Here is a 70,292-nt window from a genome sequence, read left to right as displayed (position 1 = left end):
CGCGGGGTGCACACGCACGCCCATGCCCACATGCACACGCGTTGGCCACCAGGTCCTAGCAGGCTGCCGCGCGCCCCCTGCACCCCCTGGCCCGGGGACAGACAGGCTGCCCGCCTGCAGCCGCAGCTCCCCCGCCAGGAAGGGAAGGAGGCAGGGAGCGATGGCTCCTGGTTACTCCATGGGCAGTGCCAGGGTGCGGATCCATCTGAAAATGCACTTCCTCTTTCCCATGCCTCCAGGGCATGGGCTGCAGAGGGACCATGAGGTGGGATCTGCCTGTCACCCACCCTAAGTGGCATCAGGTGAGGTCTCACACATACCTCACTACCCTCAGGAACACATCACACCCAAACACTTTCAAACACACACATGCACCATGGTGCACAATGAGCACAGGTCACCTTGGACATCAGGGTCCCCTGGACAAGCTGAGGACTTTCCTGCCTCCTCCTCTTGGCTGAGGCCATCTCTCTATAGAGAATCCAGTTCCCAGGTTCCTCTAGCGGGCTACTCCCTTGTGGATCCTTTGGGCCCCGCCTCACCTCCTAACCCACCTGATCATCCAGAGAACACTTGTGACTTGCCCAAGTTCGCACGCACAAGCAGTGAGTGTGCGAGGAGCCTTGTTAGAACCTGGGTCCAGCTGCTCCGAAGAGCATCCGTGTTCATCCTGCCAGCCTGGCTGTTAGTTTGTTTTCCCAACAAACATTTATTACGCCCCAGGCAGGCTGCTTGGTGCTGGGGACCCAGCCATGAACAAGGCCAGCCGAGAATGAGAGAGCACAGCCCAGAGAAGCAGACAGATGCTAAACAAGCAATTACAAGCGTGATGGATGCCACCAAGGAAAAGCAGAGAGCCCCCGGCAGGGGAGGACAGGAGGATGCCAACAGTTCCCATGGTACGAGGTTTGGCAGCAGCCGTGCCCCAAGGGTGGTCCCCTTGCAGAGCAACCCCCTGGGGAGGGACACTTTCTCCTGAGCACACACCCAGGGAAGGGCACTGTGAGGTGTGAGGACCTCTTCAGAGGCCTGGGGGGGGGGGGGTTGGCAGGGGATAAATGCTTTCTAATCACTCGCCTCTTCTTGGATGGGCTCCTTGCCCCCACCAGGCCACCCCCAGACCACCCCAGGCAGGTAGAGTTAGCCCCAGCATGCACATTACCAAAGCTTGCCCAGGAAAGCGGTGCCAATCGAGGATTGGAACCCAGGCCTATCAGACTCCAGATCTCTAGGAAGGTCCCTAGAGATGATCTGCCTCCTGGGTGCCTGGTACATGGCCCTGCTGAGTGTGCTTACTGCAGCAGGGAATACAACCAGCATCCAAGGAGCCCATGTTACCCATTACCAGATGCCACCTGCACCTCACAAGGAAGCAATTTGGCGACATGTGGTAAAGCTCCGACATGGCAACGGGCAAGTGTTCAGACAGGTGCTTCCAATTGCCAAGCTGTGTGGCCTCAGGCAATCTGTCTAACCTCTCTGAACTACATTTCCCAACTGTACAGTGGAAAATATGTGAGGAGTTTCAGGTCTCTGGCATCCTGGTTTTGCCTCCTTTTCCATGCCTCTCCTCCAACCACCCTGGCTTCAGGCTCTTTTGCCGGGTCCTGTCCTTGCTCAATGGCTTTGACTAGGACCACCGGGAGGGAGGTAACTAACAAGCACACAGGGGCCGAGGCCAAACCTGTGCTTCTTGATGGCCCGTGGAGAAGGTCCCCCATTTCCCAGTGCTTCTGGTGGCAGGCTCCAGATCCAAACATTCTGCCCCTCGCCTGGCAGATGACGGGGCCCAGGCGGAGCATGTCCCTGTCCAGGCAAAGCTGCCATCTTTGACTGGATCATCGCCTAGGCCTCCTTGACCACAGGGAAGACTCTGGAGAGGAGGCAGTGAGTTCCCCTGGGCCTCCTTGCCAGTGCCCGGAGCTGGCAGGCAGCGGGAAGCCAGGCCCAGGCTTGGCAGGGCCTAGCAGGGGCTCAGTGCCCAGGGCCAGGGCCCTGCCAACCTCATTCCCCCAAACAGCTACCGATTGTCCCCGTGGCTCCCAAGGTCCCTGAAGCCCTCCCAGCAGCCACTCTCTCACGGGGATCCCCTCTCTCAAAGGGTCCTGCAGCCTGGCTGCTTCCGGCCACGACCAGGGAGGCTGGCCGGCCATGGTGGTCCCAGCCTCACAGGAGGCCCTTGGACTTCCGAGCCCTGCTGGGAGCTCTCAGCCTGGTGCTCAGCAAAGAGCAGGCGAGGACAGATCCCGGGGTGGGCCAGTCCTCATGGCATTTGTATGCAGGTGCAGGCCCGGAATATGAGCTGGAATCCATCAACAGAAAATAAAACGCTCAGGGAGTGCAGCCCTGGAAGACAAACGGCCGCGGGGCGAAGGTAACGGCCACTGGCGCCTGCCGAGCGCGCACTAGGTCTCAGGCCCACCCCAGGGGGATCATCCAAGCCTCCCAGCAGATGGGGGGGGGGGCTGTGGAACCTGCACTTCTCAGAAAGGGAGGAGGCCCAGGGATGGATGCCGCTTTCCCAAAGAAGGGAGCAGGCCTAACCCAGGCCCTGGCCCCAGAGGCGGGGCCTTGCCAAATCTGCCACTTTCCAAACCACCCCTGCCCCCAGAGGCTTTCAGAAGGGCTGTCCCAGGAGCAGAGTTTTCACGTCAAATTCTCATTTACCACCCCACCCACCTGGAGCAGCGGCTGAGTTCAGCACAGGGTGCATCCGAATAGGGTGCAGGGGGTTCCTAGAATCTCAGTCCAGGCCCTCCCAGACCTGCTGGGGTGGCCAGTGTGTCTTTTCCACATGGTGCTACTGGATTCTGGGCTTGAGAGCCCTTGGTTAAGAGACAAGTTCATCTAAAAAGAACTGGCTTTTTATTTGTCAGGTGAAGAGACCCACAGATGAGCTGCCCGTGTGAGATCTAGAGGTGACCATATAAACTGCCGTTTAGTTAGCACCTATTACGGGCTGGGTCAGAGTGCTTCAGGTCCCTCCACACAGCTCCCTGCCGAAGGTCACATTACACTTCCCATTGTACAGATGAGAACACCGAGGCACAAGGTGTTTAAGGTCCCTCGTACGATGCTGCCCAGCTGGGCAATGGCAGCTGAACCCAGGTGGGGGCTCCAGAACCGGCTGCCCCAGCCCCATCCTGGAGTCCACAGTCCAAAGGGAAACAGATAAACATCTGAAGAATTCCTGGGAACAGGTACTTGGGGAGGGGGCATGAGTGGGCTGCAGAAGCCCAAAGGGGCCCCAAACCCAGAGAAGGGAGCTGATCAGAAAAGGCTTCTTAGGGGAGACCCTCGAGAACTGGGTTTTGACAGATGAGTAGGAGTTGGCTGGGCTGATGTGGCAAGAGCCGTGAACGTGGGGGAGAACCTGGTGACATAGAGGTCTTGGTGAAGTCCCAGCTAAGGAGCTGGACAGCACCTGAGGGGGTGCCGCTGAAGAGGGGGAGACACAGTTTTGCATTGACAGAGGCGATCTGGGACAGAGCCCGGCAGGTGGAGGCAGGGAGGCCTGGGACTCTGGGAGCAGGTGGGATGCAGCTGGGCGGAGCCGCTGAGGACTTGGGCAGGGCAGGAGGACTGGTGTGGGGGGTCTCGAGAGGCAGGCAGAGGGGTGTGTGGAGATTCTGAAAACAGGCCCAACAAAAGCACCGGGGAGCTGGACAGGCGGGGGGACAGCAAGTCCCTTTACAGGGACTTGTGTGGAGTCTGGGCTCCATGGGCACCGGCGGGGGAGGGGAGGCGGGTCCAGGAAGAAGTCAGAGACCTTCGTGCCTGAGGGTGGGCGAGGTCACCCTCCCACAGGTGAAGTGGGCAGAGGACACTCCGGGGTGGCATCCTCCAAGTTTCAGCCTTGGTTCCAAGCAGGTGCCCCTGAGGTCCTGTCACCGTCACACCCGCCCTCCCTCCTCTTCACATCTTCAAGGGGTGGTCAGGGGAGTGACCAGCCGTCCAGCTATCCTCTGAAGGTCACATCATTGTCCGGGGGAGGTCTGCCTTCTCTCTGGAGGATCCTTGAACTTACCATGTGTCCCTACATGCTTGAGGCACTGAATGGGCACTAGGTCAGGTGGGTTCTGCGCAGTGAGCTCCCGGGACTTAGGCTTGGGGACAAGCCCCAGTACCTCTCCCACCCCACCCCTCTCCCACACGTGCAAGCCCTCATTCCTGGACTCCCCACGCCCTTTTTGCTGTCAGTGTGGCCTTGACCAGGGCACACCCCACACACACACCTTCTTCATCTGGTAAATAGACCCATTAGTGTTCGAATTTTTTGAGGAATAGGGTCTAAATGGCACACAGGGACAAAGTTCTCTGTATGTGAACTGGACGCCATGCACCTCCCTGCAAGGCGCACAGTCTTGGAGGCGCCCTGCAGGTCCACCTGTGCACCGTGGGGTCACAGTTGCATGCTCTCCTGTGGTGACTAAACATGCACAGTGCCCGGCTACAGGGGGGCACGCCTCAAAGTCCCCTATTTCTCTTCCCTTCTCCTGAATGTGGGGGTGGGTGCCGCGGCCCCACCTTCTCACCGTAGAGCACCCTGACCCTCTTCCAGGGCCAGCCCTACAGGGATGGCTGGACCCAGCTGGGCCCCCACCTCCTCGGCTGGGGCTGGAGCAGGGGAGCCAGGGAGTGGGAGGCCTGCAGGCCTATGGTGTGAGATCCCAGCTGTTGGAGCTAGTGCCAGCAACAAAAGGTATTTGCATCAGATAATGGGTAAAGTGTCTTGTTATTCCATTAACTGTGTAGCAGCGACTGTGGCAGAGGGAGGGAGCGTTGGAAACCCACGGGGCAGGCAGGGGCTGAGATTGCTGACCACCAAGCGGCCTCTAGGCTTCCTGGGGGCCCAACAGCCCCAACAGGAGCGGCAGGGAGCCACGGATGGGCAGAAGGGTGTGGGGAAGGCTGGGCCTCATCCTAGACTCTCAGCTTCACAATAGGAACTCCAATGGGGGCAAAATCAAAAAGCACATCCTGGTACCACCAGCACCAGTGCCAACACCAGGATGTCCCCTGAAGGAACTCTGAGTTCCCAGGACTCTGGCTCTGATGACAGCCGTGGTACTCAGCCTCCTGCATCAAGCTTTGGTGCTGTGCCCATGGGATGGGATGGGGGTTTGCATTCCAGAGGTGGTGAGTCACACTTGCACTTGACCTTGCTGGGCTTTCTATACAATGGGATGATACTACCACATTTGCTGCCAATAACAAACCCCCCAGAGTCCCTCTGCAGGTGCCAGAGATCCTGTAAAGAGCAAGACCAGCTGAAGTCCCTCTCTGGTGAAGTTTGCATTCCAGGGGAGGGAGCACATAAATAAATAAGAAGGTGATAAGAGCTATAAAATTTGGAAATAGGATAATGAGAGGCTGGGTGCAGGGGTGGGGTGCCAGGGACAGGGTTTAGAGGGAGAGGGAGGGCCATTCCCAGCAGGGGACATTGGAACCAAGGTTCAGGTGGTGCCCATGGAAAAGCCCTGGGCATTGGACGTTGGACTTGGGGGCCTCCCTGGAGGAGGGGAAGGCCAATTCAGCTCCACAGCAGAGACCATCCAAGATGAGGATGGAGGGAGGGGAGCGCCCACCATGGAGCAGCACTGGCTGTAAGATCTGGGTTTGATTTTGAGCTTCCTGGCAGCCCCCAGCAGTTGGAAGCAGGCAGAGACACGATCTGATTTCAAATGTTCAAAGGCCTCCTGGTTGTTATGGGGGGATAGATGAGTTGCAGGGACCAGGGCGGGTGCAGGAGAGCCAGAGGATGCCCAGGCAGTGCTCAGTGGTCAGTGGTTGATAGGGGCTGGGCAGGGGAAGGTGGAACGCGTGGTGAGCCAGGGCTGGGCTTTGAAGGTGCTGTCAGCAGGACCAGGAATGAGAAGCAGCAAGGGGAAGGCAGGGACAGGCTGACAGGGTTAAAGGAGATGGCGTGTGCTGGCAGAGGGCTGATTTAGCACAGCACCTTGCCCGTGGTAAGCGCTTGATAAACACTGCCTGTTGCACGGCAATCTGCACCAGGCACCTTCTGAAGGTTGCGGGATCAGCTCTGCAGATCATGAAAAATAAGTGGCCTTTCTGGTCCCAGGTTCCTGGGTTGATCTGAGAGGAGAATAGAGGACTCGTCACCCTAGAAGAGGTCTGGCAGTCATGTTGTCCAACCTGCGCAGTGACAGCACCTCGGGCAGGGACTTGCCCCAAATGGGCTGGTCAGGGGCAGAACAAGGACCTGAAACCAAGTTGCCTGACTTGGTGTAAAATTCCCTCTGGGATCCGTTGCACCTGCCGTCCCCCGTTGTGATCCCAGGAGCACCTCCCTCTGCTTTCGACCCTCCCTGGACCCCATGGCAACAGTCACAGAGACTTTGCACTTGCTCTTCCCTCTTCCCTCTTCCTTCCTGTGACTGCTGTGGGTCACCTGGCCCCTCTCCTCTTCTCAGCCCAGCAGTCCGTCAGCTCTCCCAGCTGACCCCAGCATCCGGGGCCTGTGGGGCTTCCCAGCCCCAGGCAGGAGCTCGGCCATCCCCACATCTCCCTCCACAGCTGACTCCAAAGGCATCTCCAGCCTTTTGCCCGTGGAGGCTGGCAGGGTGCCCAAGCCCCACTCCCTGGTGCCACGGGCCCCCCAGGCCCTCACTCCTGGTGGCCCAGACACACAGGAAGGAACCACCTTTCCTGTTGGGACCCAGCCCGGGCGGAATCCCCCTGTCTTCCTCGTCGCCCAGCTTGGGTATGAGTCAGGAATGTCCCATTAATACTTTTCCTTTTCCTCCTCCCCAGGAGCCAGCCCAGCGCTCCACGGCAGAGGAGGAGAGGTGGAGGCCATGGAGTGTGCCCCACCTGCCTCCTGCAGGGTCAGGTCACCAGGAGCCTCAAGCCAACAGGCATTTCTTCCCCCAGTGCCGGAGGGGTCTGGCCTTCGGCTGGCCCCAGACTCGGGATCTGGGCTCTATGCTTAACCCCAAAGCAGTCCGAGCCTCACTCAAGGCCAAGTTCAGACAAGAGGCAATCAGGGGCTTAAGTGGCTGCCAGAGAAGGCCAGCCGCCTGGTTATTAAATATTAAGTGGCAAAAGCCTGGGAACGTTTAATTGCAAATGAGACTCGGAAGCAGATGTTGCCAACAGCTTGGCCCGGCGCTCACGGTTGGGAGCGACAGGGGATTTCAAGTCACTGAGCCGGGCTGCTGGCAGCTTCCCGGCATTTACTGGGTACCTGCTGGGTGCCAGGCCTTGAACTGGAAGCCGCAGGTAGAAAGACTGGCCAAACCTTGGTGAGCTTCCAAGGGTTCTGCATCTGGTGAAAACCTAAGACAAGACAGGCAGACTGCCCAGCACAGGTAACCCCGGGGGGGGGGGGGGGGGGGGGCGGATGGGAACCCAGGAAACACCTGTTGGTGAACCGAGTCTTCAGAGGGGAGATGAGCAGGCTCGAAAGGAGACAGTCAGTTAGTCACTCAGTGAACATTTATCCAACACCTGCTGTGTGCCAAATGTTGTGGATTCTGGGAAATGAAGTTTTACACAAGTCGAACGCTTTCTCTCATGGCATTTACTTACCATTGACTCGGAGCCTGCATGCCACCGCAAATGAAGGTTTGCACCATCAAGAAACGGCAAAGAGGAAAGAGTCCCTGCAAAGTAGGGAGTTCAGTGTGGCCAGACACGTGTGGGAGGGAGGGAGGGTTGGAAAAGCCAGTCGTCATGAGCCTGAAAAACTGCCCTGCTGAAGAGTTTGGGTGAGTCCTGAGGGATTTCAAAATAAGTGGAATGACCTCCCTCAGGAGCCATCCATGGCTCCCAGCATCCTGGGAAAGGACATAATCTGGACTTTTAAGCTATCATTGCTTACTGAGAAGCTACTATTGCTTATTTAATAGTAGCTACTATTTAAGCTACTATTGCTTACTGAGAAGCAATACAGGAAGGAGACGCCTCTGTGGGCATCCAGGTGGAGGGGCCTGCCTGGTCAGCTGCCCATCCCCACCCCCACGCCCACGCCAGGTAGGGTTATTAGGGGAGGATGGAGGATCAGGGAAGAGCCAAGCTCCGCCCCCCCACTCTCCTCACACCTGCAACCTGTTCCACCAGCTCCTGAGCCGCTGCAAACATCCTGGGAACACAGGCGCCTTTGTGTTGGCTGGAATGCAGACCTGCTGAAGGGGGGGTGGGGGAAATGGGAGAGCCAAGACCCTGCAGGCCCCAGGTCCTTGCCCAGGGAGGGAAGATGCCCGTTCATCGTGCCCAAGAATGCCCCAACCCTGCTGGAGCCCGTGTGTGTGTGTGTGTGTGTGTGTGTGTGTGTGTGGCACGCGTGCGCGGTGCGTGCCTGAGGTCCTGATGAACTTCCAAGGTCATGCCCTGGTCATGATTCTATATAAAGAAAGGCCAGCAAAGAGGGAGGGAAGAGAAGAAATGCCGTGAAGATGCCGAGACCCGGGAGGATGCAAGACCTTAAATATGGTTTTCAGGGTAGATGATAGGAGATGAGAACCTAGAATATTCTACAGACAAACACCCCCCACACACACCATGCTAAGATTCTAGAATCCTGTGATTCTGAGACTCTAACCTGATCAGGGAAGGCAAACATCACAGCCAGAACTTCCTCTTAATACCCTCCCTGCCTCTGGAGAGAACCCCACACCCATAACTCCAGAGCCAAGCAGCCTTGTTTACCCCATTTTTGCCTTTAAATTGTCTTCTGGCTCCTCGGCGGCGTCTGCTCATCTGCACACACCCCTCCGCAGTCCCTCCTCCCAGCCTGGCAGCCAAACATTTGCCATCTGCATGTAACCCAGTGATTAGCACCGCAGAGCGGGAGAGGGAGGCTGGAACCCTGGCTGCTGCCAGTCAGTCAGCCTTAAGTCAACCAGGCTGCGGGGAGTCACCCGGCTCTCCAAAAGGGCCGAGCAGGGGAGGAGAGGCCACACACACACACACACACACACGCACACACACACCCAGCAAGGCACACAAAGAAAGCCCCCAGCGCACAGACACACAAAGACACGGAAAGACACGCAGCCACAGACAGACACCCCAGACAGCACACACCCACACGTGTGCAGAGCTCACGGGCAGACACACGCCGTGTACACGGGCCTGGACAAACACACAGACATGCACGGCACACTTAATACACATCCACACACACAGGGACAGTCACAGGGCAGAACACACAGGGGCCTGCACCCAGTGATGAGCAGAGCGCACAGTGGCTTGCACGGACAGGCACATGCAGACACACCCAGCCCAGATATACACCTGGGGTCACAAGGGCCCTCACTCTCCCAGGGGGTCCGTGGCACTGAGCTGTTGCCCTGCCCTCTATGCCCACCTCCCACTCCCACTCACCCGTGGAACATTATGTAGGGACCACTGTGCTCGCAGCCCGGTGCTGGGCCCTTGGGGAATCCTGGGCCTGTGACCCAGTGGGTGGAGATGGAGAGAGCTCAGCCAGGCCCTGGGGGCTCCGAGGCTGCCGGCGCACATGTAGGCACTGTCCGGAGACCAGAGCTGTACGAAACAGACTTTCCAGAAAGGTAGTGAGCTCCCCAGCACCGGGGGCCACCCAAGACCACCCAGGGTGTTGTAAATACTTGGGTCAGTGGGCACTGGGAGCATGGAAGCCCTGTAACATCCCTTCGGACCCCGAGATTCTCTATTTCTATCAATTCCACTGGGCTTCCAAATAGTGATTTTTTTTTTCAAAAATTTTTGTATCACCTTCTCTGTTAGTAGAAACACGTTCAACATGTTCCCCCAAAGTTAAATATAGGTGTTTATTTATAAATGCACTTATATGCGTTTTCGCTAAAACATAATGTATTTGATAAAAGATACGCAAAAATAGAAAAACTTGAAGTAATGAGACACACACACATAGATCATTACCTTAAGGGACAAGTGGAAGAGCGGGAAAGCCATATCCCATTATTGAGTGCGTCCGTATGGCAGACTTCTGATATATATTATTCCTTTGAATCTTCAAAATAGCCCTGTAAAGAGGCTATCATGATTTTTCCATTTTCCTGATGAGAAACTGAATGACAATCGAGCCACCTGTAGCTGGCAGGGGTGGAATTGGAACCTGCATGGGCTGCTGGCTCCAGAGCCCACCGGGCCACCGTGATGCTCTCCCACCACGCGGGGACAGGATGGGGTTTGCATGAAGTCAGGGAAGGACCCATTTGTTTTTGGAGGTGATAGTTGCAAAGCCAGGGGCCTGCAGCTGAGGGGAGGGGCTGCATCATGTGTCAAGAGTGTTGAATGCTGGGTGCAGTGGCACACTCCATAATCCCAGAGGCTCGCAAGGCTGCCGACAGGAGGATCCCAAGTTCAAGGCCAGCCTCAGCATCTTAGCAAGGTCCTAAGCAACTTAGTGAGACCCTGTCTCTAAACAAAATAGACAACAGGGCTCAGTGTGTGGCTCAGTGGTTGAGTGCCCCTGGGTTCAATCCCTAGTACCCCCAAAAAGGAGATTTGATTGACAGCCTTGAAGCTGAGCAATGTGATCTCAGACCATTGGACTAGATGTGGCCATTTCTGTCCTTCAAATCATGGCTGTTCCAGGTGCTGTCCAGGCGGGGACCAGTGGCTTCGAGGTTCGTTATGGATACAGAGCTCTGCCCCCACTCATGACCCACTAAATCAGAATCTGCACGTAACAAGACAGAGTCTGAGGAGCCCCAGGTACCTTCTCAGATGGTGTGGGCCCCTACCCCGACCCGTGGGTGAGAAGTGGCCCGGCCTTGGTCATCTCAGGGTTCCTCGTCCCAGAGTTTGGCAGTTCCAGGGTCTTGGGGCGTTTGAGGTGGCTTCCTGGAATCTGTGCCTGCTGCTTGGCCTGGATGTCCTCGGCCGTCCACCCTGCAGTGGCCTCCGTCTTGCCTCTGTGAACGCCCGCTGCCCTGAGCCTTCCTCGCCTCTCCTTCCTCTCCCCCGTCCGCCCTCCCCCACCCTGTCTGTCCTAGCCTCCTGGCTGCCCCCTGTCCTTGAACTTGCCAGGGGTCTCGGAGCTGGCCCCTCCTTCCCCTGGGGTTTTCCTGCGGCCCTCCCTCTCGTTTCCTGACAACCCTTAACAGCTAGGACAGTTCCCCCCGAGAACGCTCTGGGGACAGGAACTGTGACTATCTCATTTCCAGCACTGGGCAGGGCCCTGGCCCATGGTAGGTGCTCAGTAAACGTCCGCTGGAGGAATGGAGGCGTGCCTGCCTCCCACCCAGGGCCTCTGTCTCCGCAGCACCCAGCTTATTGGAGCCTCTGGCAAAGGCAGAGGCTGTGGCACCCAGGCCTGGCTTCCTGGGGCCCCCATGAGGCCTGCTGGGGAGGCCTCACCTGCTCCCCAGTCATGCAGGGTGGGGCAGCATCCCCGCTACCCTGAGACCCTCCGGCTCTCCCAGTCCCCCCTGGTAATCACCTTGGTTTCAGACCTTCCTGGAGACTCTTGACCCTAACTCCTGCCTAAATCCTAAGTCCATTCTGGAAGGCTGACCGTTTGCTGGAATCCGGGGAGAAGCATTGTCAGGAGACGGAACCCGGATGAACGTTCTCTCCTGAGGCCCTTCACCACGTCTCAGGCTGAGGTCTGGGGCCACGGTTCCTCTCTGGCCCTCAGTCTTTTTATCTATTCCATGGAGTCCCTGCTGCTCTCTTTCTGGAGAAGGAATGTCAGAGAGGAAGCTCTCAGGGTGGAATTCAGGCATAAACCAGCCCCGTGTTCCAGGCAGTTGGCACTGGGGTGGGAAGGACCTGGATGGGAGGAGGGAAAGGGATCTGGCATCAAAAGATCTAGATTCCCTGCCTGGCTTTGCCCCTGTTGGCTCACCTGTGCGAATGGGGAGAGGCCAGGGGAGGACGGAGCTTCAGCCAGGTGAGCCGGCACCTGAGCTCCACCTTCACACAGCCAGGCTGTGAGGCGGCCGGAGGGACAGGCCACCAGGCTCTGGAACCGAGGTCTGAGGGGGCTTCCCAGCCCACTCCCTCCTTGCCCCAGTGGCTGGGGCAGCACGGAGACCAGGGTGGCCGCAGGCGACTGGGAGCCAGGGCCCCTGCTCATTGGAAGCTGCAGCAGAGAAAGTGGTATGTGTCCCACGGGCTTTCCCTGAGGGCCAAGCCAGTCCCTGCCCAGGGACGGACACTTCCTCTTTGGAACAGGCAGAAGGCCAGCTGCAGAGTCTTGGACTCCTTGCCTGGAAAGGCAGCTGGGAGTTTGATGAGGACACCTGTTCCTTGAGGAAATCCAGGCCAAACCAGGCCCTTGGGACAAGATGGAGGAGCCTGAACCCGTTGATCAAGCTGCAGCGCCCTCATAGACAGAGCTGCTTCCTGCTCTGTCCATGAGCAGAGCCATGAGAGGAGACAACATGTGAGCAGAGACACAAAGGAAGAGTTGGAATGAGCTAGGCAGATAGAAGGGGAAAGACGATTCCAGGCACAGGAAATGGCAAGTGCAAAGGCCCTGGGGTGGACACCCACCAGGAACGTACCCAGGAGGTAAGTATGGCTGCAGTGCAGTAAGCAAAAGGGAAGAAGCAGGAGGGGGCGGGGTCACATGGGACCCTGTGAGCTACATGGAGAATATGGTTTTCTTCAAGAGATGAGATGGCAGGCTATTGGGGAGGTTTTGATTGAAGGAAAGACAGGTGGAATGTCCAGGAGGAAGTGAGAAATGCAGGTGTCCAGCGCAGAGTGTGGAACAAGTGGGAAGGATGAGCAAGACTCTTGCTTTATTTTGAAGGTAAAGCCGAGAGGATTGCCTGACAGGACAGGGAGTGGGGAGGAAGAGGAGATGAGCAGGGGACACGGTGGCCTGAGAAGCCACACGGCCAGGATGCAGATGGAGAAGCAGCTGCCACTACACAGCAGGCCCCGGCTTTTGCAGAATCACTCTCTCTCTCTCTCTCTCTCTCTCTCTCTCTCTCTCTCTCTCTCTCTCTCTCTCTCTCTCCTTCTTGTCCATTAATCCCACTCTCAACCTGTTTCTGGATGAGGAAGCTGAGGCGAGACCTGCCCAGGATCCCGCAGCTAGCGAGGGACGGTCTGGGACTGAATGCCCATCTTGTGGCCACTCAGCCGTGTGGTCCCACGAGAGCTAAATCTTTGGGTGCTGGTGGCCCCTCAGCAGGCCCAGTGCCGGGCACCCCAGAAGGACCTGGAAATCATGGATCCAGTCACTCTGGAGTGACGATGGGGACCCAGAGAGGGGACTGTGGGACATTCCAAGCTCCCTGCACAGTACGAGCCAGAGTGCGCAGGGGTGGGGAAGGCACGCTGCGGGGTTCACAGCTTGGCTCTGACGCTCTCCAGCTGTTTGCTCACCACAAGCCCCGTCCAGCTCCCTGTCTCAGTTTTCTCATCTGTGAAATGGGAATGAGAATCCTGTCCATGGGAGAGTCACCAGAGAACCCACTGAAGTCCCTCAGGGCTGGGCTTGGTGTGTGCTCCCGGCTCTGGCTGTGGTTATGTTGTAGGCACGGTCAGCTCCCCAACCCAGGCTGGCGGACACACAGGGAGCCAATCGGCTCTCTGGCCTTGCCTCCCCGCCCTGCAAGACTCCCCTCCCAGAGGTGTGGGGGCAGCTCAGCCTCAGCACAGCTGGGCTCCGCTCTGGGTGGAGTCAGCTCCCAGAGCCTGAGAATGGTATTTAGGCCCTGACAGCCCAGTCCCACCCTTGATGAGCTCCACGAGCCGCCCGCCTGCTGCCTGGTGCCTGAATCGCTGACTTTCCCGGGAAAGCACTAATTACCGCACGGCTCCCTCGGGGCCTGGCTCAGTGATCTGTCACAGCCCCTCAGCCTCTGAGCACTCACTGTACGCTCTGAGCGGGTGCTGCTCTGCCCTCCGCCCTCCCTTCACCTCAGACAGGAACCCCAGGGACGGACCGACTGGCCGACCAACAGGAAAGCCAGGACCAGGCCCGCCAACCGTTCCCAGGTCCACTTGAACAGCAGTCTATCCAGTGGCTCTTGACGTTTGGCCCTGGGACCTGCAGCCTCAGCATCAGCAGGGGGGGACCTTGCTAGAAATGCAAATTCTAGGAACTTACCTGACACCCACTGAATTAGACCTCTGGAGGTGGGGCGTGGCATGTGTCTTAACCATCCCTCCCTCCAGTGGCTGCTGATATCTGCTCAGTTTGGAGAACCACAGCTCTGTTTTCCTGGGCAGCTATGGATGACAAGGCGGGGTGCGATGGAGAGGTGATTATAAAGTGGGGTGAGTTTTGAAACACAGGTTTGCAGAGACCTGCCTCTGTTGATTCCTTACCTTGTGAGCTGGAGTGAATCCGTTTTTAAACAATACATATTTATTATCAACCTACTCTTTACTGCTGAAGGTCCCTGGGGCTGAGGTTCTGGGAAAAAAAAAAACAATTGGCATAATCAATATCAACTTCTTTAACCCTTACAAAAACCGTTTAGATTCAACACTATCATTGACCCAATCTTCATAAGTGAGAGGCGGATTCCTGAAAGAATTTGCATCTGGGCTGGGCAGGGTGGCGCACGCCTGTAATCCCAATGGCTCTGGAGGCTGAGGCAGGAGGATCTCGAGTTCAAAGCCAAACTCAGCAAAAAGTGAGGCACTAAGCAACTCAGTGAGACTCTGTCTCTAAATAAAATACAAACAAAAATAGGGCTGGGGATGTGGCTCAGTGGTTGAGTACCCCCTGAGTTCAATCCTGGTACCCTCTCTCCAAAAAGAAAAAAAAAAGAATTTGCCCCCAGGATAGTCTGAGTTTCAGCCTTAGGATCACGTCCAGAGCTAACCACTGAGCGGACAGGCTGGACTGAACTGTAGCTAGGCAGGAAGATAGATAAAACACAACGAAAACACACAATTTGGGCAGGTCACAATGCCTGCTAGGCAGGCAAAGTGGGGAAGAGGCTGGGGTGTCACTGGGGAGGGGCCGAGGGGGACTACTGTGACAGGGTGAGCAGAGGCCTCTCAAGGTCTCAGCTTGGTCAGCTGTAAAACCGGGGAGTAACTGGCAAGCCCCTCGGGTGTGGCGCGAGTGTGTTCCAAAACATGACTCTAAAGTTCAGCAAACGGGAAATGGTGTCATGTTTTGGAGACCCGAGTTCCAATCCTGACGGGCTTGGCCACCCATTAGCTGTGCATCTTAGGCAAGCCACTCCCACCCTGGGAAGCCTCCGTTTTCACAGCTACAAAATGGGTGAGGGTCGGAGGACATTTACTTTGAAGGCAAAAAGCCAAGAGGGTTGGGTGACAGGACAGTGAGGGGGAGGAAGGGAAAGAGATGAGCCGGGGACACCCAGGGCCCCGGACCCCCAGCCCTGCTTTCTCTAGAGCCTGGTCAGCAGCTTTGCTCCCGGGCAGCTGGTTCCCCAGTGCAGGCTGCCCAGGAGTCTGTGCTGTTTGTATTTTGATGGTTCTGGCTCCACAGCTGAGGCCTCTACTCCAAATGCCTCCTCTTTGCCCAGAAAAATAGGTCATTGGCAGCCCCAGCCTCTTGACAGGCCCCGCACAAAAGCAGCCTGGCGGGCTCGCCTGCTGACGCTGGCCCAGGGTGACGGGAAGTGAAGAGCCGGGAGTGGACAGAGCTGGTGCCAGGGAGTGCTGGGTCCCTGCAGGGTCCCGCGAGCCCTGCGAAGTCGCCCTGGTCCACTCACCCTGTCCCTGGCTTTGTCCTCACCTCGGGGGACCCAGCAAGGTTGTTCCATGAGTGTAGAAGAGTCTGGTACCTTGGCGCCTTCTGTGGAGGCCCACCCCGGATCCTTCCTACTAGGGCTGCTTTCACATCCAGGCCACCAGTGACACCTTGTATTAGGATCGTCCTTGTCATTCCTATTTCATAGACAGAGCCTCAAAATATTTTTTTTCTCCAAGTTACATAAGTCAACTTGACGGAGTCCTAGCTTCAAAGCCCCTGATGGTCCCCTCCTGCGCTCAGTCAGATCTCTCCAGCAGACCCCTGACCACAGGGAAAGGAGCTGATGGGACACATATCAAAGGATCCCTGGGGCTGCTGAGTGACAGGAAGGATAGGTAGAAATGGGACACCCGGGGGCGGGGAGGGGGGGGGGAGACAGGGAGGTTCAGACCAGGGTGCTAACAGGGGAGGGGCTAAGAGGCTCTATTCTGGATGTGATGGGAAAGCCTAGCCTGTGCCACCCAGTGACAGACTGTCACCAGGGGTAGCAGAGAAGAGTCGAGGAGCCGGTGCAGGGACAGAGCCCTCTCTGGCTTCCCATCCCACCTCCCCGGTGAGGTGAGATTGTCCCTGACCCCTTCCCAAAAACTGGCACAGGAAGGGGCTCTCCCCCATTGTATCCGTTTCCACTTGAAAAGCTAAATAGTTTACTTATCGATTTGTTTATTTCCCCCACTAGATTGTCCGCTCCTTGAGAGCAGGAGTTTTTTTTCGGTTTTATCTTTTTTCCAGCTGCTGCATCCCCGTTGCCTAGCTCAGTGCCTGGCACATAGTAGATGCTTAGTAAATATCGGCGTGCACAGGAGCAAATGCTCATGACCCAGGGCAGCCCAGGCTGTCTGCTATGGGAGTGCCTGATTGGAACCAATTATCTGCCATAATCTCTAGGTAACCACAGGCAAGTGGTACACACCCCCTCTGTTTGCCCATGTGCCATTGATCTCCACGGCCTCTCTGCCCTGATGTTTGGTGACAGGTGATTTTTATGTGGATACAGAACCAGGCCCAGTAGGCCCCTTCTCCACCCCACCCTTGGGGCAGAGGTGAGGATAAAAGGGACTGTGTTGGGAAGCCCTGCTGAGCGTCTTTGCCAAAGGTGCTATATATAAATAGCAGGTGGTTCAATTATTATCCTTCCTAATCCCCAGTTTCCTAATCCCAGGCAGGTTTGTGTGTGTGTGTGTGTGTGCCCTGGGGAACTGCAAACAGCAGAGCCTTCTGGAAGGCCAGAGCAGGAGGCTGCCTTGCCTCTGACCTCATCAGAGGCTCCTGTCCCCCTCCCACTCCAGAGGGAGTCTGGTGATGGGTATTTCCCCAGGAGCCTCCTCTGGCCACCTTCATGGTCCTGCCAGATGTGGCCTGAAGAGTTGGAGACTCATCCCTGCTGCCCATTCCTGAAGCTAGGACAACCCCACAATAATCTTCCCACCCTGATACCCCAGTTCCATGCTCCCCTCCCTGCAGCCCCCTCTGGCAGGCAGAGTGGCCTTTTGAACACAACAAAGACCATGGCACTAGGCTCTCTCCCTGAGCCTCCAAGGCCACCGGGCTGGATGGCCCACCAGCCAAGCTGACTTTGGGTCTTTTTTCTGAGGTCGACCCCTCTTCCTGGAACATCTTTCTTCCCAACCTCTGCTTTCCCTTCTTGTCACCCGGCTCCCACCTCTCAGGGAGGTAACTTACCTGCCACCTATCTAAAGGAGCTCACCCCCTCTGGCTAAGCTTCTCTTCTAATGTTGTCCATTAATTCCTTCGACTTGCCTTCTTATCTGTCTCCTCTACTAGAATGTGAATTCCTCCAGGGACAGGTACCTGTTGTAATCTCCCACGCCCAAAGAAATGAAAATTCCCTTGAACTTCAAAGCTCCCCGGAACCCTGTAGGTTCCCCAGGACTGGCGTCTCATTTACTTATCAAACATTTTCCTTGCACTTGGTACATGGGAGGCGCTTTTCAAAATGTTATGCAAATATTAATTTGTCTAATCCCCACAACAGCCTTTTTTTTAGGTTGGTTCTCACCCTGGCCTCATTTCAGATGAGGAAACTGAGGCACCGAAAGAGAAGGCATTTGTTCAAGTCCCCAAGGCTCATGAGACTATAGACCCAGAAAGTCTCCTCTTATGTTCTTAGCAGCTGCACCCTGAATGCCTGTCTGTCTTGGCAGAAAAGGAGAACCAGGCATTTGATCAAAAAGCCCGAGGGGGCAAGGGTGTCACTGTGCAAAGGTTATTAGCTTGTGAATAATAATAATTTAAAAAAATCACATCTCCTTTCTACCTTGGGCCTTGCTGTGTGGCCTTTGGGAAAAATCTCCCTCTGGGGTCCTCAACTCCCTCCCTCTCCCCTTACAGGCAGGGACTTCTCCCACTTTGCTTCCTTCTGTCCCCTAACCACTCCAGTGTGAACCAAAATTGGCCATCTTGAAGCTTATTTTCAACTCAGAAACTCTCCAATTAGTAGAGGGTCTTGAACTCCTTTCCCTCCCTCCCAGTGGAGCCGCCTTCTGCCAGATGACTCCAGCACTCCAACTCCCCACCGCTGACCTGCTGATGCTAGGGACATAAGGAAGAAGGACAGGGACAGCCTCGGCTGGGTTTTCCACGGGGGGACTCCGTCCTCTCCTCCGGGCCTCTCACCCCAGGTCTTCTCCTTTCCTCTAGCCTTTCCCCATCTCCTGGCGCCCAGGCCTTCCAGGGGCCCCCTCTCCCCACGCCCCTGCCTGGGTCTTCCGCGCCTCTCAGGCTGCGCTCCACGGTGGAGAGGCCCCGGGCCCGGGAGAAACCGCCGCCCCAGGCGGGCCGGGACCCTCGCCCCGCGTCGCCCGCCGCAGCCCCTTCCCGCTCCCCGCTCCCCGCGCCTCTCTCCCAGGCGGCACCGAAGTCCTTCCTACACACTCGCTATTTTTGTACCATCACTCTCTCCTTCCTCTCCCCTTCCCCCTGCCTCCACTTCCTGCTGGCTTCACCTCGGCCCAGCTCGGGAAGATCTGGGCCCCTCCGGCCCGCACCCATGCCCTAGGCAGCTCCAGAGCTCGGGGACCGGGGGCAGGGCCACTCGGGGAGGGGCAAACGGCGGCGCTCCCGCCCCCTCCACTCCCCCTCTCCCGCGCCGCCCGCAGCCTCTCGCCCGCGGCGGGAAGCGGGGACCAGTCCGGCGGAGTCTGGAGGCCGGGGGAGGCCGGCCGCAACTTCCCCAGTCCACCTTAAGAGGACGATGTAGCCCGCCCGCGGCGCCGGCCTCAGAAAAACAAGTTTGCGCAAAGTGGAGCGGGGAGCCGGGCCTCTGGGCAGCCCGGGCGGCGCGTCCACCGCCTTCCAGCCTCCCGGGGGCGCAGGTCCGGCCGGCGGGCGCGAGGGCGGAGGGAAGGGCCGCGCGGGCCGGGGGCTGCGCGCAGTCGGAGCCCGGGCTCTCGGCGTCCCGGTCCCGAGCCCGAGCGGGCGGCGGAGGCTGCGCGGCCGGGGACCCGCGCGGGGTGCTGGGCCCGGCGCTGCCCTCGCTGCCTCCGCGGGGCGCGCTGCGGGCGGGCGAGGAGGTGCCGCGGGGCCGGAGCCCGCAGCCTCCCGGCGGGCGGAGGGCGGCGGAGGGGGCCGGGCTCGGCGGTGGGCGCAGCGCGGGGACCGCGGCCGGGCGCGCGGCGGGCAGCCCGGGCGGGGCAGGTGGGCCGCGGCGGGGGCGGCTCTGCGCTCGGGCTCCGCGGCCGCGCTGCCCCGGCCCTGCGCTCGGCGCCGCTCTCCCGCGCGGTCGGCCCGGGTCCGCGCGCCTCCTCGCTCTCTCCCTCGCTCTCCTCGCTCTCTCCCTCTCTCTCCCTCGCTCTGCCTCGCTCTCCTTGCTCCCTCGCTCCCCCCTGCTCGCCTCCCGGGTCTCGGGCTCCCCGCCCTGCTCCCCGGGGTCTGTCCCTCTCTCCCGTCGCCTGTCCCCGGCCGTCCCCGGCTTCCTTCCCCGCGCTCTCTGGCTCCGTCCCCTTCCCCGTCTCCCGATCTCTCCCGGGGGGCGGGGGGGAGTCCCCGACCGTCGCGGCGGCAGCGGCGGCTGCTCCGAGCCGCTCCGGGCCCCCGATCCGGGGCGGGGGGCGGGGGAGGGGGAGCCTTAGTCATTTCCCCGCTCCAGCCCGCGCCGCCCGAGCGCGCACTCACGGCCGCTCTCCTTCCTCGCTCCGCAGCCGCGGCCCATGGAGCCCGCCGGCCCGGCCCCCGGCCGCCTCGGGCCGCTGCTCTGCCTGCTGCTCGCCGCGTCCTGCGCCTGGTCAGGTAAGCACCCCTACTCCCCACCGATTCCCGCCCGGAACCGCGGGCTCGGGCCTCGCAGACTGCCGCTGGGAGCCGCTCGGCTAACGTGCAGCAGTCCTAGGGGGAGAGATGCCTGTCACCAGGGTTACAGATGCAGAAACTGAGGCCCAGAGAGGGCCAACGACTTGCCCAAGGTCACACAGCCAAGGCTAGCCCCCAGGATAGAACTCTTTCTATAAAGGTCTGTTTCTATAGACAGTGACAGTGTGACACTGTGCTGGGCACTGGGACTTAGTGAAGACTCGGTTTACCCAGCCCCTGCCTAGTGCAAGGAGGACGGCAGGCTGTCAGTGGCTCTTAAGCAGGGTGGCTTTGCTCAGAGCTGTCTCTCTAGACTTAGGGCTTTCCACAGGTTTGACTTCAGAGTCCAGAGAGCGGGTGGGGGCAGAGACGCTGCCTGGAATGAAACAGGCTGTTGCAAATAGGAAAGAGTGAGTCCTCCCTCGGGTACGAAGAGTCGAACAGTGTCAGTGTGTATGCGGGAGTGGGGGTTGGCAGGAGCCAGGGAGGCCCTGGGGAGACTGCCTGTGATCTACTGATCTCTCCTGAAAACGCTGTGGATTGTCCCTGTGGTGGCAAAGCCTCCGGCTGGATACTCTCTCCTGGCTGCTCTCCGGCTCCCCCTCGCTCTGCCTTCCCCAGGCTTCCAGGCAGCTCCCGCAGTTCAGGTGTTCGGCGGGGCTGTTACCTGTGGCTCTGAGCATGTCTTTTTGTTGGCCTACATCAAACACCTGGCAGGCAGGCAGCAGGCAGCAGGCAGCGGGCTGTGAGGGCTACTGTGTGTATTCGCCAAGGGGTGAGGTCACCGTTCAGGAGTCCTGCTTCTTAAAGGGGTTTTGCAAAAACAGGAGTCTCCTGGGAGGAGGTGAAGCTCCGAGCAATGGCGTTGGAGGAGTTGCGGAGGGAGGGGATGGGGGGGGGTCTTGTCTTGTGGCCTCTGGAAGCTATAGTGGACAGGGGTCTCTGCATCTGCCACCGTGAGCAGGGAGGTAAGGATGAGCTCAGTGTGCACCCCCCCAACACACCCCACCCCTTTGCATTTGCCTGGAAACTGGTTACCATCTGATAGCACTGAGAAAAAGAGAACTAGCAGAGAGGGGGTGGAAGAGGGTGGGGGATGGACAGCAGCTTCTCTCTGCCCTGCATTTAGTTCCCCCTGAGCCCCAGCAGCCCACAAGGTGTCCCCCCACCCCCAGTTCTTCTTGGTCGCAGTGGGCTCCTTGCTGGGTGGACACGGAAGCTCTGATACATTTCCTATCTTTCCTGTGAGTGGATCTCAGATCTTCTTCCTGCCCCAGCCAGCCATTTGTACCCTGCAAAAAAAAGTCCTAGCCCTGCCCTGCGGTCCTCCTGGGCTGGGAAATGCACAAGTGCCTCTTGCAAGTGCCTCATTTTCATGAAGCCGGGAACTGGGTCCAAGTGAATTTCTAAATGTCTGTTCCAGGCCCTCTCAGACCAGGACCCTGTGGCTCATTCCCTGGCAAATGAGCAGTAACACTGATTAACAAATGTTTAGGGGGACACCTGCCTCCGCTGGGGCCCTGGCCGGGAGTGCCAGCACCCTTCTTGTGATCACGTCTCCCCCCCACCCTTTGCCTATAAAAACAATGTATAAAATGGTAAAGATTGGGCCATAAAACTTCCGTTCCAATCCATTCAGCATCAATAGCCTGAAAAAGTGGAAGCAGCAGAGGGGCCCGGATTAACTTTGAAATAAATAAATCTTAGGAGGTAAGAATGAATGTCTCGGTTGAGGGTGGCAGCAAGGGATGGGGCAAGGCCACCGAGCTCGGGCCTCCCAGAATCCTTCACTCGGTTTTCTGGGGTTCTGGTGGCACCCTGGGCCCTGCTTTGAGGCTGGAGATGGGGCCTCAGGCCCTGCCACCCTTGTTTGGGGCAAGGGATTCGTGACAAAGCAGAAGAGGGACACGATAGAAGGGCAGGAAGGTAGGAGTAGGCAGTTGTCCAGTTTTCTAAGAAAATGGATTTGTTCCGGTGAGAAACTCAAATGTCAGGCCTAGGAAGGCAGCTGGAGATGGAAGGACGGCCCGTGTCTCGGGCAGGGTTGTCATTCTGGGAGGTGTCACATGATGGCCCTGGCTTCACATGATCCCTGTGCGGGGGGGGGGGGGGGGTCTGGTCATGTGGATCATCTTGGTTGGGGGAGGCAGGGGAAGAAGTTTCTACAAATCGCATTTGGCACAAATACCGCCAAAGGGCAATTGTAAAAAGGTGCCAGTGAAGTCCCCACCCTGGGTTCTCCCAGCCAACGTAGGGCCACTTGCTGATGACTGCGCTGAGGGAGGTTGGGGACACCTGGGCAGGCTCCTTCTGGGGCCCCACGGCCCCACACTAGGCCTGTGGATACTTGCTGGACCTCATCTGGGCCTAGGGACCTCTGGGTCACTCTCAGGCAGACCTCCCAGGAGCTCCCTCACCTTAGCCTGGAGCAGGCCAAGCTGAGTTGGGATTCAGGCTTTGGGGATAGCTGGACCCCCCACGGAGCCTCTGACCCTGGGGTGGAAGGTGGCCTGTTGGTGGCTCCAGTGTACTTTCCTGAGTGATGAAGTCAATCTCACTTCCTCTTTCACAGAAAAATAAGGGGGTAGGAGCCTGACTCCAACTTGCCCAGGCTGTCGGAGGTCCTTTAAAGCCGTGGTGTACTCTGGGTACTTTCGAGCCATTAATTATTTCTTTGCTAGCCCCACGGAGACTCATGGTGTGATTCATCAGTCAGCACCGATGAGTCCTGATGTGAACCAGGGGTTGGGAGAGGGAGGAGGCACCATGTTTATTAAGTACTCAGCAGCGTCCCTGCTGAGTGTTTTATCTGCATGATCTCATTCATCAGGGATGCCCGGGGTTGGCATTTATCCCCATTGTACAGATGAGGAAAATCAAGTCCCAGACTTGGGGAATAAGTGGTCCCAGGAGTAAGAGGGGAGGGAGCCAGGAGTTTGAGCTCGTGGAAGAGATTAAATGCCTTACTCAGGATTCCTTGGTCCAAGACGGAAAGGGTGAGACTCATCCCCTCCTGACTTAGGGGGAGAGTCACAGAAAGGTTTTCCACTGAGTCACACACATGTGCTTCCCGAGAGCCCGCTGTCAGCCCCTTGGCCCTCACAGATGACAGCACCCCGAGAGTGATGTGGCCCCGCCAGGAGCCCCCCATCTGGGCTGCCGAGCTCTGGAGCCCCCAGGGCTGGATGTTCCTCCCTGCATCTTCCTGGTGCCCTTTGTGACAGATGGCGAGGGGGTGTGCGAGAGGAAGGGAGTCTAAAAGTGTTGTGCGGATCCCACACGCTCGCGCGCCGCTTCCAATGGCTCCGTGCGACAGGTTACTTTCTAATTTGTAGTCTTGGACTCACGGAAGGTCCCTACCCCCTCTCTGTTGAAATGTGCTCAGATTTCTGTCCTGTCAACACGGCGCCCATCATGTCACTCCCAGCTCAGAACCTCGAGCTGCTGGTCCAAGTTTTCTGAAAAAGAAAAACCAGAAAGCAGCAGCAGGGCCCTGACAGGACTCGTTTCTGGCCACGTGTTTCCAACAGCCTGACCCTTGAGCTGTTGCAAAATAACAGGCTGACTCCCTGCCCAGAGCCCCGCTGGCTCCTGAAGCCCTAAACGCCAGCAGCACCTGAAAGAGCTCGCCCTGGGGAATCCCAAGTGGGACCACTTCTGCCCCTGTGCTGGCCACGGTGTGGGCAGGGTACATTGGATTTGCTCACCCATCACCCTGTGGTCTAGCCCAGAGCAAAGCCACACCCCGCCCGACCCTCACCTCTGCTCTACTCATGCTGTTCCTGCCATCAAAACTGCCCATGAGAGCCAGCGTGGTGGCACACACCTGTAATCCCTGTGGCTCAGGAGGCTGAGGCAGGAGGATCTCAAGTTCAAAGCCAGCCTCAGCACAAGCAAGGCACTAAGCAACTCAGTGAGACCCTGTCTCTAGATAAAATACAAAATAGGGCTGGGGATGGGGCTCAGTGGTTGGGTGCCCCTGAGTTCAATCCCTGGCACCCTCCTGCAAAAGAAGCCCCTTCCCAAACCAGGCTCAGTGGCGCTCCCCTGTCATCCCAGCAACTCAGGAGGCTGAGGCAAGAGGATCACAAGTTCAAAGCCAGCTTCAGCAACTTAGCAAGGCCCTAAGCAACTCAGTGAGACCCTGTCTCTAAATAAAATATAAAGAGGGCTGAGGATGAAGCTCAGTGGTTAAACGCACCTGGGGTCCATCCCTGGTACCAAATAAAAAGCCCCTATTCGGACTTCTTCCTCCCCTGAGCCTCCCCTCACCAACCCCCTGGATTTGCATCTGAGGCTCCTCACTATTTTCTCCTTGATCTGGGACCCCTGCCTGCACCTAAACCTCAGGCCTGCTTCTCCAACCTTGGCCGCCAGGAAGCCTCCGCCTGTCTCCCTGGTCTGGAGCTCAGACCCCCGCTTCAGTCCCAGCCCTGCTACGGACTTGGGCCTCAGTTTTCTCACCTGTAAAATAGGGATGGGTTAACAGCTGTAGCTCAGGAACCAAGTCGGCTGATGCTCTTGGGTTGCTTCCAGGGTGCCTGGGAGGGCAGTGCTCTGCGTTTCCTTCGTGGTTCTTTCTGTTTGATCTCGTCTGTAAAACGAACTGCTCTCTGAAGCATGCAGCAGGCTTGTGGCCCATGGTGGGGACTCAGACAACAGCAGGAGGGCTCAGTGAGTGAACCGCAGTGTGGGTCGCCAGGCTGAGGGGGGACAGACAGGTTGAGCCAAATCTACCTGCGTGTTCCTGAGACCGGGCGCAGTGGCACGGGCCAGCCTCTAGGTGTCTCTGGCAGGACGCGCAGGGCTGCAGCAGCTGATTCCCAGGCCTGGAGAGCGCGAGGGGCCAAGAGGGCCGGGCACCAGCCTCGCCCCACACCCCATTGTGCCCAGAGCAGAGAAAAAGGGACTGGCCCAGCTCACAGGGCAGCTCTGTGGCCAGCCCCGGGTGGGATGCCAGGCCTCCTGTGGCCTAGGCCAAGACTTTTGAAAACTGGGCTGTGCTGGAAGTTTCCACTGTGAAAGCCAGAAACCCGACAGGATCCTGAATTCTGTGAGAAAATTCTAAAGTCATCATAATAGGAAACATCATTTCCAGACCGACACTGGGCTCAGCACTGGCAGGGTGTGGTCCCAGTTGTCCCTGCAGCTCCCCTGGGTGGTGTGCATCATTATCATCTGACCCATTTGATTAGTGAGGGAATGGAGGCTCAGAGAGGTGGAGCACCTTGCCCAAGGCCACACAGCATCAGAATCAGATGGCCACCTGGGGCAGCCTAACCACAGGACCTGTGCTGTGAGCCGTCCTGTCGTTCTTTAGATACTGTTTAGCCTTACTTGGCTAATGGCAAAACTGAGGCCCGGGAGCTGGCGTCCTGCTATCTCAGGGCTACACTTGATGTCCCTCCATCAGCATATCATCTGGGAGGTGGGGGCAGCAGGTGTTCCCAAGACGTGTTTCCGTTCCGGTGCTGGAGGGGGAAGCAGCTATTTTGACAGCTGAGGCTGCTTTCCTGTTCGCTTCGGGCATTCCTGGGTAGGTCTTCTGTGCAGGGCGGACGGTCCTGCCAGGTGTCTTGCCGGTCCCTGGGTCCAGGGAGATGATGGAAACAGCTGAGCTGGGAGTGGGGCGGCTGTGGAGCTGGTTCTTTGTGTCTCTGCGGTTTCCTGAGCCCATCCATCTGGGGGCGCAGGGTGTTAGCTGCCGCTGGTGGGCACTGCAGGCCGAGGGCAGGTGCTGGGACTGGGAGGGACATGGGACCATAGGGGGGTCATAGGCCCCCAGCCACAGAGACTGCTGAAGCCAGTGGGCGGTGAGGCCCGGGCACTCCCGGCTCCCCATCTTCAGTGTCCTCCAGAAATGGGAGCCCGTGGGGGAGGAAGGACTTAGCACATGGGTGGTGGACACACGCTGACCCCTGGGCCCGCTATCTTTTATTTTGAAAAATTCCAAACCTATGAAAATGAGAAGGAAGGAGCCCCGAGTCGGCACCACCCCCTCTCCCGGGCCTGGGCACCTGCCCCTTCCTTTGTTGGGGGGTGCTGTAAAGAGATGACGAACGTCAGCATCACGCATCCCCCCACCACTGTGAACCCTGCTGGGCATCTCCACAGGGGCACGTGGTCTTGTCCTCACAGTGAGCCAAAAAGCATGGGGCCCTCCTACCCCATGTGCAGATAAGGAAACTGAGGCTCCCCAGGGCCAAGCTGAGCCCTCCTGAGGCCACAAAGATCAGAGCCAGGTCCACCCCCCTTCACTCCTAACCACGTGGCTCTGCTTATTGGGGCCATTTCAATTATAAATATTCATCCAACACGTTCCCGAGCATACGCTTCGTGCAGGATGTTGCGCATCTACTGTGTGCTCCAGGTGCTCAGGGACACAGCTGTGAGCAAGACAGAAATGCCTGCTCTCAGTCGGCCATGGTGGCCCACGCCTGTCATCCCAGAGGCTCAGGAGGCTGAGGCAGGAGGATGGCGAGTTCAAAGCCAGCCTCCGCAACTTAGCAGGGCAGGCCCTAAGCAATTCAGCAAGACCCTGTCTCTAAATAAACTATTTTTAAAAAGGGCTGGGGATGTTTCTCAGTGGTTAAGCACCCTCAGGGTCAATCTCCAGTACCAAAAAGAAAAAAAGAGAAAAAGAAAAAGAAATACCTGCCGTCAGCTCCCTGACGTCCCAGCAAGGATGAAAACATAAACCCAAGTAAACATTGATCTCAGGCAGAGAGACGAGGTGAGAAGGAAAGTGAAGCAGGAAAGGAACTAGAGAGGGTTGGGTGGAGATGAAGGAAGGCCTCTCTGAGGAGCACAGATCTGGTGAACTGAGGGAGCGGCCATGGGACTACCGGGGAGGACCCTTCCATGCAGAGGAACAGCAGGTCCAAAGGCCCTGGGGTCGGAATGAGCCTGCTCTGGTCCAGGAATGGCCTGGAGACCAGTGTACACAGAGTGGGAGGGGACAGGGAAGGGGAGGTAGCAGAGGTCAGCCAGGACCTGGCCTTTGTGTCCTTCAGTTTTCTGCTGCCATCTAACCTCCTCAGATGCCCTTCCTAGCGACCCCGTTCTCAAAGGGTTCCTGTGTGCTTCTCTATCACTGTGCCGACCTTACTGATGTCCCAGTGCTCCGAGCCGTCTCCCTCACCAGGATCTGAGCTGCCTGAGAGTGGGAACCGGGGCTGCTTCATTCCCTACGGGGCCTTAGCACAGGCCTGGCCACCGGGTGGATCCATGTTGGTTACATGGAGGACAAGGAGGGACAGAGAGAGAAGGCTGAGGTGCAGGAGGCTGAGCAGGAGGGCCGGGCCTCACCGCTACACGGGGACCTCTGTGGCCAGGGCCGGACCTGCCTGCTGTCGTTCCGAAATATCAGGAAGCACAAAGTACCTCAGAGCTGGGTGGGAGAGGGGCCCGCGGTCAGGCAGCCTCGGGAGCACAGCGAAGTCCCAGCAGCAGAGCCACTGCCCACCTGAGACGGGGGAGGAGCAGCAGACACTGAGGGCCATGGCGCTGGCCCAGGGAGGGCTGCGCGCTCTCAACCGGGCTTTGGCTGGGGTCCCCCGTGAGAGTCGGCGTCCCGTGAGAGTCACCATCCACGAGACGGTAAGGGGGAGGAAGTGGTTTGGCCGGACAGAGGTGAAGTCAGTTGCCTTGGTGGCCCGTGACCTTGACTGAGGGTTGTGGCGCCCCAAGACGCAGTGGGTGCTCTGTGGAGTGGGCTGGGGAGCTCTGAGGCATTCCTACTGCCCGGTCATGGTATCATCATTTATCGTCTGGGGTCAAGAGTAGATGGAGTCCTACTCCGTCACTCACCCCCAGAGCCTGAAACCCACGACCCTGCCCTCCGGGCCTGCGTTTCCCTTGTGTGAAGCGGGCCTGGCTGGTTGCTCCCCTACAGGTCTCCCCCAGCTGCTCTGTGCTGGTTTTCATCCACACCACTTCTTTCCTACCTCAGGGCCTTTGCACTTGCCGTCTGGGCCAGGGAAACCTTCCCGGGCCTTTACTTCCTTCAGGTTTCTGCTCCCATCTAGCCTCCTCTCTAAGCTCCTTCTCAGGAGGAGAGGCTGTGCAGGGGGCACCCATGTTGGGGCCCATCCTGAGTCAACGCAGCCTGTGCCTCTTCCTGGCTGTGTGCTCTGGAGCAAGCACCTTCCCCACTCTGAGCCCCAGTATCCCCATCTGCAAAATGGAAAGGCTGCCACTGCGTCCTCCCGCGCAGGGACTAGGGGGGGTTAAGGGAACTAAGAGCCACGGAGAGTGCTCTTGCGAGCTGCAGAGAGCTCTATAAAAGGAATCAGTGCACAGTGTCAGCTTGGGGGGAAATCCCGTCCAGAGACCGTCTGCCTCGGCAGCAGAGTGCAGAACCTTGGCAAATGTCGTTTCATAAATGTGTGTGGCTTTTAAGGGGCCCTTTGCCTCAGCTGGGAAACATGTGGCAGCCTGCGTGGGCAGAGGCCTCAGCTGCGGGGACCCGTCCTCCCAGGGAGAAGCCAGGCCCGTGGGCTCCCAGGTTTCAACCCTGCCTCTGCCACTTGCCTGGCTTCTGGGCCTCAGCTTCCTCATCTGGAGGAAGGGGATGGTGATGAGAGTTCCCATGGGACAGTGTGAGATGACTTGAGGGCTTCTTGTCACCTGGCCTGATTCCACCATTGCCGTGAGAGCCTGCCCGCGGCCCCAAGGCCTGGCCCAGAGCCAAGGTGGGGCCTGGAGCGGAAGACACGCTGGGTCCTCGGCCTCCCCAGGCCTCCCTGGGCCTCCCCGGGCCTCTCTGCCTCTGCAGAGCAGGGAGGCAGAACAAGTTCTCAGGTTGCCAAGGCGCCAGGCCCAGCGCATGGTGACCTCCGCGTACTCCCCTAGCCTCTCCTGGTGTCCTCCAAGGCCTTCCAGAGTTCAAAGGGCATATATAGGGTGTGCCTGTCACAGTTCCTTCCCTGCTGCTGGGCAAACAGGGTCCCAGTGCAACGCTGCTCAGGGCCGGGTAGAGCCGCCTGAAGCTCCTCAGGGCCTCGGACCCTCCTTGCTGACCGTGTCCCAGCCAGGCCCTGTCCCAGGCAGAGGGGCCTCGCACATGATGGTTCTGCCTGGGGAGGATCCCAGCCCCTGGGGCCTCTGGATGAGGTATCGGTCATGCCTTCCTCTCCAAATGCCCCGCTGCAGGGCAGCCGCCAGCCCTGAGTGCTTACCTGTGTCTGGTGCTGAACTCCTTACACAGGCCAGCCCGGTTCACTCTGAGCACAGTCCTGGTGTTTACCATCATCACCACTGTCATTGTCACCGTCGTCACCATCACCGTCATCGTCGTCGTCACTGTCCCCTTTCTATAGATGAGGAGGAACCAGAGGTCCACATGGGTTAGGACATTTCCTGGGGTCACATAGATAGGAGGGTGAGAATCCAGACCAAAACCTTCCTTCAAACAAATGCCAGGCCCTGGGCTAAGACTGTGGGGCAAAACTAAGTCCCTGCTCCCAAAGGACTTAGAGGTCGAGGGTAGGGAGATGGAGACTTAGAAAATTAGATGACTGTGCAATATGTTGGGCACAGAAATAAAGCGAATCAAGAGGCATGAAGGGCATTAGTGGTCATATCATGTGACCAGGGAAGGCTTCTTAGATCAGAGGCAAGGGGACCAGCCATGTAGATACCTAAGGGAGGAAAGTACCAGGCAGAGGTAATGGCAGGTGCAAAGGCCCTGTAGTGGGCAGGGGAGGTGAGTAGCATGATTGAGAAAGAGTAAGGCTCTCCTATGAGGATTCTGGGTCTCACTCTGAGTGCAGCAGAGGCCTTAAGAGGGAAAAGGAGGATGTCACCTGACTCAGGCTTCAGAGCTCCCCTGGCAGCAGAGGAAATGTGGGTTATAGAGAGGGGAGTGGAGGCAGGGAGGCCACTGCCACAAGGATCCAGGTGAGTGATGACTGGGCAGTGAGGTGGTGGAAGGAGGCCAGATTCTGGGCTTGTAGTGCCAGAAGGTGAGCCAGGCTGAGTCTACTATTAGGCTGGAGGGAGGAGCCAGGACGTGTGGAATTCCCGTCCAGCCTCTTCTGACCACTGAGCATGTCTCCTGGGAGGGCGAGGGCAACCCCATCCAAAGGTGAGGAAGTGGCGGCTTAGACAAGAGCCACTTGGCCAAGTGCCCCAGGAGGGATGATGCACCCGGGCCTTCTGGCCCCAGAGCCCACACTCGGCACCATGTGTCTTGGTACCTTGGCGTTGGCTGCCTCCTGGAGGGCCGCCAGGACGCGTCAGGGGCCAGTCCTCAGAGCTGCCCACAGTGCAGGTGAGGAGGGAGCCACCCTGCCACCAGGCCACACGTCCCCGTGAGAGCTGCCTCGGTGCAGCTGTGGGGTCCACCACAGTGCATGGGGCATCTCCACCCAGGGTGCCAGCCTGCTCTTCAGATGGGAAACCGGAGCCACCTTCAGGGTGCCAGGCCATCTCCACTTGCCGGGTGGCACATCCCACAGACTCTTCCCTGACCCCCAGGCTGTGCAGGGCCCTTGTCTCACCTCTGCCTCCGCTCACCCCAGCCCCAACCCCTGGAGTCCGTCCCCCACCCCGCCTCTGTCAACCTCCAAGACCTGGCTCAGGGGCCTCGGCCTCCAGGAAGTCTCCCAGATCCTGCCCCACTTCCGGGGCCCCTCTGCAGGCCTCCTCTGGACACTGATTGCGGGTGCGTGGTCATTCCCGTGTCCAGGACTGCCCACCCACAGACTTGGCCGCTGTCAGGAGCAGGGCCTGGCCTACTGCCCTACCCCGGGGCATGGAGGGCGCGGCCTGGCTGCAGACTGGGGCTGGAGGGGTGAAGGGATGGTCCCACCTCCAGAGGCCAGGCAGAGGGGAGCCTGAGCTGGCCGCCTAGCTACGGAGTCCACGCCGCCATGCGCGGGCAGCCCCTCTGAGCCCGGGCCCTTTTTGCCTCCATGCGTGGCCGTGCTCTCCAGCGGGGACCACACGCACCTGGGAGGCTCAGCACCTCTTCAGGGCGGGGCCTGGGCGCGCCCCGCAAGCCCCGCCCCCGGGAGCTGTGACGGACAGGGAGGGCCCTGGCGCCCCTGCTCCCCCACAGCCTGGGAAGAAACTCACCTGTGCCAGGTGCGTTCCCAGCTGGCCACACTCACAAACGCGCGTGCACAGATACACAGGGCGCACACCTGCCACACTCACCCCGCCGCCGACGCCACGCCCACACGCGTGCCGCCGCGGTGGCCCCTTCTCTGCGCACGTGCGGACACGTGCCCAGCGGCTCTCACCTCCTGCACAGCCTCCACCCTCCCCGCACCAGGCCGCCACCATGTCCCGCCACCCCCGGGCCAGTGTCCACGAGCCCCTGGACACACAGCCCTGCTGCCCTCGGCACGGCCCTGCGCACGCGCGTCTCCCACACTCACGTGCTCACACTCTCTTGGCCCACCCTTGGGTGTATGTGTGAGGGGTGCCGGTGCTCTGCACACTCACGCACACGTACACACACACCTGCCCTGTCGTGTGGGCCCTCTCATGCACACTCATTTCCTCACATCCTTTTGCACGCTCCTGCACCTCGCACTCTCACAACCATTAAATCACAACCGAAGGGAGCAGAGGTGACATCGGGTGAGGTTCCAGTGCATGGGTGATAACCGCAGCCCTGAGATAGGGATGGTGGTGGGGGAAGGGGGAGGCCAGGCTGCCTCTGCTGTGGGGACCATGGTGTCATTCAAGGCCTCTTGGGTCATTGAGCCCCGGCACTGCCAGGGCTCCAGCCAGAGCCTCCTGGGCCTTGGGGTTCCTTGAGTTGGTGGAGGGTTTGTCACTAGCTCATCCTGCGGTCCCCGCTGTGGTGGCCCAGAGCTTGTGGGGGACAGGCCAGCCTCCCTGCAGGTGCCCGCCTGAGCAAGCAGCTGCTCAGAAGTGAGCACATCAGCTGTGGTCCCTTGGCCAACGGGGCTGGGGAATCACCGGGATGTCGCATGGCCCTGCCTCCCTCCGCACGGGCGTCAGCTCTAGGTTAATTTCTCATCCATGCTTTTTTTTTTTTTTTCCACTTCTAAAAATTGTTTTCATCCTTTCTCAACCTCAAACACCACCATGAGCACTGTTTTAAGAAGAAAAGTCACCTGGGTATCTCCAAGCCCTGTGGTCAACGCTCAGCCCCACCCCTGCGCACCTCTAGGTGGCATTGGCCACAGTGGTCCAGCCCTCTGTGGCCAACTGAGGAGGAGAAAGGAGGCAGGGTGGTGGGGCCGTGGTCACAGGGAGCAGTGGCCAACCGTGGTCACAGGGAGCAGTGGCCAGCAGAGCCACCTGTCCAGGGCATTGAGGTCTATTTCCAATGTTGTCACCTGTCCTTACCACAAGTGTCAAGCTCTGGGTGGCCAGGGGCACTGCCATCCACAGCCGCGGGCTCAGGGTCTAGGAAACGGGTCCTACCACCAGGCCACTCCTCTTACAGCCATGTGCTCCTCTTACAGCCATGTGCCCCACCCTGGGGAAGTTACTTCTCCCCTTAGAAAACTTACTCACAGCCTCTGCATCGACACTTGAATTTTTTCCAAAAAGCATTCAGTGATCACTGCAAACAAAACAAAACAAAGACCCAAAGCTTTAAGATATTCAATATATTATTTACTATCAAGTATCAGTATAATGTTCCCACTTCATCCCACACCCCAACATGGGGTGTTTACCTAGTATTCAAGACCTCTCTCTCTCTAGACATGCAATTGATCACCTGCAAACATTTATTGAGCACATACTCAGGCACAGTCATCAGGAGCCAGGGCCATAGTGGTGAGCAAAAGGACAAAATCCCCCGAGGGCAGATTCATTCAGACAACAAACACACAATGTAACAAGCAAATTACATGCATGGATTTCTTTAAACAAATGAGATACTATATATATTCTGTGTGTGTTATGTTTGTTTTGAGGTACTGCAGATGGAATCCAGGGCCTCCTGCAGGATAGGCAAGAGCTTTACCACGGACCTATACCCCCAAGATTTTATTATATTTAATAAAATATAACATTAATATAAAATATTTAATAAAATTAGATTACCTAAAAATATAAATATAATTTTATTACACTTAATAAGATTATATTATATAATTTATATATAGTTTATATTACATATAAATTGAAGATTGAACCTAGAAATTCTACCACCGAGCTACAGTCTCAGTTCCCCACCGCCCTGCTTTTTTTTTGTTTTTGTTTTTTTTAATTTGAGACATGGTCTTGCTAAGTTGCCCAGGCTTCCCTGAAACTTGGGATCCTCCTGCCTCAGCCTCCTGAGTAGCTGGGATTACAGGTGTGCGCCAAGCACCTGTATTCTTTAATGTATTCTTTAATGTTCATTCGATTTAGAAAAAATCTGAAAAATATCCAAAGTAGAAGTCGGGGGGGGGGGCGGAGAGAGAAAACCTCCATCAGTTTTAGAGTCACGATCCAGAGAGAGTAGCCTTTTATAGCTTTGGATAGTAACTTGGAGTTGTTCATAAATAGTTTCATTTTATTTTACAAATTTGCAATCATACTGAGAGCACAGGTTTCCTTCATCTCTTGCACAAGTAATGCAAACAAAAAAACAGACACAAACCAACTCCTGTGTAAATTACTCCAATTACTCAAATTAGTAACCCGTTAGTTAATCCTCAATGTCCCCACCCCACCCCACCCACCCAAAAAAACTTGTAGTGTGGGACCACTCTGACCTGTGGCACATTTTCGTGGCATTTGTACACTGTTTTCATGGCTGTGCACTTGGCCGTCACATGGATTGACTGCAGTGGGGTCAACCAGCCTCTTTCCCTTGGACATTAGGATAGTCCCAATTTTTCATTTTTATAAGGACACTTAAATGAACAAACCAAAACGTCTGCACATACCCTGAGCTCTCTGAAGGTATGATTTCCATTCACTCCTACTTTAACTACTCTACATCAAAATGTTGATTGCAGTTCTTTGATGGTATTATATGAGATTATTTTGTTTTTATACTTTTTTGTTTCCTCTAAATGCTTTGCAATGAACAGGTTTTATTTGCATAACCGCAGTGTTATTTAAAATTAGGCCATGAAAACTGTAGTCACTCGGGTGACTACAGTCACCCGAGTGACTACAGTTTTCATGGTAACTTTACTGCTGCCTGGATTTCCACGAAGGGGTAGGCCCTCGTGCACTGGGCCATCCCTATCATTGGTTGGTTTTCTAACTTCTAGATCTTTCTGGAGGCGACCCTCTCCATATCTGAGGTGATGTCCCTGGTGGACGGTTCCCACAGTTCTGGTCCATCCTGCCAAACTGCTTTCTGCAGAGGGCCTTCCAACTCCCCCTCCCACCAACAGCGACTGGCTGTGCCTGAGACTGCCTCTCCCTGAGACTGCCCGGGGCCCCTGAATAGTCTCACCCTGCCAGGAGGGCCAGGGAGAGCAGGAAAGGGTTTTGTCAGCCACACCAGCATGATGACCCCAGGCCTGGACCACAGGAGCGATTCTTAACAAGCTCAGTTCCCAGAACAGAACCTGCAGAGAAAGAGAAAAGACAGCGAGCAAGATGGGGGGGGGGTGCTCTCTTTGGAAGAAACACACACATACCCAGATTAAAATAATATTTGGCACTTACGTCGCACTTTTAAAATTCTTCAAACGCTTTATAAACACTAGCTAATTAATTAAGCTGCCTAAATCTGGCTGCAGTTGGTGGAGAGAGCTCAAGAGGATCTAAAAAAAAAAGAGGGGGAGCCAGCCCTACCCAACTCCAGATTTTATTGTCGCCTGCCCGGGCCCGGGTGTGATGGCGGGCCTCCGGCTGCACAGAATAGCCCTGCTCCTGGGAGCCCACTGCCAGGTGCCGAAGCGCCTCCCCAGCGCAGCGCCCTGGCCTGTCGCTGACCCAAACCTGGGGGGCGCTGATACTAATAAGGGTGAAAATCACCTGAGAGCCGTGGCCCAGGCCCCCCACCACCTAGAGAGGCCAATATTAGCTCCACTTCACAGACGAAGAAGGAGGCTCCGAGAGGGGATTTGTCTGGATCCCGGAGCAAATAGAACCCCCTCCCTCCTCCACTCGTCAATGTGTTCAGTCAACATATCCTTAATGACAACCCAGGGTGCGCCAGATCCTGTTCCAGGCAGGAGGTTGGAAGCCATCCCTTGTGGATCCAACATCCTAGTGGGGGGCAATAGAACCATCGAGACAAAATCAAATATATAAATAATGCAGCTTCGTGATAATAATAGGAATAGGAACTAAAATTTAAGCAGCATGTGTGTGGCAGGTGTTTATGTGTAGCTCTGTCACAGTCCTCATGACTGACTGTCCCCGGGGTGGATGCCGGTACCTGGCTTGGTAGATGATGGCATGGCGGTCCAGGAGGGTGGGGCAGAGCCAACCCAGGCCTGTGGCCCCGCACAGAGTAGGTGCCGTTTCTGGATGGGCTGGTCTCCTGGTGAGTGCAGACCCCGGAGGAACGTCGCTGGCTGGGTGCTCTGGGCAGGGGCTGGTGTTGCCTCTGGGGACTCCAGGTGACTTCCTGCCTCCAGGCCTCGAGTGGCCTGTACCTCCTGTGCCTCTCACATGCCTGCCACTATTGGGCTGGCTGACGCTAGACTGGCCCCTGTCCCCTACAGGCTCTGCTTTCCTCCCTGGTGCCGTGAGAATCAGGCCGTGCTCAGGCTGACCCTGGAGCCTCAAGGGCGAGCCCTGGCGGGAGGGGAAGTGAGGCAGGATGATGGACAGATGGTGACAAACCAGCTTTCAGGCCCTGGGCTTGACTGGGCCCATGGACCTCCCCCTGGACACTTTCCCCTTGCCAGTGAGGCAGTGCCAGCTCCTGGGCCTGTGGGCACACCCACGGGGTCTCTCTCCTGCCCACCAGAGCTGGAGGGGCCACTCAGGGAGGCTGAAGCCCTGTTTGGTGGACAGGGTCCCATCAAGGTCAGTGGAGAACCCAGCGGGGAGCCAGATCACTCATCCCACCGTGTCCCAGGCTGCCGCTCCTGTCTCTGTCTTTCCCTTTTTCCCATCCCAGTCCCTCTCTGACTTGTCTCTCTGTGTCTCTGTCTCTGTGTATGCAGTTGTCTCTTCAAATCCTCAGGTTCCACACGACATATTCAACCACAGTTAGGCCTACCATGGCTGCATCTGTACTGAACACAGACGTTTTTCCTGCCATTATTCCCTAAACAATGCAGTCTAACAACTATGTACATTGTGTTAGGCATCACAGTCCTGCACTGCCTAATGACATTTCACTTGACAGCTAACCACACTTACAACCATACACACACCACCTAGTCTAGGTGTGTGGTCGGCTTTACTGCATCTAGGTGTGGGTGAGTTTGCCGTACTGCTCAAGCAGTGACCAAACTGCCCAATAACCTGTACCCATCATTAAGCGACGCTTGGCTGTCAGTAATCCAGGATGACGTACGGTACACAAAGGATTGCAGACATCATGCAAATACGACATCATTTATAAGAGGGACTTGAGCATCCTTGGGTCTGTATCCAGGAAGGGTCTTGGAACTGTCCCCGCAGGTTCCGAGGGATGGCTTTGTGTGTTTATCCCACTCTTCGTGGTCTTTCTTTTCTCCCCTGCCCACCTCCACCTTATTCAGAACCAGGGGCCCAGGAGACACCTGCTCTGAGCTCCCTTCCCTCGGTGCCCGAGCATCTGCAGCCCACCCCACTTGCCCGGGCATCTTCTGGGCTGTGTCCTTCCTCTGCACTGCCCCCCAGGCTCTCTGCGGGGTCTCTGTCTCACACGCTCCAGGGTCTCCAACTTGGAGCCCAGGCCTCTCCCACCACTGACCCCAAGACTCCTTCCAGTTGCCCAGCCTGGAACCCTTGAGGCCTGGACTAGGTTCCACTCCTGGGAGTCCCCATGGTCCAGCTCAGAACTGGCCTGAGCGAGAGTAGTGAGGGCTGGTGAAGTGAAGTTTGAGTAGCAACCTCACCCTTCATCCACTGTTAGTCTAAAAAATGACTTCCCCTGTGCCCAGCCGGGTGCAGGGGCTCCTTTGGGGGAATCTCATTTTCTTTGCAAATAAAGCAGAGGACTTGCGGGGGAGTGTTATAACTGTTTTTGTGGATAAGGAAACTAAGACTAAAACCTGATGGATAAACCAGGATCACGTGTGATAAGGGGCGCACCACATTTCAAACCAGGTCTGTTGACTCCAAAGACCAGATGCTCCTGTTTGCCACTGTCCCTGGTCTCTGCTTGTCCAGTCCTCCTGGACAGGACTCGGATGGACTCATAGTGATTATTTTACAGATGAAGAAGGCAGCGCTGAGAGCCAGAAAGGCCTGCCCAAGCCCAGGGCAGCACTTAGCAGCTGGGTCTTTTCAGTTGCCCGAGTGATGGCCCCAGGTGACATGGGACACTATTGGGCCAGGACTCCAGCCATCGTGCTCCTACTTCACCACTCCCTAGGCTGCTAAGTGCAGCTCCACAGTGCAGGGTCGTAGTCCTGGGTCCGCTGGAAACAATCAAAAGGCCATGCAGAGTCGGTCCCCACACATCGGGTGGCCTCCTCCTCTGCATCTTCTCCCGTGCTGTTCCCTCAGCCAGGACCCCCAGGGCTCCCATCTGGTCAATGCAGATTTGAATTTCAGAGTCCACTAGACGCAGCTCTGCCACAGAGGGCCCAGGCCTCACACCCCACTCTGTCACCCCACTCTGACTTAGCTCTCCAAGCCTCAGTTTCCTCGTTTGTATCCCAATCACAAGGAGCAGGCCCATGCGAGGGTTAAATGTGGTCCCATGTGCCTTGCGCTGAGCTCGGGTTCCTCTCGGGATGTGTATTCAGGAAAACTGGTTGTTGAGAAAACACACAGGATCCTCCAGGATGAACGGTGACCACCCTGTGTCTCCCCCAGGAGTGGCTGCACAGGAGCTGCAGGTGATCCAGCCTGAGAAGTCAGTGTCTGTCGCTGCTGGAGAGTCGGCCACTCTGCACTGCACTGTGACCTCCCTGCTCCCTGTGGGGCCCATGCAGTGGCTTAAGGGGGCAGGGCCAGGCCGGGAGCTGATCTACAACTTCTAAGAAGGCCACTTCCCCCGAGTCACAAATGTCTCAGATGCCACAAAGAGGGACAACAGGGACTTTTCCATCCGCATCAGTAATGTCACCCCAGCAGACGCCGGCACCTACTACTGTGTGAAGTTCCAGAAATCGACCCCTGATGATAAGGAGTATAAGTCTGGACCAGGCACCGAGTTGTCTGTGCGAGGTGAGTGCAGCTGCCTCCTCCTCCCTGGGGTGGGACAGGAGGTCAGGGGTCACGCCCTCCATCCTGGGGGCCACAGCTGAGAAGCAGGAGCAGCACTGGGTGCTCATGTCATGACCTGCTGTCACCCCTTCTGCAGGTCAGGGAGGCAGAGGCCTGTGGAGGCCGTGCTATTTGGTCCAGGCTCCATGGCTGGCAAATGGGGGGCATCTGCACCCCTCACCTGCCTGCTCCACAGCCCTGACCTTTTCCAGTCTGGCCCAGCCCTGTGGCTCCCCAGCTGAGGGCTCTGAGGGTTTGAGGGACTTGCCAATCACAGAGCCAGACCAAGTGCCACCTTTAGAGAGTATTGCCCTGTGGGGGTGAGTCCTCTTTATACCACAATCCTTGAGGGCCTGCTGTGTGCCAGGTGCTGCTCTGGATGCCATGGAAGAAGCAGGGAGCAGCCCAGGCTGAAGCTCTTGTCCCACCTCCTTATATTCTTGTCCCTCCCTGAGGACCAGGCCTCCAGAGCAGGGAGGGGGCAGGGCATGCTTTCCTTCCTTCCCCTCCTGGAACAGCACCTGAGGAGGATTCTGACAGGCTCAGGTTCCCTGTAGACCTGGGGCCCTGGTGGAGGAGCTGCCAAGAGGTTGAGGCCTTTGCTCTGTGTCCGCCGTAAATCCCTGTGTCCCAGGGACCAGCCCTCACAGGCCCTGCAGGGCAGGGGCAGAGCTGGGTCACTCATCAGGCAACGTTCCCCATGTGGGTGACACAGGGGTCCCAGTTCAGGAAGCAAATTGCTCACTTTGAGTTTCCTGCCAGAAGCCCAGGATTCTCTTTCTAACTCCTGAGCCCAGGAAGGTCAGCAAAGGAAGGACCTTTCATCCATCTGCTCAGCCCCATTGACAGATGAAGAGCTGGAGGCTTAGGCATGGCCAGCGACCCGCCAAAGGTCACATGGCCAGTTAGTGCCAGGATCAGGCTGGGAACCCAGGTCCCATTCCAGTCCCGCTTCTGTGCTGCCCGGTGCTGACACTGTCTGCAGATGAGCAAGGTGCAGTGGAGGTGCTGAATAAGAGCTCCTGGAACCCACTGGCCAGGGAGCCAGAGTTTCTGCCCCTCACTGGTTTCCCTGAGATTCAGCACGAGCCTTACATTCAGACCCTGAGGCTGGTTTACATCAAAAACTTCCCCCCAGTGCCATCCTGGTCATTCCTTATTGGGATCCCATATCTCTGCGTGGGATATGGAATAACAGGTGATTTATCATCCAGCAGCTGGAAATGCCACTGTGGATCCTCCCCTATTCTGTTGGTAGAGATTTGAGTTGGTCCCAATCTTGAGCTGTTAAAACAGTGCTGCCGTGGGAACCTCGCAGTGATCATCCCCTGCAGGTGGGAGACACCCACTGCAGAGGCCCGCTGGGTCAGAGAGTACGATTACTTTATGTGGATGACACCAGTGTTCTGTCCTGGGTGTGGTGGCACCAAGTCTCAGACCCCAGAGGTAGGCAGGGAGGTGGCTTCCTCCTGATTTTGCAGGTGTCACCAACAAAAACCCTGAGGGCCCAGCATCACATGCCCACCAAGGCAATCACAGCCAGCAAGCAGCTCAGGTGACTCTCTCTTCTGACTCCTAGTAGATACTTGGTCCTCTCTGCCATGTCTTGGGCCCAAAGGATGCTCTGGATGACAAAGAGGGAGATGGAGGGGGCAGGGGTGGCTGTGGCCAGATGCCACATCTTCCTTATGGTACTTTGCCTTGGGTACCGATCTTCCCAGGCTGTTGGGAGGACGCAGGGAGCCTGCCCAGGAACAGACCCACAGGAGCCAGGGGGCTGTGCTCCCCAGGCTGCGTGGTCTTAGGTGAAGCCTGGCTCCTGTAGAGCCCTTCATTTCCCTATCTATGAAATGGTCATGACCATGGCCCCTGCCCAGGACTCTGTGAAGAGTCGAGGGGATGCTCACAAAGCCCTGGTGGGTGGGTGGGAGGGGTGCCAGGTTGATTACTGATCAGGAGGGCAGGGACAGAGCCCACATGCCTGGACCCCACATCCCAGCCCAGCCACTGTCCAGCTGGTGACCTCAGACAAGGTGCTCCACACAGGGGGCCTCAGGGTCCTCACCTGTCCATGACACCCCCTCACAGAACAGGGCTGGCCCTGAAGGACAGAAGTCACCTAATGCCCTTGGATCGGCACATGGCTTGTAGGAAGTATCCCCTCAATGTGAGCCGTTGAGTCTGGTCGTGTGACCTTGAAGGGGCCACATTCCCCTCCAGGTCCCAAGGGACAAGAGGGTTGGGGCAGCTTGGGGTTGAGTGGCTCCCACCTGGCTGCTCGTTGAAATTGCTTGGGAAACTCAAAAAAAATCCCAGGCTCCATCTAGAAGTTTTGCTTTGATAGGTCTGGAGGGGGTCTGGGCGTCTGAAGTCTTTAGTTACTCCAGAAGATTCTAATATACAGCCACGGCTTATGACCTCAGAGCCATGTGTCCTGAGGCCACAGGGGAAAGCTGGAGTGTCATCCTCTGGCAATCCTGGTCCCCCATGGAGGTAGAGCATGAGGTACGTTTTTGGGTGTGGCTGCTTCAGAACAGCATGTGCTGGGCTCAGCTCTCTGGGGTCCGTGGAGGAGCAGGGCCACCTCCCAGGAAGCAGACCCCTGGGCCCCTGGAGGGGCCACCAGACACAGCCTGCTCAGGGCCCGTCTCAGCGCAGGCCCTCCCCGCTCCGTCTTCCACAGTCTGCCAGTGAGGCCTTGCTCCTCAGCCACAACCCTCCCAGCCTCCGTGGCCCAGGATGTCACTGAGGTCCGTCCCCTCCCTCCACAGAGTCCTGTCTTTCTGTAAAGAGCTCATCTGGAGGAATCGCCTGGGATCCTGTCCCTGATTTGAAAGCCACTTCCTCAACCTTGTTTCCTGTTGGGAAAACGGGGGGCTTCCTCTCAATCAGGTTCTCCCGGCAGCTGCAGGAGCAGGACAGAGGCTTCTCCTGGGTCCCCACTGTTTTTGATGCGTCTCCTGGCTGCTAAGGAATGAGTGTGTGGTCAGAGGGAGTGACGTCAGAAGCCATAGGTGTCATTTATTAGGCACCTACAGCATGCCAGCCACTGAGTCTTGCCTCTACCTCATCTTACAGGGTGGTGTCCCCTTATTACAGAGGGCACACTGAGGCTTCAGCAGATAAGAACAGAGACATGGGCTGGGGTCCGATGCCTCCATGGTAGACCACCCACTGAGCACGTCTAGGCCTGGATTCCATCTCCAGCACCCCAACTAACCAACCAACCAACAAAAAGCCCAGAGATTCTTAATGAATCAACCTAAACCAGATGCCATGCGCCCTGCCCTTTGCCTGCTGTGTGTCTTTGGCCAGCCACGCCTGTCTCTGAACCTTGTCTCACAAAGGGGCTCACACTCAGATCCCCTCACAAGGTTGGTGAGCACAGATGGAGAGCCAGCTTCAGAGCCCTCAAAATTTGATGACTGGTAGCTGCAGTTGTCCCTGTAGCCATAGGGGATCGGTTCTGGGATCCCTGAGGATACACAAATCCAAGGGTGCTGAAGACCTTCCTATATAATGATGTGGTATTTGCCTATAACCTATGCACAGCCTCCTATATACCTTAAAACATCTCTAGTTTACTTATAAAAGCAAATACTATGCAAATAGTTTTATACTGTTTTGTTTAGGAAATCATGACAAGAAAAAGCATGTGCAGTACAGGCGCCATTTTTTGAATAATGCTCTGTCTGCAGTTGGTTGAGTTCAGGGACTGGGAGCCCTCGGATACGGGGAGCTGGTTCTGCCACCTCTCATCTCTTTAGTGACTTCCAGGCTGCTGGTGTCTTGATGACTTAAGTGTCACCCTCCTTATGGTGCCCTCAGAATGTCAGGTGAACGTTACAGGGTAGGATAGATGTTTTCATGTACAAATATTTGTGATATTTGCTGCCTGGTGACTGTGCTGGGTGGTGATTAGCAATTTGGAGACTCCACAGGACCCATCTGAGGACCCGTCCACAGGGCACACACCTCCTTCTGATCCTCTCCCTTTCGAGCCTTCTGCCTGCTCAGAGGGCCTGAGTTTGTGACTCTTGTAATTAATCAGTGATTAACAACTTAACCCTCTTTAGCCTCCTGAGCACATGGCGATCTGTTTCCAACCTCAAAGTGACCTAAGAAAGGCCCCAGATTCAGAAAAGCATTTTTTTTTTCCAAGAGCTGGGGAGGAGACTGAGGCAGGAGGATCATAAGTTCAAAGCCAGCCTCAGTGATTTAGCAAGGCCCCAAGCAACTTGGCAAGACTCTGTCTCTAAATTAAAAAAAAAAAAATAGGGCTAGGATATGGCTCAGCGCTAAAGTACCCCTGGGCTCAATCCCTGGTACCAAAAAAAAAAAAAAAGGAGGGGGTGTGGAGGGAAGCATCTCTTTAGCCTCTCCCTTTCAAATTCAGGAGTTAACACAGGTTAGACCACTGGTATATTTTTGGAAAGAATGGAAAACATGGAGTTCATTCATAAACACCTACAGGGAGCTCCCTGGATAGAAAGAAATTCTTGGAGAAAGATAGATCTGCCTGGGTTCTCATCTGAGGCCCATCTCCGGTGTGTGACTCAAAGCAAAATACTCCCAGGGTCTCCTGTAATCGTCACTATGGCCCAGAAGAGGTGCTGACACCCCATGTCTTAGATGTGACTCTGGAATGTGCACACCACACACACGTCAGGGTGGCCGCAGGGTTCCAGGGTTTACGGTGGTGCTGTGGTGCTGTTTGTCACTGTGTTTACTTCTATAAATGCTTTCCCTAGGTCCCCAAGGGAGGCCAGTAGGGAATGATTAATACAAAGAGTGAAACAGGTCAGTCATTTCCTTCCTGGGCCCAGCTTGGTGGAAATCCCCTTCTGCAGAGGACTTTGACCTCAGACCTGGAATTCCACCTGGTCTTCCCTTCCTCACTGTCTGGCCGGGTCAGTGTGTTTGCCACCAAGACAGGAGATAAGAGGCTAAGGACACCAGCTCCTGGCTTTATTAAGAGGATTAACAGATAATGTCCTGTACAGGCTGGGGACCTAGCTCAGCCTTGGCGTGTGCTTCCCAGCATGAGGTCCTGGGGTCAATCCCCAGCACCGGCAAAAAAAAAAAAATAAATAATAATGACAATAATAATGTCTAGGAAGGTTCTTCACAGTGTCGCTGGCTCATGGTCACAGGTGGCCTCCCAATCACCTGACTTGTCTGTCAATGCTCCTCCGCAGCCAGACCTTCTGCCCCCATGGTATTGGGTCCTGTGACCAGGGCCATACCTGGGCAGATGGTGAGCTTCACCTGCAAGTCCCACGGCTTCTCCCCCCGGAACATCACCCTCAAGTGGTTCAAAAATGGGAATGAGCTCTCGCACACCCAGACCAGCGTGCACCCCACGGGAGAAAGTGTGTCCTACAATGTGTCCAGCACAGCCCAGGTGACCCTGGCCCCTGGGGATGTGCACTCTCAAGTCATCTGTGAGGTGGCCCACGTCACCCTACAGGGGAGCCCTCTTCGTGGGACTGCCAACTTGTCTGACACCATCCGAGGTACAGGACCCTGATCCCCACCTCAGCCCACACTGACCACCCAGCCTGCTGCTCCCCAGGGGCCTTGGTCCAGGGCCTCAGTGGCCTGGGCTGTAATTCCCAGCAGTGCTGTCACCTGCCATCACATGTGGACTCATGCCCTGTGGCCAGCATGAGTTGGTGGCTTCATTTCATTGACCAGAAGCAACTATCACTGCTGAGCTCCTCCCAGAGCCGAGCCTTGATGTGCAGGGAGGTTCCATCTATTGTGCTAACTTCCTGCAGGCCAGGAGTTGTGTTTGTCAACCTCACTCACTTTACCCTCAGGGGAGCTGCTGATCACTTGGCACCTGTGGGTGGCAGGCCCTGTGGTTAGTGATTCACTCCCATGCAAACCCCCAGTGTCTGAGCCCCTCTACATGCCTGGCCCTGTCCCAAGGGAGGCCCTTGCCCTGCTGGGAGGAGCTCAGCTGTCTGTGCCATAAGGTCACAGCTTCTGCCTGTGCTGTTTCAGTTCCGCCCACCCTGGAGGTCACCCCACAGCCCACCATGGCAGGGAACCAGGTGAATGTCACCTGCCAGGTGAAGCACTTCTACCCCCGGAGCCTACAGCTGACCTGGGTGGAGAATGTCAACGTGTCCAGGACAGAAACAGGCTCGACCCGCTCAGAGAACAAGGACGGGACCTTCAACCTGACCAGCTGGCTGCTGGTTAACTCCTCTGTGCACAGGGAGGACGTGACGTTCACCTGCCGGGTGGAGCACGATGGGCAGCCAGCCACCACCAGGAACTACACCCTGAAGGTCTCTGCCGACCCCGGGAAGCAAAGCCCAGAAAACACCCCGGGTGAGGCCCACATCCCAGCTGATTGAATGCTTTAAACTTCATCCTGACTCTGTGTGTTGTGACGTGAGAGCAGTGACCCCCCTTCCCCCAGGGCACCCAGAGCCTGGGAACAGCAGCGTCTTAGTCAGCTCCCCACACCCACACTCTGAGGGTCTCCTCTGTTGGGATGGGCACACATCCCATGGGGCCTTCAAACAGGGACACTAAGGAGGAAGGCAGGACGGGGGATGGGCCTGTCCTGACAGCCGCCACTTGCCTTCTTCACCTGACACTTGTCACATCCTCATGGCCCCCTCCCTCCTCTCTTTCTGACCTCAGCCTAGTGTCCCCAGCACTCCTGCTGCTGGCAGTGGGGTGGGAGGCTCTGGGGATTCTTTCATCTTGGCTGCTGTGACCACTGTTGTACCTACTGTGTCCCATGTGTGCTGTTTCTGTGCGACGGTCTCTCAAGGACCCTTTCTGGGCCAAGGGCATGCTCATTTAGCATGAAGGTGACGCATCCATTCCACCAGATTGGGAGACCCAGGCACGGGTTATCCGCCCCCCTCCGATGTGTTGCGAATTCTTCTTACTTGAAAATAGCCGCATCTTGTCCTCTAATGCCACCGTGGAGTGATGACCTGTCATCACCTTGGCTGACAGTTTGTACGTAGCAGAACCTTTGGACAGATGAGAACGGAGGCCACTTCTTTGTGTTTCCTTCAGGGAAGCCCCAAGAGAGCCTCAGTGCTGTGTCATGGTGTCCCTTTGATTGTACCGAAGCCTGGTTTTCATAGGATGTGCAATACAGGGTGTGTGGATTTGTCACAGGCTTGCTGTGGGACCTTGAGCAAGTCAGTGCCTGACTCTGAGCCTCTGCTTTCTAAGGGCCATGTTGAAGGAGATGAGCTTCGTGCCCCTCAGCTCTGATTCTCTGGGGGTAGGGACTGTGACTGTTTTATTCAGCATTGTAGCTTCAGGGCACATAATAGGAACTCAATTGTTGGAGAGAGGTTGGAAGAGTTGGTGTTGAATAGTTGCAGTGGAATTTCTTATCATCCTCAAGAAGAAGGCAGCAGGGGGAAGAGGTTCACCTGACCTGCCCAAGGTCATGTAACTGGTTAGGGACATTGATTTGAGCCCACGTTTCTATGACTTGGAGCCTTGGATCTCCTACCTGTGCCCTGGGGCCTCTCAAGCCTCTGCTTCTAACCCAGGTGCCCTGATTCACAGCTCGTAGGCTGTAGGGCCCAGGGCCGGGGCACAGATGGGTGGTCAGCCCCTGGGTGGTCAGCCCCTGGGCTCTCACGGAGTCCCACAGCCAGCGGGCACACAGCCGCTCCGCAGTGTCCCTCTCCCTCAGCGCCTTCTGCCGCTAGCGGCTGACTCACGGTCTCAGATGGATGGGTGGCTCCTCTGTGGTTCGGCTCCAGATGAGAAGGAACGTGTTCTGTTCCCTAGGAGGGAGATGCTGCCCACACCCTGCAGCTGGGCTCCGCGGTCCCCTACCCCAGGCCCTCAGCCTGGTGTTTGCTCCTGGTGACCCCCAGGGGCGACTGTGCGCCGACCTCTGTGCCCACGTGACTGCGAGGCTCGCCCGGCCCAGCCAGCTGTTCTGCCTCACTGTGCAGAGGGGCCGTGGGTTTGGGTTTTTCTGTTTCCCATCTGCATAAGTGAAGCCTGTCTTCTGTGTGGTCCTCAGACAACTCTGCCAATTGGAACATCTTCATCGTGGTGGGCGTGGTGTGTGCCTTGCTGGTGGTCCTGCTGATGGCGGCCCTCTACCTCCTCCGCATCAAACAGAAGAAAGGTGGGTGGCTCCCCTTCTCTCCCCTCAGAATCCGCCCCTGGGCTTGTCCTCCCCAGGACACGTGGTGCCTTGGGCATGGGTGACGGGGTCCAGAGGTGGCCACACCAGGGCGGCTGGGGCAGCTGCTCCAGGCTGGTGGAGTCTGGGAGGGTCCCTCGTGGCCTGCCCCTCATGGTGGCAAAATGATGGTCATTGCCCTGAATTTCGTTCCTCCCAGGTCCACTCCTGAGGCAGGAAACAGATTGCTGCCAGGGGTAGCAAGAGGGGCCCTGGGACCTCCCCTTGCCAGTCTCAGGGGGGAAGAGGCTTTCCCAGGAGCTGCTGCCAGACTCCCTCTCTCCTCCCGTGCATCCAGGTCACATGCCCAGCGCAGGCCGTGGGGAAGGGAGTGGGGTCAGCACAGCCAGTACGTCCGAGGTGGGGGGTGGGGGGCTACATGTAGGATGTTAGGGCGGTGTGGACACACAGTGCTCCTCAGGGTGACCCAAGAAACGTGGGTGTCCTCCCTAGAATCCCCACCCTCCATGGCACTGTGCATGAGGCTGGGGCTGGGACAGGCCTCGACTTTGAAGTCAGGCCAACCAGGGTTCTTGATGCCTGTTTTGTACTCTATAAACAATCAGCTCTGCCTCCACGAGCCTCCGTTTTGTAGCCTCATCTATAAAATGGCTTTAGCGAGCCTGGTGCGGTGGTCACACCCATAATCCCAGTGGCTCAGAGTCTGGGACAGGAGGATGGCAAGTTCAAAGCCAGTCTCCACAAAAGAGAGGCCCTAAGCAACTCAGTGAGACCCTGTCTCTAAATAAAATACAAAATAGGGCTGGGGTGTGGCTCAGTGGCCTAGTGCCCCTGGGTTCAATCCCCGGTACCCGCCCCCACCCCCCCAAAACAAAATGGCTTTAGCAGCACCTGCCTTGTAAGATAGATCTGGGGCCCAAGTCGGCTCCTGGGAAGTGACGAGTCTGGCATGTTCTGGGACCTTAGCGCACACTTCCTCAGCCACACTCAGAGGAGGCAGTTTTAAGCTGGTATTTCCGAAACCTTTTTTACTGCAAGCGACAGAAATAACATTTCACATCTCAGCCCAACACACCCCTTTAGATAAAATTGAAACTCTGGTATTTTCTTTTTGGTCATACTCTGTTCTTTTCTGTTTAAAGTGGCTGGCTGTGACCCACCATGAGCCACAGGCAGCAAAGTGACAGGCGCTGTCCCGAGCTGCCCTCCTGTGGCGGGGCACTTGGCTCAGCCAGCACGGGCGTGTCCTGGGTAGTCAGGATCCCCTCTGCTCCAAGCTTCTGTCCCTCCTGGGCTGACAGGAGTCTGCCTGAGACACAGACCAAGCCCCACGCTCCAATTCAGGAGGATGGGGGTAGGCCCTGTCTCTCCAGAGAGTAAAGGGGGTCCACGGCACCTGTCCCATAAAGGTCTCCCTACAGTTCCTGGGGAGCCCTCCGCTTGTTCACCCAAAGGTGACAGAACATTGTGGTGGCCTTCAGTGAAGCCCCAGCTGTCCTTTCCAGGACTGCGTCTGGCATTAGGCAGGGCTCCTGGCTCATGAGCTTGTCACTATGGGGTAGGATCAGCGGCCCCTTGTTGCAGAGGAGGGATCTGAAGAGAGGTCGACCACCCAGGAAGCCCCTCAGCTGCTGAGTGGTGGGTCTCTATACAGAGCCCAGCTCCCAGACCAGGCTGCAGGGACCTGTGTCCCACTGGGCCACCCCCATGTGCTCCACACTGCTTCCGGGGCTTGGCGTGTAGTGACACAGTCAGCCCCCGCCACAGGCCTCAGCTCAGGTTTTGCATCCCATTTTATAGGTGAGGAAACTGAGGCCTGGGTGAGTTAGAAAACTTGCTCAGGTCCTCCCAGCCTGCAGGTGGGGCCAGGATTCAAAGGCAGGGACCACATTAGTGCCCACTCTGCACACTGCCTCCCCGAGCCCCAAGGAGATGTCCCTCCTCCCCTCCTTGGGCCCTGGAGATGTCCCCTCCTCCACCTCGGTACCCTCTGCGTAATGTCCCTTTGTCAGCTCCACCACTGGCCAGCTGTATGAGCCTGGGAAGTCACCCAGTCTCTCAGGTGGAGAAGGAGGGTGATTGGCGTCTGGTCACTAGAGTCTCAGAGGCGACACATGCCCCAGCTTGACCCTCTGCCTTCATTCAGGCCTCAGCTGCTGAGCCTCTACCAGGTGCTGGCTGCCCCAACCACCCAGCCCCTGCCCAGGCACCAGGCCCGGTGAACTCGGCGGCAGGGATTCCTGCCTGCGGCGGCCTCTGCCTGTGGCAGCCTCTGCCTGTCCAAGTACAGCGCAGAGCACACTCAAGTGCACACGTTGCTTTTTAATTACAATTTTGCAGCAAAATTGGAGTCAAATGGCTGCTCAGCCTGAAGGCCTGTCCGTGGGAGGCCCCATATCACAGGCTTAAAAACTTTGAACCAGACAGATGGATGAGACGCTGTCTTTCTTGGAAAGAGGTGATATGTAAATAAATGGATGCACAGCCCCGCCCTGTGAGTTTCAGGAAATTCAGAGAGGGAAAGTGACCCACCTAGGGTCACACGGCGAGTAGGTGAGTGGCAGACCTGGCTTCACACCTGCTCCTCAGCCGCTCTCCAGAACTTAAGTGGGACCCCTAAGAGGGTCCCACTGAGGTTTTCACTTGCACAGGAGTGAGGCCCCGAGAGGGGAGGCAGGTGGCTTCTCCTGGAAGTGGGAAGCCAGGAAGACCTAGCTTAGTCCTCGTGGGCTTCGAGGAAGATGATGGACCACCCACGGGGGAGGTGGCCATGGGGACTTCCTGTGGTTCCCAGGATGTGATGGAGATAATTACCTTACACATCCCTTTGCTTAAAAAAATAAAATGTTGCCAGAGGCGGTGGTGTTTCTAAGACACTCACTGGCTTCTCCTTTTCTCTTTCAGCCAAGGGGTCCACTTCTTCCACAAGGTAAGTGCGCCTTTGGGCCGGACACCTTTGCAGTTCTTGCTGGGTGGCTTGGCGATCGCGGGCCCTCCTCATTACCCTTCGGCTTTCCCCTCTCTCTTGTAAGCTGGTGGCTCCAGGTCTGTGTTTGATTCTGGTCTCAAATACAGGGGTTTGGTGCACAGTGGCACTGATTTCTCACCTGCTGTCCCCTGATCTGTTCCTCCGTGGAGTGACAGAAACTCCAAGTCCCTGAATGTCATAGTGTCCTGCACACACCGCTGGCCTCTCCCTCCCCAGATACCAGTTCTGTACCTGCCTTCTCCTTCGTTGATGAAGATGTGTTGAGTACCTCGGGTGCCAGGGTGGACGCCGGGCAGGGGCTCAGGTCTCCTCACAGAGGGAACGTTAGCTTATTGATTGACACTTGCAGGGACTTGTCACATCCCTGGTATGTGCAGCTCTGCTGTGGGTGAGCAAGGAGCCCTGACCTTCATGGGGCTCAGCCTTGGCAAGGGATGCAGGCAACAAGCATGCAAATGAAGTGATCTAGAACATTCTACCAGGTGGTGACAACTCTAGTACGGCCGAGGGGGTGGAGGGTCACAGTGGGGGGCTGTCTTAGGCTGAAGGGCACCTCTGCAGAGGCTATGTGAGCAGAAACCTGCAGCTGGGAGCTAAGATCAAGATCAGGGTCTGGGCAAGAGCCGTCAGGGCCCAGAGCCTGGGGAGGGAAGTGGCCAGGACGGAAGGAAGGAGGGGAGGCAGGGATGGGGTGGGGGGACGCAGGCCTCCTCTTAGCAGAGGCTCATGCGGCAGGATGTGCTGCAGAGCTGGGCCGAAAAGACTGGTCAGCATCCAGGAAGGCCCTGGGAGTCATCGCCAGCAGAGCAGGGGCCACATTCCACAGCGTCCCCTGGGCATGCCGCCGTGTGGAAACAGGTAGACATCTACTCTGAACACGAGAAACAAAACTGTAAACAGATTCGTATTGTTTCAGGTCAGGTTTTGCCACCAAATGGGTTGTGCAGATCTTCCATTTCTTTTTTCTAGAGCTTTCTGGACTTCAGAATTGCACAGCAAGAACTCAGGATCTAGGGTGGAGGCCAGTGGCCTCGAGTGTGGGCTCCTAGAAGGATTCAGGGTTTTACTCCCAGTGGGAGAATGAGCCCTAGGAAGGATGGGGTCTGGCTTTTGCTTTAAGAGCATCAGCCTGACTGCAGGTGGGAATCTGGCTGTGAGGTGAGGGTGGAGGCAGGGAGGCTGGTGAGGAGGCTACTGCAAGGGACCAAGCAGATGATGGGGGCCCAGACCTGAGCGGCGGGTGGGCTGAGAAATGGCCAGTTTCTAGACATAGTTTGAAGGGAGAGCAGAGATGGATTGTATGTAGAGTCAAGGACAACTGCCAGGTCCGGGGCAATGAAGCGCTGTGTCCTGAGAGGGGGGTCACAGGTGATGAGTGTGGTGATGGAGGAACTACTGGGCTCTGTGGTTGCCCATAGTAGGAGCATCTCACCTGCCCAGAGGGACACTGGGCAGCTTCTTGTGCCGTTCTCCTGTGCAGAATGGAAAGTCCTGGTGCCCTTGGGTAAAGCCGTGCCTCCTGCTCTGGCCTCCATGGGCACTTCCTGGGCTGAGCCTGTCCAGCCTCCCTGCAAACACTCAGCGCCCTCCTGACCTCCCAGGGAGTACTGTCCTGGTGCCCTGTCTTTGCCTGTCCCGTCCACACACCTGGCACGCTCTTGTCCAGGAGCCAGACTCATCCCCAGCCTCTGCTGAGAGACCATCAGTGGTCCCCCGTGTCCCTTAAGATAAAGTCCCGAGGCTCTGGAGGCCTTATGGCCCGGCTGCAGCTGGTGTGGACGGTCTCACTTCTCCACCCCGCCAGGCCTCACACTGAATGGCTGAGCTGCGCCGCTCCCTTCCTGCCACAAACAGGCCTCCCGCTGTCCTCCTGGCCTCTGTGCACTGGCCTCCTCTGGGTGGACCCCCACACGTACCACCCAGGGTCTCCACAGCACTGGGGGCAGAGGCACCTGTGAGCTCTGCAAACCACTCCTGGAGGAGCTAGAGGCCACCCCTGCCTCCACCTGGTCACCTCCCACTCTTCTTCCTGAGCTCAGCAAGGACCTGACCATCTACCTACTTAAGGGGCTTCCTGTGGCCTCCTGTGCCCTGGCACTGACACCCCTGTGTGTTCCAGGTGTCTCTGCCCATTTACAACCCATCTCTCTCGAGGGCAGGGACTGTGCCCCTCGTGTTCACAGCTAATAGCTTCTGAACTCGGCACTGTCCCTGGAAGGGGGCAGGCGCCCAGTAGAGGTTTGTTGAGTGACTGAATGAGCACAGTCCCTAACCCCTGCTGTGCTCAGAGCTCTTCTCTCGCCAAATCCCCAGACCCCTGCTCTCCGTGCGGGCGTCTCTCCCTTCTGTTTTGCTTTGTTATTGGCCTGACTTTTCACCTGACTCACCTTCCCAGTTGCACAAGAGGTTCTGGAAGCAAAGAACAGTAAGAGTGTCCATGACAATGACAGTGGCGGTCACAGCTGCCATTAACTGAGCATTTATGGCCTCCTGTGCACCCATCCGTCCCTTTCCTTCCTTGATCCCACTCAGTGGTTTTAATTTTTGCAAAAGCCCTATGATTGTTCCCCAGTCCTGTCACAGGACAGGGGTTCCCAGGATCCAGGCTGTGGCGGACTTCTGGGGAGTCCTGTTCAGACACACTACACCCCGAGTCTGTTCAGGGTTCCTACCGAGCCAGTGCTGTTCTCCCAGAGCCACACTCTGAGAACCCCGATTCTAGAGGGCTGTTATCGTCCTGGTCCTTGGGTCAAGGCACCTGAGGCTCAGAGAAGTCATGTGACATTCCCTGGGTCCTGCCACTCATAAGTGCGGGCACTGTGACCCCAGCCCTGATGGCGGGCGCTCCTCCTCTCTGCTAGCCAACCGCTTTCTGCCTGTCTCTTATTTTTCCAGCGTGAGCCTCCCGAGGAGCCGAGGCGTCACTCCTCCCTTATCTCGAGTGAGCCGCTGGCTCTGGCCGCAGCTGGTGGGGGTCAGCACCACTCCAGGGACAGGGTGCAGGGGAGGCTGCCACTCCGAGCTCAGAGAGCCTTCAGCTGGTGGCTGATGAGAGACCACTGGCCCCAAAGCCCCCCGGCCCCGGGCTAGGAGTGCGCAGGCAGAGAGCGTCGCCTGTCATCCTCCCCGGCTCAGACTCCAGAAGTGAGTCTCTGCTCCCTTAATTGGGCACTGGGGTCCATTCAGTCGGCCATTTGCTCACTCGTCAGACGTTGGCTGCGTTTATTCTTGGGATATTTAGGGCTTTCCGGAGTCTTTCATTGATTCATCTGGACGACGGGCCCCGCTGGGTGCCAGGAGCCCGAGCTGGGGCATCGCAAAGGAAAGCAGAAAAGGGACGAAGCTGGGCCTGTGGCACTGAGGGTCCGCGGGAGAAGAGCTCATTCATTCATTCAACAAACATCTAGGGAGGGCGGCCACGGGCCAGCCCAGGACAAGGTCGGCGCCTCCCAGGTGAACAGGACAGACCTCGTCCCTCCCCGTGTAGAGCTCCTGGCCTCTTGGGGACAGCTTACCCGACAAGCTGGAGACTTAATGATGTCCGCAGGGGCTGCTGAATAAGGGAAGGGATGGGGCAGACAGAGAGCCGGTCCAGGGCTCCAAGGCAGGAGCGCTCAACACAAGCTCAGGGCGTGGAGGCCAGAGTCGTGAGGGTGGGAGAGGCGAGACCGAGGCGGTCAGCGGGGCAGACCACCCAGCACCTCTCCAGCCCGCGTAGAGAGGGAGCGCATCGTGTGGCGAGAGGGGTGAGCGCTCCGGGCAGAAAAATAATGTGACATCTTTTATGCATTTTAAGTGTGGAGAATGCTGGGCACAGTGGCTCAGGCCTGCAGTCCCAGAGAGACTGAGGCAGGAAGACTGCAAGTTTGAGGCCAGCTGAGCCAACTTGGCAAGACCCTGTCTTAAAATAAAAAATAAAAAGGGTTGGGAGGTGGATGAGTGTCCCTGGGTTCAATCCCCAGTACTAAAAAAAAAAAAAAAAAAGAAAAAGAAAGAGAGAATGTGGAGAATGGAGGCAGAGAGGCCGGAAAGGAGGCTTGTTTAGGAATTTAGAGAGGAGAGCTGAGAGAGGGAGATGACAGAATGACTTTTTTTTTTTTAATGGAGCTGACCAGCCTTGCAGGAATCAGACCGCAATTTTTCTTTCTTGTACAAGAAGAGAGAAGAATCAAGGATGACTCCCACTTTAGCCTGACTCAGGATGAGTAGTGCCATTCACTGAGATAGAAAGACCAGAAAAAAAGTGGATAATTGGTTATAATCTGAAATACAGCTATGAAAGAGAAGAGCTTGAGGTTCTGAAATGGAATTTGAGAGATTCAGTGAAGGTATTCCCCCCCCTGAAAAGACTGTTGAATATAGGATTTGAGGGAAGAGTGAGGCAGATGAAGAGGCAGGAGGGCTGTGTGTGCAGAGGTCCTGGGGCACTCCGACCAGCGTTCATTCCAAGTTGGTTGTCGGGCGCCTGTGCCCATACAGCATGACAGGGCAACGTAAAGCAGAGGTGAAAATATGCAAGGAGGTCCGAGATTGTCACCGAGGGCCACCCACCATCCCAGCATGGTCAGCAAATCCTTCCCAAGGAGGTGACACCAGAGTTAAGTTTTGAAGGATGCTTGAAAGTTAACCAAGAGAAAAAGCGTGACGGGGTCATTCAAGGCTGTTGTTGAAGCAGAAAACACAAAGCTCCGAGTAGCCAGCATGAAACACTTGGTGGGTGGCTCGTGAGTAAATGAGCGCGGGGGAGTGGAGGAGCCGGGAGCCAGGCTGCCTGGGACGCTGAGCAGGGCGAGGAGCTGGACTCCGACCAGACAGGCAGCGGGGAGCGGCAGGGGGCTGGAAACCAGGGGGTGGGGGGAGATCTGCATGATCTCCCCCACCAGACGCGTCCCCAATCCTGGAGGGCTGTTCCTGTGGCACGGGGGACATGTCATGCCCCAGAACTACCTTCTGAGCCAAGCACTCGTGCCAAATCCATTAATAACCCGGCTGCCAAGCGCCATTGCTCACTTCTGACACCATCCAGGGGACCGTCCCGGAGTCACCAGCCTGAGAACTTAACACGACTCCTGTGGAGCCAGCGGCTCCATGTGCACATCACCTTGACCGTGACCCCTGTGCGCTGAGCCGCAGCCTCCAAAGGCCGAACCAAAGGCTTTTTTGATGAACCAAGGCATCTTGGTCTTTCTCTTTTCGTTGTTTAGCCGTATACATAGATACTCCTAATACAGAACATTTGGGAAATAAGGGAAACTCAAGCGAAGAAAAATACCCCCACAAAGACCACGGCGGTTGGCATTTGCCCCCCATTATTATCCACACATTTTCCACCTTTGAGATCATTCCACAGAGATTTGCCTTTTCGGTTATCACTTTAATCATTTGTAACTTTAAAAAAGTACCTTCTCGTGAACCTTTTAAACCTTAATCTCTACGTTCACCCTAATTTCCTAAACAGGTCTCGATGGACAGAGCCCAGAGAGATAAACCTCCCTCCCCCCACCCTGCCTGGGACAAACGGACAGGAAGTGCCTTTGTATATGGAATTTCCCCCCAAAAGTCAAGAGATGGAGACCCCATCCAGGCCTTCCCCCTCCCCCCGGGGCTGTCCTTCCATGGTCCTAGCTTGCCTCCCCAACCCACAGCCTATGAAGCACCAAGCCTTCCCCGCCCAGTGCATCTTCTGGGTATTATCATCTTTAAAGATCCCTGCCCACAGACATTGAAAAAAAAAAAAAAAAGCAAATGGCAGAGCATTGTTGCAACGTCCTTGTTAGTGAGAGAAGGCTCCCTTGTCCAAACATTTGATAAGCAGTTGTATTTCTGCTGTGACTCATTCATCCCTGTCCTCTACCCATATAGGAAGTGGGACTGAAATGTTATTCTTATCGATTTGCATAAGCACTTGAGATAGTGCGGTATTTATATCTGTGTGTCTCTTTCCATTTTAGGTTGCATGAGCCCGAGAAGAACGCCAGGGATATAACCCAGGTACAGTCCTTGGTGAGCCGCCCTTCCTGGGAAACTCAGGGTGTGATTTCCTTGCATCAGCCTGAGTTGCAGATCCGGTTCTAAATTAAGACTCTGTCCCCCCCCACCCCACCCCCCCTGGAGGGAGGCGGAGGGGAGAGGATCTGTGCATTCCTGATTTCCCGTGTCCTCTGCGGGCTCCTCCTCGCTGCTCCAGCCAGGAGACTCTGATGTAACCTTGCTTCATGGTACCACTCCAGTGGGGCGCCAGGCACCATGTGTGCTGGGTGGCCTGGTGCCCTGGGGTCGGGCTGTAGCCCTGCATTTGCTCAACGCAGTCACCTCACCAGGAGCACCATCCCCATCAGCCCGTTCCCACCTGGGGTCATAGCACAGCGCTGGCTGCCAGGGCCTCTCTAGCTTTTGCTGCTGGAAAAACCCTTTTGTCATGAATTTCCTCCCGCGGGCACTCCCTAGACCTGGCAGTCCCCCTCAACATCGCTAAGGAGACTTCATAGGCAACGTGATTGGCCTGTTTCTGAGCAAACGAGACTGGCCTATTTCCAGCTGACCTCGTCAGACCTGGGAGGCAGGGGCCCCTCAGCACCTGGTAATGAGGCAGGCCCTGCTCTGAGCCCGGTGAAGGAGTACCAGCTGCCCTTGACATTTCCTGAGCGATTGGCATCATTTAGACATAATGTGTTGACGGAGTCCGGCTGGGGGGAGGCCAAACACCGCAGCCTGCCCTCCTGACCTGCTGCGGCCCCCACAGCCCTGGGCATGAGATTGGGTGGGAACTGGAAGAGACAGAACCATGTCCAGTCATGGCCTTCTCCCCAGTCTGGACTTCTCTCTGGAACCTTCTGGGGAAAGGACGATGGTGAGAAGAATTAGTCATGAAAATCTATAGAAATCACCGTCAAAGACTTAATGAGCATCAGCTTAGTGCCAGGCCCTGGGCTGTAAGCAGGGCAGTCACGACCCTGCTCTGGCTGAGCTGGCAGGCCTGAGCCTTGGGCCCCTGAGGCTGGGCACCAGCTCTTGCTGGGAAGGGACTCTGGCTGTACTTGTGGGTTTCGCTGACAGCAGCTGGGGAGCACCTGCAGGGCTCAGGATGCAGGGGCCCTGGTGAGGGAGGGCCACAGCCCGAGAGCCAGCAGACCCTGCCGGCTGGGTGACTGCCAGATCATCAGGCCCACTTAGGTTTCAGTTTCCTCGCCTGGGAAAGGGCCCGGTGAGGCCCGGGAGGGGATCTGTGGGAGTGAGTGGTGTCCAGAAGCCTAGGATTGAGATCAGCAGCTGCTGGGCGCGGGCAGAGCAGGCTCTAGTTCACGGGGAGACATTTTAAGGCGCGATGACCGGTGGTGAGACGAACGTGGGAGGTGTGTGGCTTTGCGAGTGGCTGGCGTGTGTTGGCGGTAAGCGCTCGCAGGTGCCAGGCTCGGTTCTGAACGCTTGCCTGGATGCTTCCGCTAGATCCCCACGACAGCCCTGGTGAGAGGCACGATTATTATCCCTGCTTCACAGATGGGGAGACTGAGGCCCGGAGAGGTTAAAGGATCTGCCAAAAGTCGCTTAGCTTGAAAAGGCAGAACCAGGATTCAGACCCAGGCCTTCTGACTCCAGAACCTTTACAACCCCCACAACTGATGATCTCACTCCCTCACCACTGCTGTTCTGTCAGCTCCGGCTGTACCAGAGTGAGGGTGAAATCATTGCCATCCATTGTTCACCCTTCCCTCCCTCCATCCATCCATCCATCCATCCACTCATTAATTCATTTGTTCATCCATCATCCATTCATCTCTCTATTCACCCATTCATTTATCCATCCATCTATCTGTGCATTTATCCAACCATTTATCCATCCATCCATCAATCCATTCATCCGTGCATTCACTCATACATTTATCCATCCATTAATCCATCCTTCCACCTATTCATCCATCCATCCATCCATCCATCAATCCATTCATCCATGCATTCATTCATCCATTTATTCATCCATCTATCTAAACATCCATCTATCCACTCACCTATCCCTCCACCTATCCATCCATCCATCCATCCATCCATCCACCCATCCATCCATCCATCCACCCATCCACCCATCCATCCATCCATCCACCCATCCACCCATCCATCCATCCATCCATCCATCCATGCACTCATGTCTTCAACATGAATTGAGCCTCTCCTGTGCCAGCCTTGGTGCCCGCATCAACAAAAGTCTAATGAACATTTGCCGAATAAACACATAAATGAATACGAGTGTCCCTTCCCATATGGGGACATCATATCTATTCAGGCCCCAAGCAACCCCGTCCTTGGCAGTGGGTACTGTGACAGGAAGCAGGAGAAGGAGCCTGGGCCCAGCCAGGGGCATGGAGGGCAAGGAAGCATCTTAGGATAGAGTCACGCTTGAGCTGAAATGGACTTGGTGGATTTGTGACGAGGAAAAGGAGGGGTGACGTGGGAAGAGAAGTGAGAACCACTGGTGGTTCCAGCTGGGAGGAGGGGACAATGAAGGAGGACTGTGGGGGGACTGTGTCCAGTTGGTGGTTGAGCAGGCTGGATGCTCCAGAATGACCTTCTCTCCATGCCTTTTAGATCCAGGACACAAATGACATCAATGACATCACCTATGCCGACCTGAACCTGCCCAAGGAGAAGAAGCCTGCCCCGCGGGCCGCCGAGCCCAATAACCACACAGAGTACGCCAGCATTGAGACTAGCCCGCCATCCAGGCCGGAGGACACCCTCACCTACGCCGACCTGGACATGGTCCACCTCAACCGGGGCCCCAAGCAGCCAGCCCCCAAGCCCGAGCCGTCCTTCTCGGAGTATGCCAGCGTCCAGGTCCAAAGGAAGTGAACAGACTGTGCTTGGCTCTAGGGGCCTGTCCCCACGAGCTTTCTTGTCCCACATGGAGTGGTCCGTGTGGAGGACAGCCAGCCCAGACCCGGGATGGCTGGGTGGCGTCAGCCCCAGGACCAGGAGTGAGGGTGGCTCTCGTCTGCCCAGCCCCCTCGGCTCTCCAGCATTTCCAGGGCAGCCACGGCCCCCACACCTTGCACCCCGTCTGGAGGACTGATGTTGCCGAACCACCTGGGGAACCCGCCAGCGCCACTGCTGGGGACCAAGAACTGTTGTGCCTCTGACCGTCACTCATGGGTCTGGGTGGTGGTCTTAGAGACCCTGGCTGCCTCCTTGACGCCCCAGATCCTGCTCTTCCAGGATGAGGAGGACAAGACCCCCCACCTCCTCTTACCACCTCCACCCAACTGGGGCTTCTGGGAAATTCTTTCCCTGTAGATCCAACTGCCCCCTCCATGGAAAAAGCTGGAAAGAAAATAAAACTGAGACCCGAGTCCTGAGACTCGGGAGGTTGCTGCCGACAGTTCTGGCCTCGCCCGCTCCGAGTCCATGTGCCACTCTGGAGCATCTGCCAGCCCCATGGGGCGCTGGGCGCGGCCCGCCTCTCCTCTCAGCCCCCAGCTTGCTTCCCCCCGGCCAGCACTAACCCAGCAGCCTCGCCCTGGGGACGCCTGTAAATTATTGAGAAATGTGAACCGTGCAATCTTGAAGCCGAGGTGTTAGAAAACTTGATCTGTGGTGTTTCGTTTTGTTTCGTTTTGTTTTCTTTTTTTTCTTCTTCTTCTTAAAACAACAGCAGCGTTCTCTTGGCTCTTTGTCATGTGTTGAAGTTCACGGTTGGGTCTTGTGAAGTCTGAGGTTTAACAGTGTGTTATCCTGGAGGGAATTTTCTTACAGCAGAAACTGAATTCCTCCAAGTCCCAGAGCCCCAAGGACCTGGAAGAAGGATCCATCCGGCTGCTCTGTGGAGACACGTAGCCTTCTCTCTGGGACTCACTGGACCGCGTCCTCAGCTGGGCCACCCAGCGGGGTCTGTTCCCTCCAAAGCCCCACGGTGGTAAGTGCAGACCTGTCCAGACCCGATGCCTCAGTCTGCTCTTCCATAGAGTGGGAAGAGGGACGGTGACACCCCTCCCCCACCATTTCTCACAAGCACTTTAGGGACATGCACAGGGGGGGACACTGAGCCAGGCTGTTTGCCTCACCCCCTTAGCCATCGCGCCCTCCCCATCCGGCTCTCAGAACTCATTCCTACAAGGAAGAATCTTCCATTTCTGCTCATGAACGCCATTGGGATCAGACTGGAATAGATCCTGGTCACTACCGGGCAGCCCAGCTCTGAGCCAAGGCAGACCCCCCCAGCCCCCCGCCCTCTGGTTCAGGAAGTCGGGCAGAGGTTGTGACCCAGTCACCCTCCGACTGTCACCCTTCTAGCTGGGTGCCAGGGCCTGGCTGGGCCCAGGAGCGTAGGTCACAACCCTGGTTATTCAGTTTTCACATATGGCTTGTAGACTTGAGAAACGAATGTCCCTGATCCCCTGAGCTGTGGGAAGCCCATGGCACACCTGGCTGTCTGAGCCAGATGCTGAGCCCACCTGCCCGCCCGTTTCTGCAGGTGCAACAGACAGGTGAGACCCAGGGGCTCAGCGCAGACCCGGCTCTCGGGGGCCGGTGACTGGTGTTTTACACACTGGCATCTGGAAGTTTGCTGAGCCAACGGACCACAAGGGCAGCCTTGGCCTGACAAGCCAGCTCCTCAGTGACATCTGGGAGCCACAGTGGCTCGGTCACCTGCTCTAGTTGTTTCTCAATTCCAAAGGGTGGGCTTGTAACCCTTCGCGTCCCTCTGCTCTGCCCAGAGACAGCACACGTGTGCACACACGCACGCACAGACACACACAGGATTTTTAAAAGAATGTTTTCTTGGTGCCATTTAAATTTTGTTTTACTTTAATTTTGGGAGGGGGAAATAGGGAATGAGGCCAAGGAAGACTGTAGTTGAGTTTCAGCCGGGCAGCCTGGAGAGTCCCCGTACCTTGTGTATGGAACCCCAGGAAAAGGAAGAGGTTGAAATAAACCTGCGGAAGGAGCGTGGTTTCAGGAGTTTATTTTCAGACTGTTGGGAAGGAAACAGGCCCCATTTTGTATATAGTTGCAACTTAAACTTTTTGGCTTGCAAAATATTTTTGTAATAAAGATTTCTGGGTAACAATGACGACTTTGGGTGCTGTGTGTCCTTGCCTTTGGGATTGTGACTCAGGGCCTCCTTGGAGGCTATTGTCTACCTGTCCCCAAGATCCTGGAGAGGGTCCGATGTGGCCCAGGCAAGGCTTAGAGACAATCTGCAGTGCTGGCTCCTCTCTCCAGGTGTGGAAGACCTAAAACTGTTGGCCTGCCTCAGAGAGAGTCAAAGGAAGGTGACAAAAATCCAACAGACCTCTGGGTTCGAATCCTGACTCTGCTTTTTGTAGCTGTGGGAGTCTGAGCATCTCTCCTTCTTGAGATTTGCACCCCTCATCTGCACAGTGGGGATAATTAAGCCCCCTGCTATGGTTCCTGTGGGAATTAGGAGAGGTGACAGGCGCTAAGACCCATGTGTGGCCCATGGCAGACTCTCACTAAGTGTGCAGCCTCACCTTCCTGCCTCCCCTGCACAGTGGACCAGCAGCCCCTCCACATCTGTGGACCTTAGACAAGCAGCTCACCTCCCTGGGTCTTCACTCTCCGCCTGGCAAGTGCCAGTGTGTAGTAGGTGCTCAAGAAATAGTAATTCCCTCCCTCCCTTAGATAGTGAGACTAGTAATGATAGTTATGCAGCAAGGCTAATGCATTAATACGGTATTACTACTCCTTAGTGCTCACTATATGCTAGCATGGCATGGGGACCTCTTAGATCTGGTAGCTCTACCAGGTCAGTGCTGTTATGGCCCTCATTCGATAAACAAGGCACAGAGAGGTGATGTCATTTATTCAAGGTCACAAAGCTAATGGGTGACATCGCTGAGCCTCAGTTCCAGCAGTCTGACTTCAGGGCCTGATGCCTACCCACCACGTAGATAGTCAATACATCACATGTTAAGCACCGCCCACAAAATCAACCGTAAGAGCTGATGGGGACTTGGCGAGTTATGTGCCAAATGCTTGAGTTACTCCTCGTTTCATCTCCCAACCCCCTGAGGGAGGTGGAAACTCCTTCTCTATGCTTTACAAAGGAGGAAATAGAAGCCAGGTCACCTCCCGCTGTCCCGTGGCCAGGGTTGGAAGGCAGAGGCTGACTCCTCCCAACACGCGCCTTCAGTGCTCATCAGCCCAGGGGCTGTGGTTGTGCCCATTTTGCAGAGAAGAGCATTGAGTTTCCGGGAGTGCACACCCAGTCAGGTTGGGTCTTAACTGGAATCCACAAGCCCATGGGCATCTTCCCCACGCCCTTGGCCTGGTCCATGGGCTCAGGGACCCTCGGAGCCTCCTACAGGACTCAGAGGTCGCCTGCGTCTCAGGTGACAGAACTTGGCAGGTTCCTGGCCCTCTGCCGGAGTTCAGCTCCACCCGGCCCTTGGGGCCCAGTCCATGAAATCTGCAAGCCACTTGCAGGGACCAGGTGCAACCCAGGAGAAGGGGCGGAGAAGGGCCTCCTTCCTGGGAAGCAGCAGTGATGGATGGCGCAACCCGGCAAGGAGACTTGGGGGAGGTGTTTTATGCCGCGCCTGGGCCTCTCTTCTCCACAGCCCAAATCTCCAGGGCTGCAAGTCGGCAGGTAAAACAAAAGTTGATGAGCGCCAAGTGGCCTTTTTCCTTCCTGCTAGGAAATCAGTCAAGCATTTGGCATTTATCGGGGACCTCCCTTGGGGTTCTTCCTCGTGCAGAGGAGCACGCTGCCCCCTCCCTCCATAAGAACCAGCCCTTGACCACGGGGGACCAGGAAAACCTCCACCCCCAACCCTGAAGAGTGCTCCCCAAGAAAACCCCCGTCTCTGGGAGCCCAGTCTCAAAGCCAAGAATCACTGAGGCTTATTTATTTTATTTAACTTTTACGTGAGCACATACCTCACATCAGACACTCTCCTAAACTCTGTACAAATATTAACTTATTTAATACCAATTCCCTCCATCCTCTTAACCTCTAAGCTAGATACGATGATTACCCCATTTAATAAAGAAATTGAAACAGTCAGATTCAACATCCTGCTCCAAGCTGAGAAGTGACGCTGGGGATGTGGCCCCGCCAGGCACTGAGCGGGCTTGATGGGGACCAGGGATGGCTGGAGACCCCAGGGGTTTGCAGGAAATGTTCAGGGTGCACCAGACCCTGTGGGAAGCCAGGAAGCCCACATGGTCTCCTCACTGAAGCTTCGGAGGGTCAGCCTGGTCACCAGCTGGTCAGGGCGAAACCGAGTCTCTGGGGGGCTCTGTCTGCCACTTCTGGGGTCTCCAGTGTCCCCTTCCAACATAGAGCTCAGGACCTGGGTCTTGGTTTGTTTTCTGAACTCAAGTTCATGACATGGAAAATGCTTTTTAGAGGGACACGTGTCCCAAGTGTGCAAAAGTTTGGTGACGGAGGTCAGATTGGCTACCCTTGGAAGGAAGATGGGGAGGGGCCGAGGATAGGCTGTTCTGTAACTCCAGGGTGGGGGCTCCTGGGGCATTTACATGGGAAAAAAATCCCCCAAGCTGCACTCGGCGTACATCCCCCGTACAGAAGCCAGACTTCAAATTTTCGCCAAGACTGGTGACCCACCCCGCCCCCAACCTTTGATGCCTGCCCCATTCTGACAATTTCTTCAAAGCAGCGACGACATCTTACCTTTGGTCCCTAAACCCAGGCCAGGGTCCTGGTCCAGGTGAGGAGCCCGAGGAGCATTGTCAAGTTAATTTGAGAGACAGCATCCCAGAGACCAAAATAGCACACGAACCAGGGAAAGAAACACAGTGGGCAGGAAGATCAAGGACAGCGAGGACAGACCGTTTATCTGTCATCCCTTCTTCTGCTGAGGCTCCTCCGATTACTCTCCCTCCCAGGCAGCCTCGCTCCCCATCCCCCCACCTCCAGCTTGTGACGGGCAGGCAGATCCTGGCCCTGCGACCTTGGGCAAATGACTTCACCTCTGAGCCTCAGTTTGCTCACCTGGGAAATGGGGAGAGTGGCAGCCTGCACCTCCTCTCAGGGGTCTAGGGAGGGTTAAATGAGAAAATAGGCGCCACAGCTTCCACAGTAGTGTGGCACCTGCAGTGCCCAACACCACACCCATATCCCACACACACACCCACCCCCACACACCCACCTACACACACACACACACACACACATTCACATCCCTTACCCATGCACCAAGGCCAGGTTATCACAGGAACCCCACATTGGCTCCTCTCCCCTCCTGGCTAAACTTACTTATCAGGTCCCTGTTTCCCTCCTTAGCCTGAAATGGCTCCCATGTACCAACTTTGGGGACTCACACTGGAGCCTAATTTCAGTGACCTCTTCTCTAAATCCCTGTCTGACTTTCTAAAGGACATTTCCTGCTCCTTGACCCTGTCCCCAACTACAACTGGACCCTCTGGCCAGGCTGGTCTTCCTGTCCCAACAATTACCTGCTGGAACCTCCTTTGACTGATTGTCCTGGCCCCACAGAGAGTCACTCTGCTGTGACCTGATGTCCTTCCAACCAGACATGAGCTCCCCAGCCCCAGGACCTCAGGGAGCCAGGCCTCAGGGTGAGGGAGGGTACAGCCTAGCCCACACAGATGGCATGCTGGTCACTTGCATTGTCCCACAGAGCCTCAACACCCCTGGCAAATGAGTGCTATGGTGTCCATTTTGCAGATAAGAAAACTGAGGCTGGGAGAGGGGAAGAGCTAAGCTCGAGATCACACGGGTAGCTAATAATTATGCCCCAAGCTCCTCCTGGGAACCTGGCCCTGCGCAAAATTCTGTGGTTATGATGTTGACAGAAGATGGGCCCCACACAGATGAGCTCATGGGGGAACGAGGAAGCCGGAGCAGCAGCAATCTCAATGCAGAAATGATGCTGCGGACCCGAGCACTGTCCAGCGCCCAGAGCGACCACATTAGCAGTGAGCCAGCGGGAGGGCGGCACTCCTTCCAAGAACCGGTGGAGAGCCAGGGCTTTTGAGAGACCAAGGTGAGAATAAAATGTTCAGCTTAGACAGAAAGCTGGTTAATGTTCCGCAAGGCGACAAAACCATACCTTTGGAATTATCTTTTCAGCCAGATGGAAGTCGCTCACACCTCCACCAGACAAAACCTCCAAATTAGCACCAAGGGTGGTTTTATAAGATCTGGGCCCTAATTGAACAGCTAAGACAAACTCAAGTGTATTCCTGACAGAATCAACCAATCCTCTAGTGGGTCTTTGAAACATGCCCCAGCGTGGCAGTGAAAGGGAACGAACGTCACCTTTCTTTGCCTTCTTTCCAAGTTTGGGCCGGGTTCTTATTAGGGGAAAGTGAGTAGGCCTCGTTCAGCCTGCATGGGGCAGGAAGTCTCCCCAAAGAGGAAACTCCTGAGCTGAGACCTGAAGTGTGAGTAAGGATGAGCCAGACAGTGCCAGGAGCCAGTGCCAGGCAGAGACCAGCCTTCCCTGTGTGAGCTGGCCCCTGCCACACTCTGCAGCTCAGCCTTCCATGGCTCTCTCCAACGCCCCCTGCACTGGCAACACCAGCCAGCAGTCTGTTTCTAAAGTGAGCCACAGGGCCTTTGCATATGTTCCCTCTGCCTACAACACTCACTGGGTCTTTCCTGCCTACCCTCCAAACTGCCATAGCAACTGTGGCCAGCACTTCTCCCTGGGAACACTTGTCATCATTTGTAATTACACTTGGCCTCACAGTGCTTGATTAACATCCCTCTGCTCTACTGACCTGGGAGCTGCCTCCGGGTAAGGAGGATGCTGGATTTCCCTGCCCAGCCTACAGGAAGCATCCAACAGTATTTGTTGGGTGGAGAGGAGGAATGGATGGAGGAAGGGAGGATGGAGGATGAATGGAGGAGGTATATTGATAGATACATGGAAGGATGGGTAGACAGGAGGATGGGATGAGATGGATGGATGGATGGATGGATGGATGGATGGATGGATGGACGGGCAGACAAAAAAATGAGAAGCTGGATTGAAGGTTGGATGGACAGATGGGAGGCTGGATAGGAGGATGGATGAATGGATGGATGGACAGACAAATGGGAGGTTGGATGGGAGGATGGGAGGAGGGATGGGGTGGAGGGAGGAAAGTGAGAGGGAAGAAAGGACCTGGAGTTTGGATGCTGCTTGGATCTCAGGGGAAAGGAGCGCTCTGGCTGGCAGCTTGGAGCTGGATTCAAACCCCAGCCACCTGACTGCTCCCTCGGAGTTCGTCTGCCTTTCATCGTGATCCCGGGTTAAGAGCGTTCACTTTTTAAAAACGGCACGCAAGCTCCCCAGCAGGCAAGGAGCCCGTGACCCCCTGTCTGAGCCTTTGGTGCCTCTTCTAGGGAAGCTGGGGCTATACTTAGAAAACAGGATGAAAGATGGCAGAGAGATTTCTCTGTCCTAAAATTGCACAACCCAAGCTCTGCAGTGAGTGGCCCAACTTTGAGAGCCACCAGCGATTGGCCACTCAGCAGATGCGTCCTCCTGGCCCCACTTCAAGGACAACAAGCCAGGCCCTGGTGGTGGAAGGTGCCGCTCCCACCCACCCGGCTCCTGCCCCCGCGGGCCACTCTGGGAGGGGTCAGCTGGTGCTGCAGCAGGTCGGGTGGATCTGGGCCACGGACCTGTCTCCAGAATGAGGCTGGGTGAGAGTTTAATGGCGGGGAGGCTGAGGCCTGACTGGGGCTGTCAGCCGGGTTCTGCCACCACTCCCTGGGTGCCAGTAAGTGCACCCCGTGCACATGCAGATTAACGTATTAGCGCTGATATTATGTGCCGGACGCAGAGGCGCTTGAGCAGCCAGGCCGGGAGCTGCCATTACCGCAGGACCTTTTGCTGGAGATTTTTTCTCGGGGCAATTAAATCTTCAGCTGTCTCCTCCCAGGGAGTGCCAGCTTGCATTTTAATTATTCTTAAAAGAGGGAAGTAGGGGAAAGGACACATGGCAAAGAATTAAAAAATAACAATCTGTTTTATAAACAGGGCCATCCTTTGGCGGCTGTGTGTCTCTGTTGGGAAGCTTCTCCCCCCATCAACTCCACATGCCCTTGACCTTCGCGCTCCAGGCTCCCAGGGGCCTCTTCCTGGGGAGGTGGGGAGGGGAGGGAAGGAGCAAGTGTCCTGGATGTGAAATATGTGTTGGTGTCAGCAGCCCGTGTGACTCACGGTCCTCTCTGCACTTCCCCCCACGACCTACGAGGTGGAAGTTATTAACCTCATTTTACAGATGAAGAAACTGAGACAGAAAATAATCGGTAATAACATGACTTAGAGCAATAAAAAGGAAGGAACGGCAGCCACAGGCAACAGGCTGGGGGCATCTCAAAAACTCCATCTCAAAAATGGAGTCGGAGCTAAGGAATGCAAGCTATGGTTTGGTTCATGTCAAGTTCTAGAACCTGCAAAACTCACCTGTCAAGGTGTCGGGGGAGAGGGAGGGAATTGACCAGAAGAGTCAGAGAAACTTGTGGAGCAATGGAAGTTGTTCTTTACCTTGATTGAGGTGGTGTCTAGAAGGAGGTATCATCTATGAGAGCTCATCAAACTGTATCCTTAAAGATGAATGCATTTTAATCCCAGTGGCTTGGAGGATCGCAAGTTCAAACAACTCTTTGAGGCCCTAAGCAACTCAGTGAGACTCTATCTCTAAATTAAAAAAAAAAAACATAAAAAGAGCTTGGGATGTGGTTCAGTGGTTAAGTGCCCCTGGGTTCAATTTCCTGTACCCTCCCCCCCAAAAAATAATAGCACACTGGTGAGTTAATATTTATCTGGACCTCGCCACACACCAACTCTTCTTGTCTGCACTTCCCACGAGTTGAACGGTTGATCCCTCGTGTCCATCTGTGACACAAGCTTTAGGAGCATCCTGGTCCCCAGAGGAGGAAACTGAGGCCAGGCAACGTTCAGATATGTGCCCAGGAGACCCCTCGCAGAAGGCAAGCCTGGGCTCAGGACTATGCAGGCTGAGGCTACGCCTTAAAAGTGAAGTCCGGGACTTCCCAGCCCGTGAGCGCCAGCGGCAGGGTTGGATCGGGGCCTCTCCTGCAGAAGGGCAGCTCCAGCAGCCTCTCCGTGGGTAGACACGCGGAGAACAGACTAACAAGCCCCGTCGGGAAGAAAGGGGATCCCCAGATAATCAGAAAAATAAACATGACCTGGGTGTGGTGATGTGTGTCTGTAGTCTCAGTACTCAGGAGGCCAAGGGCAGAGGCAGGAGGATGGTGTGAACCCCAGGAATCCCAGGCTGGCCTGGGCAGCACAGTGAGACCCAATCTCAAAAAAAAAAAAAAAAAATAGAATGAAAGAAAATGGGAAGTCAGCGACAAGATCCAGACAGTCCACACCACACCCTCAGTCACATTTTCTCATCCAGAGCTGCTGCCCCAGCATGCACCAAATTCCTGAGCCACCTGCTCCTTCCCTTCCAAGCTGTGTGCACTGCTGATGCAGGGCAAGTTGCGTGGTGTCATCTTTCAGGAACGGTGGCAAAGGCCCTTTGAAGTCCTCTGTCCTGCTCTAGGCATCTGGAGCCTGGAACTCCGCTATTTCACAAGTGCCCCCACCATGCATTCCCCTGTTGAGGGTGCCAAGAGAGTCACATTCTAAGCCTGGGTGACAGCTGGGAGCCAAACGACTGAACCAAGCCATCGGGCCCTGTGGAGCCCCATGTGGCCCGGACTCGAGGAACTCCAGGCCGCCTTCTCCAAATGTTGACGTCCCTGGCTTGTAGTCACTGGGCGCTGCTGCGCTGTGGGTCTCTGATGGGCACTGGGAGCACATGATATAGTGCATTCCTCTCCATAGCTCTGGGCCATCGTCCATGGTTCCCAGAGAAGGAGAGTGGCTTGCCCAAGATCACACAGAGCTCTGGGAGCAGAACTGGCCTGTTCACAGCCAGAAACCACCTCTGTACCCCAGTGACTCAATATCTGGAAATCAGACCCTCTGACTTCCTGCGCTTCCCAGCTCCATGAACTTGGGCAAGTTTCTGTGCCAGTTTCCTCCTCGGTGAACGGTGCCCCAAACCAAACCGACCCCAGAAAGTTACTGTGACAATCCAGAGAGACAAGTGAATATGTTAAGAGTGGAGAGAGCTGGCCCAGGTGGCTGTGAGTGCTCAAAAAATGGTGGCAATGCGAATTGTGTGGACTTTGGTTATTTTATGCTTTTTTGTAAGTGGGTTCATATCTACCATACTTCTTTGGGGCACCTTTCAAGTAAGACTTTTAAACAGCTTCAGGGAATCCTGGTGTTTGCTTTCTCATTCCCCAAACACACAGCAGGCATCTTCTGGGTATCATGCAAGGGCCCCTGCACCCCCCACCCCCATTTAGTCTTTGCCCTCGGTTCTAGTGGGAGAGATAATTAATAAGAGGACAAATGAATAATTGAGACCGTGTCACCTTCTGCTGAGTGCCATGAAGAAAATAAAGTGGACAAAGTGATGGGGAGATGCTGTTGGGGTGCGGGGAGTAGTTTAGATGGATGGATGGTGTTTGTACTGCCCCCTGGAGGAAGAGAAGGGCACAGCAGGGAAGGCAGGAAGAAGCCGGTAGAATATTCCAGGCCAAGTGAAGAGCCAGGCCAGAGGCCAGACAGAGGCCAGAGGCCAGAATGAGCTCCAGGAGAAAGAAAGTGAGCATTTGTTTTTATTTTTGTTTTTGTGGGGGGTTTTTTTGGGGGGGCACTCAACCACTGAGCCACATCCCCAGCCCTATTTTGTATTTTTTTTTAGAGACAGGGTCTCACTGAGTTGCTTAGGGCCTTGCTAAATTGCTGAGGCTGGCTTTGAACTTGGGACCCTCCTGCCTCAGCCTCCCGAGCCGCTGGGATTCCAGGTGTGTGCCACTGCACCTGGCTAGAGAGTGAGCATTTCTTAATTGACACGAGTGAGGCAGGCCTGTGGGCCTGGTGAGGAGCGTGGGTTTTGGACTAAGAGAATTGAAATGCCCCTGGGGCAAGGGACGTTGGCCACATGTGGAAATGCACTGGAAGGACACCTTCAGGCCATAGAGTCACAGAGACACCTGCAAGGGGCAATGAGGCAGGGACTCGGGGAGGCAGCCTCCAGCTAGAATGTGCCTCTCCCAGGGAGCCCACAGGACCAGCCGATGGGGAAGAAGGGCTGAAGGGAAAGGAGAGATGAGTCACCGATGACAGATGTCACCATGATCATTTAATTAACAAATTCCCTATTGATATACATTTGGGTTGCTTCTATTTTTTCCCTCCTTGCAAATAATTTTGACAGAAACATCACTGCCTAGAAATTCCCAGAAGTGAAATGGTCAGGTCAATCAATATGTGAACACTTTTGGTCGTTTCCAAACTGTCACATGCCCTCATCCCACTCCTGTCCAACGCTCAGGGGCTCCAGTTCCCTCTCTTGGACTTTCTCCACCTGCTGTGCTCCTGGGACCGCTCTCTGCCCATCCCCTCCACCCCTGGCACAAACTCATGAGCCTCAAACGCATTTGGATTTCTTGTCGCCATCTGGAATTAGAAACTTAAGAAGAAACCCTCAGAAGCAAGCGGAGCGGCTGCAAAACCTGCCCAGGGGCCTCCTTTTCCCTGGGAGTCAGAGAAAGGCCTCCAACACCCTGAAGTGGGCCAATTTACTCCTATTCTTCCAACAACAAAGAATTTGCTTTTCTTTCTGTTCAGTCCTGAAAACAAGTCCCCCCACTGAGATGGCAGGGAAACCAGGCCCCTAGGTGAAACTGCAAAACTGCCGGAGGACCAGTTGCAAAGCCCTTCTTCCCACCCCTCGTGTGGGCCAACAACCTAGAGAGCCGCCCTCTGAGCCCTCCACCCTCGGGGACCCAGTGGGCCTTCCCATTGCCAAGCTGGTCAGTGTACCTGGTTGTGGCCACCACCTGCCAGTGGAGAGCTTCTGGCTTCCATTCCGCCCAGCTCTGCTGCCAGGGTTTC

General features: G+C 56.2%; 1 protein-coding gene across 1 annotated transcript; it reads left to right on the top strand.

Moving 5' to 3' along the window:
* The first annotated feature begins 18,738 nt into the window (after positions 1-18,738).
* Positions 18,739-60,433, top strand: Sirpa (signal regulatory protein alpha). The gene is given in 9 exon segments (XM_046433161.2): positions 18,739-19,005; positions 19,831-19,918; positions 37,841-38,194; positions 43,432-43,749; positions 44,243-44,575; positions 46,257-46,364; positions 49,287-49,311; positions 55,323-55,362; positions 57,952-60,433. Coding segments are annotated over 8 exon segments (1,521 nt in total). The 5' UTR covers positions 18,739-19,005; positions 19,831-19,839; the 3' UTR covers positions 58,216-60,433.
* Positions 60,434-70,292: the final 9,859 nt, after the last annotated feature.

The sequence above is a fragment of the Marmota monax genome, unplaced genomic scaffold (genome assembly GCF_021218885.2).
Source record: "Marmota monax isolate L192 unplaced genomic scaffold, Marmota_monax_Labrador192_F-V1.1 WCK01_AAM20220418_F8-fsc00014, whole genome shotgun sequence".
Lineage (NCBI taxonomy): Eukaryota > Metazoa > Chordata > Mammalia > Rodentia > Sciuridae > Marmota > Marmota monax.
The sequence above is the reverse complement of the archived record's forward strand: the minus strand, read 5'-3'. Positions and strand labels throughout refer to the sequence as shown.